The sequence below is a fragment of the Aegilops tauschii genome, chromosome 1 (genome assembly GCF_002575655.3).
Source record: "Aegilops tauschii subsp. strangulata cultivar AL8/78 chromosome 1, Aet v6.0, whole genome shotgun sequence".
In the NCBI taxonomy this organism is placed as follows: Eukaryota; Viridiplantae; Streptophyta; class Magnoliopsida; order Poales; family Poaceae; genus Aegilops; species Aegilops tauschii.
In genome coordinates, this window is record NC_053035.3 from 240,790,642 (window position 1) to 240,862,730 (window position 72,089).

Below are 72,089 nucleotides of genomic sequence, written 5' to 3' on the forward strand. Positions count from 1 at the left end.
GCACGCTTTGTAGCTAGTCCAATAACACCAGATAAACACAAACCAGCAGGAGTAGGGTATTATGCATTGCTTGCGGCCCGAACCTGGATACAATTCCCCAGTGTTGATCTTATAAACCCGCTCTTTACATAGCCCCGCGCCCGCCAACCGTAGAAGGGATCCTCATGATCCCATAGGTGTCGTTTCCCCGACAAATGAACTTGGTGGCGCCGGATAGATCAAATCGGTGGGGCCAAGTTTGACTTTTGGTTTGGGACATATGTGGATATGAGAAAGTGGTTGAGGGCTTTGGAGCATATCACTAAGCACTTTGAGCAAGCAAGCCATTAAGCAACACCTCATCCCCTTTTAATAGTATTGGCTTTCCTATGGACTCAATGTGATCTTGGATCACTAAAATGAAAATGTAGAGTCTTGAGCTTTTGAGCTTTTGCCAATCTCTTGTCCTTAGCATCTTGAAGGGGTTCCACATCCTCTTGTCCACGCCACTCCACTGTTGAACTCATCTGAAATATACTTGATAAAAGTATTAGTCCAACAAGAGATATGTTGACATTAATTACCAAAATCACCCAGGGAGCACTTGTGCTTTCAACCTCCCCCTTTTTGGTAATTGATGACAACATACATCAAAGCCTTAAATAAAGATATAAGAAATAGCAAGTAAAGCTTTGGAATGACATGTAACATGCATAGGCTCCCCCTACATGTATGCACTCATGTCAATATGGAATGTAAGAGCATGTGAATGCATAAACATGATAGAGCAAGCAATGTGTTACATGTATCTTGGCTATATGCATCAGAGCAAAAGATGTGAATATAGGAATTGTACCTTCATGTTCATGAGTCCTTCTTGCAAACAATATGTACATCAGCAAGAGATCATCATGCACATGAGTGTGATGCATATACTTACCTTATGGTCTTGAGCTGGCTTGGGAAGAGATGAACCTGAGTAAACAAGGTTAGATAACACAGAAACATCTACTAGACAGAGTAAGAACTACAAACCACAAGAGTACCAAGATTGGGATGACATGTGGAGAGTGAGTACTAGGTACTCCTATTGGATATAGACATGTCCCCAAAGGTAAAGATATACAATGAATTCAAAGATTTCCTTCCCTAGGATGTCTTTCCCCCCTGAATCTTATATTGGATAATGGGAGAATATAGGGAAATGAAAATCAGAGCAAGTCAAATCAGAGCACAAAAATCATAACACAAACTGACATGTCTTTCCCCTCTTAAAGACATGCGACTTCTCTCCTCTTGAATACCAAGCATCTGGGGGCTCTCTCTCCCTTTGATGTGATTATCTCTCTTCCCCTGTTGATGTGATTAAGCTTTGATGTGAGCTCTCTCTCCCCCTTTGACATAAATTTCCAAGAAGGGATCTTCTGGAGTGCGAGTCAAAATAGGTTTGGTCCTTGAGTCACATAGCAAAGCAGCATGTAGAATGTGATGCAGGTAGAGGACAAGAATCATCGAGTGGAGCTGGAACAAATATGCAGGAACAAATGGCAAATTGTTTTCTCAGCATTGAAATCGGTAACACCGAGTTGTTTTCTTCAGTGGCACCGAAAAGGTTCGGTTGGACCAAAAGTGACAAACCGGTGTGTCCGAGTTCAACACAGAAGAACATTTTGTCATCTCAGCTCACTAGGCAAATAAGATCTCACAAATATTTGCAAGGGATTTACTGAAAGATTTGCAATGAATTGGATGCAGGAAATGCAGAACAAAACAGAGAAAAGAAAAGAAATCTAGATGAAGTTTTTTTGAACAAATATGCAAGAGACAAATGCAAGAACTCAGAGAAACACTAGAGAACTTCATCTAGAATTGGGCGGCGACAAAGTCACCTATGTTAGAGTATATTGACTGAGGACTCAAGTGAGAACACTTGATCATAAGTCATACTCATCGTTTAAGCTCAAAATGGGGTTACCATTTTTTGTTTAAGCATTTTGATGTATTCGCATCTTGTTGAGCTGCTTTGACCCATGTCTTGGGGTAAAGCTTCTCTAAGATGGAATAACATGCCTTAGGTGGTGGTGTTGAACTTGGTCATGTAGTTGAACTTGTGTGGGATGCTCAAGGTTGATGTAGCGCATCATTGGCTTGGAGCACCTCTTGTACTTTGAGTTCATCTACCTACATGGGTTAGTCTTGCAAGGAATAGCACTTATGTATCCAAAATGACAATCATGACATTTGATATCAAATGAGTTTTGATATATAGAATTTGTCAAAGGATATGTTGAAAGGTTTCAAGCTTCCTTGTCTTCAACCACCATGGTGTAGAGACTTGGTGAAGTAGAGATTGCTCAAGATGTGAGTGAGTTGCAATCCCATGGATTTAGATTCATCCAAGTTCCTACAAGGGTTGGATAGCATGTAAGGGTACAAATATATCCAAGTCATATGATCATCATCATAAGAGAAAAGTCAAGGATTAGTCATAGGCTCATGCCTTGCATGTATCGAAATGGAGTTTCTACTCCAAGTTTGAAGCATCAATGATGTTCAATTCACCTCTCAAATGGCAAAATACTTTCTCATCAAGCGGTTTGGTGAATATATCCGCCAATTGCTTATCGGTACGAACATGCTTAAGATCAATGTCCCCTTTAGCAACATGATCTCGAATGAAATGGTGACGAACTTCAATATGCTTAGTTCGAGAGTGTTGCACGGGATTGTGAGCAATCTTAATAGCACTCTCATTGTCACAAAGTAATGGAACACGTTTCACATTGATCCCATAATCCTTAAGAGTTTGGGTCATCCAAAGTAATTGAGCACAACATGAACCGGCGGCAATGTATTCCGCTTCAGCGGTGGATAAGGATACCGAGTTTTGTTTCTTGGAGGACCAAGACACAAGAGATCTACCAAGAAATTGACAAGTACCCGAAGTGGACTTTCTATCAACCTTGTCACTAGCATAGTCCGAATCAGAGTAGCCAACAAGATCAAAAAAAGACCTCTTAGGATACCAAATGCCTAAATTTGGTGTATGTATTAAGTATCTCACTATCCTTTTCACAACCTTAAGATGACATTCTGTGGGGGTCGCTTGATATCGTGCACACATGCACACACTTAGCATAATATCGGGACGGGAGGCACATAGATATAACAATGAACCAATCATAGAGCGATAAACCTTCTGGTCAACCGATTTGCCATCCTTGGTCAAGTCAATATGTCCACTAGTAGGCATGGGTGTTTTCATACCTTTGCTTTCTTGCATGTTGAACTTCTTGAATAAGTCCTTGGTGTACTTTGTTTGAGAAACAAAGGTGCCCTCCTTAGTTTGCTTGATTGCAAACCAAGAAAGAACTTGAGTTCACTCATCATAGACATTTCAAACTTTTTCAACATTAGCTTCCCAAACTTTTCACTAAAATGAGGGTTAGTCGAACCAAATATGATATCATCAACATAAATTTGGCACACAAATAATTCACCATTAACCCTTTTAGTAAAAAGAGTAGAATCTTCTTTCCAATCTCAAAGCCTTTTTCAATAAGAAACTTTGTCAAGCATTTATACCACGCTCTAGGAGCTTGTTTAAGACCATAAAGAGCTTTGTGTAGTTTGTAAACATGGTCGGGTTTCTTAGGATTGACAAAGCCGGGAGGTTGTTTAACATAAACTTCCTCCTCGATTTCACAATTTAGAAAAGCACTTTTAATGTCCATTTGGTACAAGGTAATATCATGGTGATTAGCATAGGCAAGTAAGATGCGGATGGACTCAAGTCTAGCAACGGGGGCATATGTCTCACCATAGTCCATACCCGGGCGACGGGACGTGCTTTGTTGCGAACGACTTGTCCATCTTCGTCTTGCTTGTTGCAAAACACCCATTTGGTACCAATGATGTTGTGGTTGTTATCGGGCTTCTCGACCAATGTCCACACTTAATTTCTCTCAAAGTTGTGTAGCTCTTCATGCATGGCATTTATACAATCCGGATCTTCCAATGCTTCTTCAACCTTCATAGGTTCAATGCTAGAGATGAATGAATAATGTTCACAAAAGTTAGCCAAACGAGTTTTAGAGCGAGTGATTCTCCCGGTTTGAATATCATAGAAGATTTGTTCGACGGGATGGTCTCTTGAGACTCTTGCTCGAACTCGTGAGAGCTTTTGCTTGGGTCGGGGTGGAACATCTTCTTCATCATCTTGTCCTTGTTCTTGGCCTTGTTCATTGTTGGCGTTGTCGTTCTCTTGTCGTGGTGGAGAAGGAGGTTGATGAGGTTCATCTTGGTGTACTTCCTCGTTTTCTTCATCTTGGTGTGTCCCACTCATGGATGCTTCCATGTCAACTCTTGGTTCACCTTGTCGTGAGGTAGAATCTTCCACTTGGACGGACGAGGTACTCTCCTTCACCTCCGTTGGACGAATCTTGCCAATAGGTAGTCTTGGATTGCTTCCGAAGGATCTTTATCTCCTACATCAATTGGCAATTGTTCTACTTGCGAGCCGTTAGATTCATCAAACTTCACATCTACCGTCTCTTCAACCTTTCGGGTGAAATTTTTATAGACACGGTAAGTGTGAGAGTTTGAGCCATAACCAAGTAGGTAACCCTCATGAGGTTTAGGAGCAAATTTAAAACGACGATGCTTATCAAGGATGTAACACTTTGAGCTGAATACTCGAAAGTATCCGACTTGGGGTTTGTTACCGGTGAGGAGCTCGTATGCCGTCTTGCCGAGTAGCTTGTGAAGATACAAGCGATTTGTTGCATGACAAGCCGTCTCAACTGCTTCTACCCAAAAGTGTTTTGGCGTCTTGTACTCATCAAGCATCGTTCTCGCCATCTCAATAAGAGTCCAGTTCTTCCTCTCAACAACTCCATTTTGTTGAGGCATGTACGTAGCCGAGAACTCGTGTGAAATCCCTTCTTCGTCAAGAAAGGTATCCACATTTGCGTTCTTGAACTCCGTTCTGTTGTCGCTGCGAACCTTCTTGATCTTCACTTCAAATTGATTTTGTGCCTTCCTAGCGAAGTTCTTGAAGACCTTTTGGACCTGCGATTTATCATCAAGAAAGAACACCCACGTAAATCTTGAAAAATCATCGACTATGACTAGACCAAATGAGTTTCCACCGAGACTCTTGTAGGCATTGGGACCAAAGAGATCCATATGAAGTAGCTCGACCGGTCTTCTCGTGGTCATGATGTTCTTCATGGGGTGACTTTCTCCAACTTGTTTTCCTGCTTGACAAGCACTACACAATCTATCCTTGTCAAATATAGCATCTTTCACTCCAAGGATATGATTACCTTTAATAAGCTTATCAAGATTTCGCATGCCCACATGACCTAACCTTCTATGCCACAACCAGCCTTTAGAAGATTTAGCAATAAAACAAGTTCTAGGATGAGCCTTTTTAGTGAAATCGACAATGTAAAGATCACCTCTACGTATACTGGTAAAGACCATATTATTATTATCTCTACGAAACACTTGGCAATCTACTTCAGTGAATAGGACATTGAAACCAAAGTCAGCAAGTCTAGATACGGAAAGTAGATTATAGCCAAGAGATTCAATGAGCATAACATTTTGTATGGAGCTATCATGTGAGATGGCCACCTTACCAAGGCCAACCACCTTACCCTTTGAGTTATCACTGAAGGTGACATACTTTCGAGGGTCGTCGTTTTCAGCAATCTCCCGAAACATATCCTTATCTCCGGCATGTGATCGGTACATCCACTATCAAGGACCCATTCCTTTCCTCCAGCCATGTAGCCGCGAAAATTAGCCATAAGACCAAAGTGTCCCATAGACTCATCAAGATCAAAGTCACTATCATCATCCTCATCATAGTATCCATGTTCAACATCGTCTTGTGATGGATCAATTCCTAGAGAGAGTGATTCATTAGATAAATGATCATCACAATAATCATCTTTATGAATTCTAATGGCTTCGGAGATGATATTGCTAATGATTCCAACATCTCCTTTAGCATGCATGAGGTCACAAAGCTCAAATAGGCAATCATCAAACTTAGGATCACAAGTATTCATTTTACTCAAGGCAATAGACTTATGAAGAATTCCATCTAAGTTTTGCAAGGAATATCTTGGAAATCGTTACTCAAGAAATCTCCATATGGTGTAGGCACAATCAAGAGTAGGCAAGCAACCAATCAAGTTTCTAGGTAAACCTCTAGTGATAATATTAACAGTTCTAAGGTTTCAGATCATGTCAATAGACTCATCAATGGTAGGATGCATAGGATCAACATGAGGTGCACAAGGGCTAGTAATATACTTGCTCAAATTATATTCATTGAAAATCACAAGCATCTCATTTTTTCACTCATGAAAGTACTCTCCATCAAGAATAGGCACTCTACGTCTAAGACTCCCCAACGTAGACTCATCCATCTTCCTCCAATGGTGATTAAACCAAAGCAATGGAGACCAATGCTCTGATACCAATTGAAAGGATCGAGAAGAGGTGTCTAGAGGGGGTGAATAGACTCTTAGCAAAGAAAAGTTACAGTTTTTATTTTCTTCAAGTTGAGGTGGAGTTTTAGCATAAGTTTAAACATTCACAATACATTTCAAGCAAGTATGACAAGAGTATATGAGCAGCGTAAAGTAAAGCATGCAATTTGCGAGAATGTAAAGGGATGGGATTGGAGTGTGCAAACGCAATTGGAGACACGGAGATTTTTGGCGTGGTTCCGATAGGTGGTGCTATCGTACATCCACGTTGATGGAGACTTCAACCCACGAAGGGTAACGGCTGCACGAGTCCACGGAGGGCTCAACCCACAAAGGGTCCACGAAGAAGCAAACTTGTCTATCCCACCATGGCCATCGCCCACGAAGGACTTGCCTCACTAGGGTAGATCTTCACGAAGTAGGCGATCTCCTTGCCCGTACAAACTCCTTGGTTCAACTCCACAATCTTGACGGAGACTCCCAAGTGACACCTAACCAATCTAGGAGACAACACTCTCCGAAAGGTAATAGATGGTGTGTTGATGATGAACTCCTTGCTCTTGTGCTTCAAATGATAGTCTCCCCAACACTCAACTCTCTCTCACGGATTTGGATTTGGTGGAAAGATGATTTGAGTGGAAAGCAACTTGGAGAAGGCTAGAGATCAAGATTTATGTGGTTGGAATGGAATATCTTGATCTCAACACATGAGTAGGTGGTTCTCTCTCAGAAAATGTATCCTGGAAGTGTAGGCACGTTCTGATGGCTCTCCTCATGAATGAAGAGTGAGTGGAGGGGTATATATAGCCTCCACACAAAATCTAACCGTTACACACAGTTCACCAAACTCGGTGGGACCGAATCAGAAAACTCGGTCAGACCGATTCAGTTCAAAATGTGAATGTTAAGCTTTTCGGTGGGACCGACATGATCAACTCAGTGGGACCGATGTGCTAGGGTTAGGGTAAAACCTCATCTCGGTTTGACAGATTACACAAACTCGGTGGGACCGATTTTGGTAATGAGCTAACCAGAGAGTTGGTCAAGCAAACTCGGTGAGACCGATTACAAATCTCGGTAGGTCCAAAATTGTTGTAATAGGATCTAGAGAGTTTGCAAGCCATCTCGGTGAGACCAGGATCCCATCGGTGAGACCGAATTGATTAGGGTTTCTGGCAGTGACTATCACAAATGAACTCGGTGGCGCCGGGTAGATCAAATCGGTGGGGCCGAGTTTAACTTTTGGTTTGGGACATATGTGGATATGAGTAAGTGGTTGAGGGCTTTGGAGCATATCACTAAGCACTTTGAGCAAGCAAGCCATTAAGTAACACCTCATCCCCTTTTAATAGTATTGGCTTTCCTATGGACTCAATGTGATCTTGGATCACTAAAATGAAAATGTAGAGTCTTGAGCTTTTGAGCTTTTGCCAATCTCTTGTCCTTAGCATCTCGAAGGGGTTCCATATCCTGTTGTCCACGCCACTCCACTGTTGAACTCATCTGAAATATACTAGATAAAAGTATTAGTCCAACAAGGGATATGTTGACATTAATTACCTAAATCACCCAGGGAGCACTTGTGCTTTCAGATTGGGGTCAATGGAGTTGTCTGGGGTGATTAACTAAGGAAGGACTACAATACTGGAGAGTTTTAGGATAATTGGACCACAAAACAACATGGTTGCTTTGTAACGACAAAATTGGTCCAGAAACTTGATCAGGAAGGTGCACTCACATGGAGTGTCAACTTGATCTGAAATTTGGCAAGGCATAATGATTTGGCAATATAGAGATGATGTTAAAATTTCATACCAATTGGATTCACCAAAATGGCACTTGCTTCACAAGCATCCCCCTGCCCAGGAACTTGCAAAAATTCTAGAGAAATATTGGCTTGATAAATTGATCCCAAAATTGGTGGGGAGAGGTTCTATGGGTAGGATCACAATCTGGTAATTTCTCAGAATTAATCAAGCAATATAAATTATATTTGCTTCACAACCTGAAAATATTAATAGAATCAAAGATTTGATCCTATGCTCACATAGATGATTGGATGGGGCTGAAAATTGGAGGAGTGGGATAATATGAGCAGATGAAGGAGTGTGCACAATTTCAACTCATTTGGATACATCTAGCTAGTACTTCCTGCACAAAGGCTTCTGTTTGACAGAAACTTTGAAAATTCACTGAGGAAGATTCACCGGGCAAATGAAGTTGAATTTTCGCATGAGGCAATCATTTGGAAATAAGAGAATTCCCAAAAAGTTTTAGAGCAAACAAGATAAGATAAATGACACTTCCTTCACAAAGTGCCATTCAGGGCAGAATAGAAGAATGGATATTGGGGAATTATGTTTGAACTGGACAAGGAAGAATTTTGACATATTTGAGCAAGATTTGACCCAAACAATTTATGGGAATTATTTGGGAATTTTTGGATGGACAGAAATATTGGTTGCTTCACAACCTAGGGCACTTGAGGTTATTCCTTTAATAGAAAATGAATTTTCCCCAAGAAAAAGATTTATGGAGTTGGGCTAGAATGGAAATGGAATGATCTTGGGAAAGTTTTGAGAATGATGAGGCACTTGGCTGAAGAATTAAGGATGATCTCCCAGATTGCAAGGCCACAGATCCACTCCAAAAAGAAAAGAAAAATAGAGCAAAAACCAATAAATCAAAAGAAAAAGAAAAGGGCCAAAAACCAGGGTGTTACACAGATGTATCTGCGACTTCTTCCTGAATCACTACATAAATCCCACTGGTGATAATGAAGACTTCAGCATGCGTTCTCCTGAAACATTGAGTAAGAGTTAGCCGCTAAACATATACGCATGGATCCATTATTTTCCATCTGGCGAGGTCTTCGTATTCCGTACACTATGATTAATTATGTAATGCATATATGTGTCAACAAATCATTGGAATTTAGCTACCATATGTTCAGTTGCAATTGTTGCGAAATCTGATGAATGTTCTTCCCGTGGACACTATTTTTTCAATTGAATATTGCGGCAAATTTGTTTTTTGCATGCCGGTTCAAAATGGGATATTATTGTTTTAACCTGGCAATTGCTCCACAAACGGTTCAACTAAATGAGTGTGCGCGATCCACATCGAAAAGCATACGTCAATCATGGTGGAACCGTCGGTGATACACAACAGATCGCAAATGATTTGCAGCACTACTACGTGTGCATAGGGGCTCTGGAACCGTTTGTGATACCACGTTATCGCAAACGAGAGCTCGGAGTAAACCGTGCCCAATGTAAAATACAATCCCAGTCGTAATTTTTTTAGAAAACGTGTGGGATCCCAAACGAGAAGCACACGTCACTCTTGCCGCAATCGTCGGTGATACAAAACAAATCACAAATAGTCTGCAACACTTGTATGTGTGTGAAGGGGATCCTAAACTGTTTGTGATAGGACATTATCGCACACGGTAATTGTTGGGAAACGTGTGCGATGGAGTCTTGCATGGCAGACGGGTTCCGCAGAAAACTCGTGTGCGATGGGGCACATATCGCACACAGTTCATATGTTGGCCCGTGTGCCTTACATACTATTTCCCAAAGAGTTCATTACGACACACCGTTTGGTTTCACTGCATCATTAGAAATGTTTAATCACCGATCCCACACATGCGAAAGAATTTAGTGTGTGCTGCATCGCACACGATTACATTTTGCAAGGCCTCTGGATCCTGGCTCCATATCCTCGACGGTTTCTGGGTCGTGTGGGAAGGACCCCCCTATCGCAGTCACTCACTCGGTGACAGTTCCAAATATCGTTGCGGAAAGGGGTTAAAAACCGTTTGTATAGCACCTCGCTGTACTAGTGCGCGATTGCCGCGAGGACCGGGTCCTTAGCATTCGGCTGGCGAAGATATGCCCGACAGGTTTTTCCTTGACGGTCTCCGGCGCAGCCACCAACCTTGTTGAGCAGGCTCAAAACAAAGGAGGGCGCAACCAAATACAACAAGGTACCATCATATGAAAGGATTTTCATACAAAAATTCTGGTTGTCCAAGGGATAGACGATGCAAACTTTGAAGAAAGGCTAATGAACATGCTAACTTAGCTTTAGTTCATGTTCCCCTTCTTCACCGGGCATGCACTTGATCCAATATAATATCTTCCTCCCCACTCATGACTGTTCTTATCGTTCATGTATCCATCGTTGTTCTGAAAAGACAACAAATGGAGAAGGCGCACAAGGGAAAAATTTGGCGGTTCATTAGTTATGTGCCCGCCCCAGGCAAGAGCCTGTGGGGTTTTAATCGAATGCTTGCAGCTGCCGATGTACGGTAGAAAACAAGGGTCGGCTCCTCTCTCCCTTCCTTTATACTTGTCAACGATATCATGGCGGCGGGCACGAATGTCATGCTGATGCAAAAGGCCTTGCTGGAGCGTGCTTGCCAGGGCATCGACCAACGGATTCGCACCAACGTTCCACTCAGGATTTACCCTTGGCGGGATAAATGCTGGACTGAGTTCCACGCGGGCTCATCAACGTTGATTACGCTTCAACTACATGGCTCGATCATTGATAAGTGAGAAGGGAGGAGGGGCTGACCACGTACCATTTTTCTCATTCGCTCAAATGATATTTTTTGACATCAGGCATTCCTGATGTGAGCTCGCACGGAGGAAGGCGTCGCCACATGCCTCTCTTCTATTTTCGGGCGCGGCCAGCATGGGGGTCACACCACCCAAGTCGCCTCATGGTCGCTGCATCACCATCACCTTCCGTTTCCGCCGCCGTCACGGCTGCGACGGAATCCAGATAGGATAAGGCGGAGGAGCGGCGTTGTCCTTCCTCTTCGGCCCCGCTGACAAAGAAGGGATTTGCGAAGGCGACGATGTAGCATGACGTGTTGCCCATAATGTCGGGTTCGCGCAAGTGCTCCCCCTACCTGGCATGCCAAAGATGTCGCGGTGGAACACGATCACCTATGGGGCCATCAGCCCCTTTGTGGTTCGGCAAGGGGGAAGGTCACGTTGCACAAAGAGCGAAGGCCATGGAACATCATGGCAGAGGTGACACTGGTGGTTTTTACCTAGGTTCGGGCTGCTGGGAAGCGTAAAAGCCTACTCCTGCTTTGGTGGATTGATGGAAGGACCATGAAGAACATGCAGCACTCAAGCCCGACAAGGTTGTCTCAGGAAGAGCAGCTACACGCGTATGAGTACACAAGGGTCTGAATCCTTTTTTTAGGTTGCCATGGCCCTCCTTTTGTAGGCTAAGGGGTAACCACAATGGCAAAACGGTCATTATCTAGTGATTAGATAGCCAATAGTGCTATCATCCCTAACTCTGGCAGTTAGGACAAAGTGCATTAAATGCACTACTAGGTGTCACGCTGAGGATGCAGCCAGGCAAGCCTGCTGCGCCGCTTAGTCATCTTCTACCTGTCTGCTTGACACGCCTCTGTACGGGTGTCATATAGAGGTAATCTTCCTTTCAAATGGCCGCCACGTGCCAAATGACAGCCACTTAGTCACCTGGAGGCTCGACACCGCACTGATAGATGACTTGCATTGCGCTGCGGTGGAGCGGTGGAGTCTTGGCGGGGAGGTTTGCCGTCCGCGGCCCCGGCAAGCCTGCCGGGGAAACGTCGGACTCGCCTTCGGGGCGGCCTCGGCCTGACCAGGCTCGCCTGTCCGGTAAGGGAGGCTTTCCCTTAGTGATATCTTACTGCTTTGGCTTGTGTTGGTCTTCTTGGTCCGCCCATTGATCCCCCGAAGAGCTTTTCATCTAGCTTGGGTGTTGGTGCATCCATCCTCTTACCGAGATTTTGCTGCCGGGGCGGGGGTTCACGGTCCGTGCACAAGTTAGGGGAAACATACAGCCATGTTTGTGTACCGCGACACCGACGAACAGGACCCTGTTTCGACCGTACGTGATCGAAAAGAAGGCCGTTTCCTCCATTCTGCGGTACGCCATACCTCGTTTCGGCGGTTCCGTCCAAGCCGGTTGGCTCCCGATGAACACGACACATTCCAATTCCTCCTGATGAACACGATGTAGTTTCTCTGTTCCGACCCAGCTGGTTGGCTGCTGATGAACAGGACACCGTTGGTACCGTCTGCTGCCTCTCCATGTACACGAGCCATGGCCGTACGTATGCGCGAGTAGGCGTTCGAGACCCCGCTCGTATGTTCGTACGTGGTCGTATTTTTTGGCATGTGATTGTACGTACATGTACATGATTTAGACTGGACTGCCTGAAGTGCTGCGTCGGGGGCTCTACTACTACACATGTCGCTGTTTGCTCGGCCACGGTTCATCGTTGCAGAGAGACCGATCGACTAGTATATATGTACACGTTTGCGACCAGACAGACAATGCTACGTACGCTTTGATCGGGTGGGTCCTAGTTGTCAGGGAGGATAAGGACGCACTTCCTTGCGTGCGAAGATATAGCTGCTGGGTCCCAGCTATCAGGGGATGAATCATTTGTATTTTGCGAGTAATAAGGAGGCACTTCCTTGTGTTCGAAGATGTAGCTGTTGGGTCTAGCTGTCAGCCTCACCGACTAAAGTCCTCTTCCGATGACTGTCGTTCGTTGACCTCGTTGACCACGCTGCACCGAGAGCATCAAGGCGGTGGACAACGGCGAGGCCTAGGAAGGGAACGACGCGAAGCCAGGGAAGACGAGGCAGGTGGATGCCCACGTGGAGGGGAGTACAAGGGTTCACTAGTTCGACTGCGGTGTAAGGTTGCCGTCACCGGAGAATAACAAGGGGTGTGGGTGAGTAGAGGGAACGCCTGGCCAGCGGTGGGAGTAGGGTGAGGCGGTGAGGCTTGCGCGGTAGCATAGCCGGCCACCAGATGTAGGAGCAGGCGGTACGGCTGGCGCTGGTTTAAGCGGCTGGAGCAAGAAGATCAGAGGTTGAAGAAGCAACATGGCCGTTGGATTAACATCCAACGGTCATTACTGCTAGAATCATTTGTTGACTAAGTTGACAAAGCCATGCGTACGAGTCACCTTAGTAGGCCCACAAGCCATCCACCTTACCTGGTGGGACCCAGCTAGCAGCGGGAGGAATAATTTTTCTTCCGCGTAATAAAGAGGCACTTCCTCGCGTGTGTGTCAGGAGGAGCAATCATTTTAGTCTATGTAATAAGGCACTTGCTTGCCTACGGCCATGGACCATGCGGGTCCCTCCTCTCAGGCTCTCCACTTACATCCCTCTTCCGATGGCTGTTGTTTGTTGACCACATTGACCACGCCGCGCCGAGAGCATCAACTCGGTGAACGACGGTGAGGCCCAGGAAGGGAACGACTCAAAGCCGGCGAAGCCACAGTAGTGGATGCGCACGCTGAGGGGAGTAAGAGGGTTGTGACTAGTTCGACTGCGGGGTGAGGCTGGCATCACTGGAAAATAACAGGAGGTAAGTGTGGGTAGAGGGATGGCCTGGCCAGAGGTGGGAGTAGGGTGGGCGGGTGAGGCCTGCGCGGCAGCACAACCGGCCACGAGAGGAAGGAGAAGGCTGTCCCGCTGGCACTGGTTTGGGTGGCTGGAGCAGTAAGATCAGACATTGCAGAAGCATGACGGCCGTTAGATGGACATCCAACAGCCACTGCTCTCGTGTGTTGACTAAGTTGACACAACCTTGCGTACACGTGAACCTTTTTTTAGGAAAGCGTACACGTCAACCTAGTAGGCCCACAAGCCAACCTCAAATCTGTGGAAAACAACATACAACCCATCTGCCATTAGTTCTAATAATTTACAGCCCATTTGCTAATTCTTCAGGATTTTTTTGGAGCCCATATTTTTTTGTTAGCATTACAGCCCATATTGTGACCACTGTTAGAAAAACTCAATAAAATTTGCATATTTTGGTGCGATCCAAACTGTTTTTAATCCTAAAATTTCAAGTCACATTCAAACTAATTTGAAAAATAAATTTATATCAATTTAAAATCAAAATAATTTTCCTCGCATAAAAATCATTGAAATTTAAAATGTCAAAATGAAAAATTTTGAAACTAATTGCCGGTTTGCTGTGTCTTAAAAATGTACAGCCCATTTCTCATTACTAATAGCCCATTTTCTGGGCAAGCCGAATGCATCCCTTGCAGCCCAGCAGGGCTGACAAAAGCAAGTAGGCCTCGGTTGGGTATTCTGCAAAAAAAACAAAAAAACTGGGCTAGCCATTTTCAGAAAGAAAAAAACAACTGGCTAGTCTTGTGGTAAACATAAAACAAAAGGCTGGCTAGACTGGCAAGAGTGCCCCGCACAACGCAGTTGATACCCTGCTCCGTCTAAAAAACAAAAAGAACTGGGCGAGCTGCTGGGTCCCTGGTGTCAGCCGCTCGTTGTGCAATTCTCTCGTTTATTGACTACGTTGGCAATGCCATGGGACCCAGATGTTAGGAATCCATTAGGAGGAACCAATTTTTTTGGCTTAAAATAAGGAGGCACTTGCTTGCGTACTGCCATGACCCTGGTGGGTCCCTGCTGTCATCCTCTCCATGTACAATCATGTCCTGATTGTATACGCGTCAACATAGTAGGCCCAAAAGTGAACCTCTAAATCCGTGGCGGACAAATACAACCCATTCCACATGTTCACACGGAACGTTCAACATCTAGAGCAAAGTAACAGGTCTGATCCAGAGATAGAGTAGTGAACTTCCACGTTAACAACCATCATAGCCAACTTAACTATCTACTCCAACTAATACTCTAGTCTACAAGTACTAACTTACTCTTAGCTAACTAGACGATGCCAGCCGCCATCTACAGTACACGCTAAACGTCGGCACCGACATCCTCCTCCTTGCCTCGGACTTGCTAGAGGTGCGATAGGGCGTGTTGCTCATGCATGTTAGCCATTTCCATGCCGGCATGGTCCAGCGAAGCTTCAGCTTCTAAGCGGGAAACCCACTTGACGAGCTGGTAGTAAAATTCGGCGTCGCGAACTCGTGCCTGCCCGACAGCCTCTAGGGATATTTGCCGGGCGCCGGCCTCCATGTAGTCGGCCCAGTTGTGGGTGCTATGCTCACGACTCAGAGCGTCGGTGCGTTGCTGCTCCATGCCCCGCTAGCGGCGCAAATCAGCGATATGTGCTACTTCTTGAGCTTGCGTTGGTTTTTCCCTTGAAGAGGAAAGGGTGATGCAACAAAGTAGAGATAAGTATTTCCCTTAGTTAGAGAACCAAGGTATCAATCCAGTAGGAGGTACAAGCAAGTCTCCAATCTATGCACCTACACAAACAATCAAACACTTGCACCCAACACGATAAAGGGGTTGTCAATCCCTTTACGGTCAATTGCAATGGTGAGATCTTATAGAGATAGATATAAAAGGTTACTAAAACGTAAAATAAAATAAACTAAATAAATTGCAGCAAGGTATTTTTGGGGTTTTGGTTTATAGATATGAAAATATATGATGGAAAATAGACCCCGGCGCCATAGGTTTCACTAGAGGCTTCTCTCTTGAAGGAAAATAACACGGTGGGTGGACAAATTACTGTCGAGCAATTGATAGAAAAGCGCAATGTTATGATGATATCCAAGGCAATGATTATGAATATAGGCATCACGTCCATGTCAAGTAGACCGAAATGATTCTGCATCTACTACTATTACTCCACACATCGACCGACTCTTGCCTGCATCTAGAGTATTAAGTTCAAGAGAATAGAGTAACGCATTAAGTAAGATGACATGATGTAGAGGGATAAACTCAAGCAATATGATGAAAACCCCATCTTTTTATCCTCAATGGCAACAATGCAATACGTGCCTCGCTACCCCTACTATGTCACTGGGTGAGGACACCGCAAGATTAAACCCAAACTAAGCACGTCTTCCATTGCAAGAAGAACCAATCTAGTTCGCCAAACCAAACCGATAATTCGAAGAGAAATACAAACATATCAAATCATGGATATAAGATTCAGAGAAGATTCAAATAATATTGATAGATAAGCTGATCATAAATCCACAATTCATCGGGTCTTGACAAACAAACCGCAAAAGAAGATTACATCGGATAGATCTCCAAGAACATCGAGGAGAACATTGTATTGAAGATAAAAGAGTGGGAAGAAGCCATCTAGCTACTAGCTATGGACCCGTAGGTCTGTGGTAAACTACTCACGCTTCATTGGAAGGGCAATAGGGTTGATGTAGATGTCCTCCGTGATCGAATCCCCCTCCGGCAGGGTGCCAGAAAAGGCCCCAAGATGGGATCTCACGGGTAGAGAGGCTTGCGGGAGTGGAAAAGTATTTTCGTGGATGCCTCCGATGGTTTGGGAATATATAGGCCCAAGATTAGGGTTAGGAGACCTCCGAGTGGGCCACAAGCTAGGGGGGCGCGCCCCCTCCCTAGGGCGCGCCCCTACGGCTTGTCGTCGCCTCGTGGGTCTTCTGACTTCATCTGCAAGTCTCGTAGGTGTCTTCTGGTCCAAGAAAAATCATCGTAAAGTTTCTTTCCGTTTGGACCCCGTTTGATATTCCTTTTCTGTAGATCTCAAAAACAAGGAAAAAAAGAAACTGGCACTGGGCTCTAGGTTAATAGGCCAGTCCCAAAAATAATATAAAATAGCATATTAATGCATATAAAACATCCAAAACTGATAATATAATAGCATGGAACAATAAAAATTATAGATACGTTGGAAACGTATCAAGCACCCCCAAGCTTAATTCTTGCTCGTCCTCGAGTAATGATAAAACAATTTTTTTATGTGGAATGCTACCTAACATATTTATCCGTAATTTTCTTTACTGTGGCATGAATATTCAGATCCATAAGATTCAAGACAAAAGTTTAATATTGACATAAAAAAATAATACTTCGAGCATACTAGCAAAGCAATCATGTCTTCTCAAAATAACATGGCCAAAGAAAGTTGTCCCTACAAAATCTTATAGTTTGGCTATGCTCCATCTGAGGGAGTCCTGGATTAGGGGGTCCTCGGACAGCCGAACTATATACTTTAGCCGGACTGTTGGACTATGAAGATACAAGATTGAAGACTTCGTCCCATGTCCGGATGGGACTCTCCTTAGCGTGGAAGGCAAGCTTGGCAATACGGATATGTAGATCTCCTCCCTTGTAACTGACTCTATGTAACCCTAGCCCCCTCCGGTGTCTATATAAACCGGAGGGTTTAGTCCGTAGGACAACAACAATCATACCATAGGCTAGCTTCTAGGGTTTAGCCTCTTTGATCTCGTGGTAGATCAACTCTTGTAATACTCATATCATCAAGATCAATCAAGCAGGAAGTAGGGTATTACCTCCATCGAGAGGGCCCGAACCTGGGTAAACATCGTGTCCCCCACCTCCTGTTAGCATCCGCCTTAGACGCACAGTTCGGGACCCCCTACTCGAGATCCGCCGGTTTCGACACCGACATTGGTGCTTTCATTGAGAGTTCCACTATGCCGTCATCATAAGGAGGGATGGCTCTTCTCGTTGTCAAGGACAACATCACCTCTGGGGGAGCCCTGGCTGTAGGCCAAACTCTCCGACTAGGCGGCTTCGTCATGACCGCCGGTTCGGCCGCTGGGCCGACGATGACTTCTCGGGTCATCAAAAACAGTCTCCACGTCGGCTCGGAATTCGCCGAGCAGATGGATCCAATGGAGCTCTCTTCTTTGAATGAGCTCTTGGATCGCATCGCCGCCTTGGGAGTCGCTACGGACTATGATCGGATCGGGCTTACACCCGACCAAAGGGAGATTAACTCTCCGCCGATCACCCATCAGATAGCGGTGGTGGAGGAGCAACGCAGCGATTCTTCCTCTATCTTGAGGACAAGCTATGTACGGATTCCCGAGATCTCTAAGCCGGATACCCGTCTACGGGAGGACATGGCCCAATCTCTGAACCTAGAATCAGACAGCGGGCCAGACCTATAGGGCAACAAACCGGAGCCCAAACTTTCAAAATCGGAAACTCCGCCGCTCCCGGGTCTCAAATCGGGTCAAGGTTCGGACCTAAATCAACCCACCCACCCAGATATAAGTGATCTTTCCCACATTAGACAAGAGCCCCAAGAAACAGTACATCACTATTGGGCCAGATTCCTCCTTGTAATGAGCAAGGTCAGGGACTGTCGCGAGGAAGACGCAATTTCATTCTTTTTTAAAATCAGGGACTGTCGCGTCGATTTCAAGGACCTTAATAAGGCTTGCCCAAAGGATCCCTTCCCCCTCCCTCGCATCGATCAAATTATCGATGCTACCGCAGGACACAACTCATTGTGTTTCCTCGACGCATACTCCGGATACCACCAAATTAAGATGGCGGAGTCCGATCAAGCTGCAACGGCATTTATCACTCCATACGGCCCCTTCTGTTTTAACACCATGCCCTTCGGGCTCAAAAAAACCGGTGCAACCTATCAACGCATGATTCAGACATGCTTGGAGACACAGATTGGCAAAACAGTGGAGGCATACGTAGACGATGTGGTCATTAAAACCAGACACGTCGAATCCTTAATAGACGACTTGAGGCTCACGTTCAATAATCTCCGAACATACGACATCAAGCTCAATCCGGAAAAATGCGTCTTCGGTGTGCCCGCCGGAAAACTCTTAGGCTTGATCGTCTCTAATAGAGGAATCGAAGCAAACCCGGCTAAAAACCGAGCTCTGTCACAGTTGGCTATCCTACCAGACCTCAAGCAAATCCAGAAACTAACTGGATGCGTGGCTGCCTTAAGCCGCTTTGTCTCCCGATTAGGAGAAAAGGCACTGCCCCTTTATCGTCTTCTGCGACGCACCGAACACTTCGAGTGGACGGATGCGGCCGCGGCCGGATTAGAAGAAATAAAAGCCATTTTGGCCACGAACCCAATCTTGGCCGCACCTAACGTCGGCGAACCAATGCTGCTATATATAGCGGCAACACACCAAGTTGTAAGCGCAGTGCTCGTCGTCGAACGAGAGATGGACGGACATAAGTTCCCGATTCAAAAGCCGGTATACCATGTATCCACTGTCCTCACTCCATGCAAATCACGGTACCCACATTATCAAAAGATAGCATATGCGGTCTTCATGGCATCCCGGAAACTACGACACTACTTTCAAGAGTGTTCAATTACGGTGGCCTCAGAAGTGCCACTCAACGACATAATAAACAAGCGCGAGGCCACGGGCCGGATTGCTAAATGGGCTATTGAGCTCCTCCCGTTTGACATAATATACAAACCATGGCGAGCCATTAAGTCACAAGTACTGTCCGATTTTGTCGCCGAATGGACAGAAGCCGAACTCCCTAAACAGTACGGCGCGTACTCCAACTGGATTATGCACTTTGACGGCTCTAAAATGCTGGCTGGTCTGGGGGCTGGCGTCGTCCTGACATCCCCCACCGGAGATACAGTCCAATACGTACTCCAAATACTACACACAGACTCCAAACAATGCGGCAGAATATGAGGCCCTGTTGCATGGTCTCCGGATGGCATTCTCCATGGGCATTCAATGCCTGGAGGTGCGTGGGGACTCGAACCTCGCAATATCTCAAATAAATGGAGACTTCGACGCCAAGGATCCAAAAATGGCGGCTTATCGCAACGCCGTCCTCAAAATGTCAGCTCGATTCGAGGGGCTTGAATTCCACCATGTGGCCTGGGAAAACAATCAGGCAGCGGATGTGCTCGCCCGCATCGGCGCTAAGCGCGGCCCCGTCCCACCTAATATCTTCTTGGAAAGGCTGTTTAAGCCATCCGTGGTATGGGAAGGGGAGACCGGTAATAATAGTCCGGACCCGGCCACAACAACAGATACCGAACACCCTGACATAATTGGAGACTCTGCCACCGAAATAACACCTTCCGCCCACGTAATAATGGTTGTCATCGCCCCGTGGACAGAACCATTCCTGGCCTACCTAACTAGGCAGGAACTATCCGAAGACCTAAACGAGGCGCGCTGCATTGTGCGGCGGTCTAAAGCCTATAAGGTCCACGAGGGAGAGCTTTATAAGAAAAGCGCTACCGGAGTCCTTCAAAGGTGCATCTCCGAAGAAGAAGGGCGGCAACTTTTGGCAAAAATTCATGCTGGACTTGGCGGCCACCACGCCGCAGCTCGGGCCCTAGTAAGCAAGGCCTTCCATACAGGTTTCTACTGGCCGACGGCCCGAGCAGACGGACAGGACCTCGTTCAACGTTGCGTCGGTTGCCAGCTTTTTGCAAACCAAAGCCATATGCCGCCTACCGCTCTCCAAACAATCCCCATTACTTGGCCCTTTGCGGTCTGAGGGCTTGATATGGTCGGACCCCTCAAAGGGGGAAGCCATAAGAAAAAAATACTTATTGGTCATGGTGGATAAATTGACCAAATGGATAGAAGCCAAACCAGTTAAAACGGCCGAATCCGGACCAGTGATAGACTTCATATCCGGGGTCGTACACCGTTATTGCGTCCTCCACAGCATCATCACCGATAACGGCTCAACTTTACAGCTGACGAGGTAAAACTTTGGTGCAGCAACATGGGCATCAAGCTCGATTATGCTTCTGTCTATCACCTGCAAACTAACGGTCAAGTCGAACGAGCAAACGGTCTTATCATGAGCGGCATTAAACCCGGATTAGTGCAATCCTTGAAGGAATCCAATACGCACTGGGTAGAGGAGCTCGACTCCGTACTATGGGGGCTGCGGACCACGCCGAATCGCACTACCGGATACACACCGTTTTTTATGGTGTACGGCGCAGAGGCGGTACTGCCCTGCGACATAATTCATGACTCACCTCGAGTGCGCATGTATGAAGAGAAAGAAGCCGAGCTTGATCGGTAGGACAGTTTGGACGCCCTGGAGGAGGTGCATGACATGGCAAAAGCCCGTTCCGCATTCTATCAGCAACAAGCTCGAAGATATCAAAGCAGAGAAGTACGGGCCAAAACTTATAATGTTGGCGAACTCGTTCTACGCCTACCGGAGAAGAAAAAGAACAAGCTCAAGCCCAAATGGGAAGGTCCCTTCGTTATTGACCAAGTTCTGACCGGTGGAGCGTACCGTCTGCGGGATGCATCGGACAATCGACTCGAGCCAAACCCATGGAACGCAACCAGGCTCCGAAGGTTCTACGCCTAACGCCGGACTCGGTGTTCGTCTCCTTACCTCTGTCAATTTTTTGTATATGCGTTATCTGTCTTTTCTTTCTTTCTTCCCCTTTTTTTCTTCAAGGCCTTAAAAGGCTAAAATGTGTCTTGACTACACAATCTTGACGCGCTAGCTGCGCTCATGATACCTGGTGGCTTCTTATACAGAAGCTTAATATAACTATCTTCCGGGCTCTATGCCCCACACATGTGTTATTCTTCCACATGGACCTTTTTTCGCCATTATATGCATCAATATGACTTAAGTTTTGGCCAAGCTGGGTTGCCTGGCTCTTGTGTTTATGCCCTACGTTCCCGTTAATTCGGCTAGGGCATAAGGGGAGCACCTCTGCGATTGTTACTGCCGGGTCAGCCGGATGTGTACCTTAGACTGGGTGAAGCCGAAAGCTAGCGTTCTTAAGGGAATACTCGGTCGGTGAACAAAAGATGACCTTTACTTATTGTAAATACATGCCCCCAGATGTTTATATCCCGCGTTCGCAGCTCGGACATGCACATTAGGGCATGCGTACCCAGGGAAAGGAACCCTTAACGGAACTATTCTCCCTAGAAGATGTTTCTTACTATCCATGTAATATAACATAGCTAGTTGGGTACTTGTCTGTTCAAGCACTTATGACCCCTACGCCTGGTTTCCACGCATACCCCAGTTTCTACATAACTGAGCGGGTATTCGGATACACTCCGGACTGTCGGGTCCAGAGGTCGAAGCGAAAAGGTCCGCCATGACAAATGATTTTCAATCCGGCTAGGGACAATACATGTCACAGTCACTTAGACTGACTAAATTCTTCTTCTATACCATCCAACAGACTGTCTAGCCTACAATCCTGTTGGGAATACTTTGCAGCTAATTCTACTTGGTCATACACCAAACTGACGGGGATCTCTTTCCCATCGGGCCCCACAGGTCCGACCTCGGCCATGTGGTTCGGGTCAGCCTTGGTATATCGCGTCTTCACCATGGCCCAGGCTTCCCTCGCACCTTGTCGGCAGGCAGATATCTTCCATAATCGGAAGCGCCGCCGCGCTCCCTTGAGCTTCTCTATAAGCTCCCCCATGCCTCCTGGCGGGGAGGCGGATGGCCACAAGGCTTGGGCAATACCCTGCATCACCTGCCGAACTTGTTCGTGCAGTTGGGAGAGCTCTGGCAGAAGATCACCCGCAGACCCGGGCATCTCCTCCGCGGGATGACCCGTCAGCATACCTGCAGACATAACTCTCTAAAAGTTCGTTCAAGCACTTACTAAAAATGCCGCGTCGAAGCCGCTTATTCTCCTTTACGGAGTCAGCAAGCTGGGCTCGAACATCTTTCAGTTCCACGCCCAGCTGGATATTGGCATCTTGGAGATCGTTTTTCTCCCGCCTAACTTACGTAAGCACGCGCTCGCCAGCCTTTAGCTGTCGTAGAGCATGTTGCTCATCCGGATTCACTCCGGGACCATCTGCACAATCTATTGTTAGATTTGCACGCATGCCGCATACTACCTGGTACATGACATTCTTTGCAATGAAAACAAGTGTTACCAGATGGGTCCTTCTCGGACTCCTTCACTGCGGCAACTGCGGCCTGAAGCTGGGCTTTGCACTCCTCCAGCTCTAGAGACAACTGGGTATTCTTCTCCATAAGAACCTATGCAAACAATGATCCTTAAATCAGTTGTGCCAACTGCTTCAAATCTCAGGGGCTACTGATATACATAATTATTAGATTTCCTTTCCCGTATATCTTTCACATACTGGTCCGTGGCTCTAGCAAGACCATTTTGAGCAGCTCGGATGTACGCGTCTCCTGAGTTGAAAGCATCGAACGCCTCTTGGGAGAAACAAGCGTCACGGAGTACGGCCTGGCGACGCCTGTGATTCATGGCGCTCTCCACTTCGGAATTTGTAGCGGATAGCCTATCTGAATCCTCTGGAGGAGGAACTGAAGGAAATATGCCCTAGAGGCAATAATAAAGTATTATATATTTCCTTGTATCATGATAAATGTTTATTATTCATGCTAGAATTGTATTAACCGGAAACATAATACATGTGTGAATACATAGACAAACAAAGTGTCACTAGTATGCCTCTACTTGACTAGCTCGTTAATCAAAGATGGTTATGTTTCCTAGCCATAGACATGAGTTGTTATTTGATTAACGGGATCACCTCATTAGGAGAATGACGTGATTGACATGACCCATTACGTTAGCTTAGCACCCGATCGTTTAGTATGTTGCTATTGCTTTCTTCATGACTTATACATGTTCCCATGACTATGAGATTATGCAACTCCCGTTTACCGGAGGAACACTTTGTGTGCTACCAAACGTCACAACGTAACTGGGTGATTATAAAGGTGCTCTACAGGTGTCTCCAAAGGTACTTGTTGGGTTGGCGTATTTCGAGAATAGGATTTGTCACTCCGATTGTCGGAGAGGTATCTCAGGGCCCACTCGGTAATGCACATCACTATAAGCCTTGCAAGCATTGTGACTAATGAGTTAGTTGCGGGATGATGTATTACGGAACGAGTAAAGAGACTTGCCGGTAACGAGATTGAACTAGGTATCGAGATACCGACGATCGAATCTCGGGCAAGTAACATACCGATGACAAAGGGAACAACGTATGTTGTTATGCGGTCTGACCGATAAAGATCTTCGTAGAATATGTGGGAGCCAATATGGGCATCCAGGTCCCGCTATTGGTTATTGACCGGAGAGGTGTCTCGGTCATGTCTACATAGTTCTCGAACCCAAAGGGTCCGCACGCTTAAAGTTACGATGACAGTTATATTATGAGTTTATGTGATTTGATGTACCGAAGGTTGTTCGGAGTCCCGGATGTGATCACGGACATGACGAGGAGTCTCGAAATGGTCGAGACGTAAAGATTGATATATTGGACGACTATATTCGGACACCGGAAGTGTTCCGGAGAAGTTTCGGATTAAACCGGAGTGCCGGAGGGTTACCGGAACCCCCCGGGGAAGTATTGGGCCTTAGTGGGCCTTGAGGGGAGAGAGAGGGCAGCAGCCAGGAGGTGGTGCGCCCCCTCCCAGAGGAGTCCTAGTTGGACTAGGAGAGGGGGGCGCAGCCCCCTTTCCCTCTCCCTCCCCCTCTCTTTCCTTCCCCCCTTCTTTTCCTAGTAGGACTAGGAAAGGGGAGTCCTACTCCTACTAGGAGGAGGACTCCCCCCCTCTCCTTGGCGCGCCCCATAGGCAGCCGGCCTCCCCCTTGCTCCTTTATATACGGGGGCAGGGGGGCACCTAAGAACACACTTGATATACGATATTTTAGCCGTGTGCGGTGCCCCCCTCCACCAGATTACACCTCGATAATACCGTCGCGAAGCTTAGGCGAAGCCCTGCGTCGGTGGAACATCATCATCGTCACCACGCCGTCGTGCTGACAAAACTCTCCCTCAACACTCGGCTGGATCGGAGTTCGAGGGACGTCATCGAGCTGAACGTGTGTAGAACTTCGGAGGTGCCGTACGTTCGGTACTTGATCGGTCGGATCGTGAAGACGTTCGGCTACATCAACCGCGTTGTTATAACGCTTCCGCTGTCGGTCTACGAGGGTACGTGGACAACACTCTCCCCTCTCGTTGCTATGCATCACCATGATCTTGCATGTGCGTAGGAAATTTTTGAAATTACTGCGTTCCCCAACAGTGGCATCCGAGCCAGGTTTTATGCGTTGATGCTTTGCACGAGTAGAACACAAGTGAGTTGTGGGCGATATAAGTCATACTGCTTACCAGCATGTCATACTTTGGTTCAGCGGTATTGTGAGATGAAGCGGCCCGGACCGACATTACGCGTACGCTTACGCGAGACTGGTTTCACCGTTCGGAGCACTCGTTGCTTAAAGGTGACTGGCGGGTGTCTGTCTCTCTCACTTTAGTTGAACCGAGTGTGGCTACGCCCGGTCCTTGCGAAGGTTAAAACAGCACCAACTTGACAAACTATCGTTGTGGTTTTGATGCGTAGGTAAGAACGGTTCTTGCTAAGCCCGTAGCAGCCACGTAAAACTTGCAACAACAAAGTAGACGACGTCTAACTTGTTTTTGCAGGGCATGTTGTGATGTGATATGGTCAAGACATGATGTGATATAATGTGTTGTATGAGATGATCATGTTTTGTAACCGAGTTATCGGCAACTGGCAGGAGCCATATGGTTGTCGCTTTATTGTATGAGATGCAATCGCCATGTAATAGTTTTACTTTATCACTAAGCGGTAGCGATAGTCGTAAAAGTAATAAGTTGGCGAGACGACAATGATACTACGATGGAGATCAAGGTGTCGAGCCGGTGACGATGGTGATCATGATGGTGCTTCGGAGATGGTGATCACAAGCACGGTGCTTCGGAGATGGAGATCACAAGCACAAGATGATGATGGCCATATCATATCACTTATATTGATTGCATGTGATGTTAATCCTTTATGCATCTTATCTTGCTTTGATTGACGGTAGCATTATAAGATGATCTCTCACTAAAATTTCAAGATAAAAGTGTTCTCCCTGAGTATGCACCGTTGCAAAAGTTCTTCGTGCTGAGACACCACGTGTTAATCGGGTGTGATAGGCTCTACGTTCAAATACAACGGGTGCAAAACAGTTGCACACGCGGAATACTCGGGTTAAACTTGACGAGCCTAGCATATACAGATATGGCCTCGGAACACAGAGACCGAAAGGTCGAGCGTGAATCATATAGTAGATATGATCAACATAGTGATGTTCACCATTGAAACTACTCCATCTCACGTGTTAATCGGTCATGGTTTAGTTGCTTTGGATCACGTAATCACTTAGATGATTAGAGAGATGTCTATCTAAGTGGGAGTTCTTAAGTAATATGATTAATTGAACTTAAATTTATCATGAACTTAGTACCTGATAGTATCTTGCTTGTCTATGTTAATTGTAGATATATGGCCCGTGCTGTTGTTCCGTTGAATTTTAATGCGTTCCTTGAGAAAGCTAAGTTGAAAGATGATGGTAGCAATTACACGGACTGGGTCCATAACTTGAGGATTATCCTCATTGCTGCACAGAAGAATTACGTCCTGGAAGCACCGCTAGGTGCCAGGCCTCCTGCAAGAGCTACACCAGAAGTTATGAACGTCTGGCAAAGCAAAGCTGATGACTACTCAATAGTTCAGTGTGCCATGCTTTACGGCTTAGAACCGGGACTTCAACGACGTTTTGAACGTCATGGAGCATATGAGATGTTCCAGGAGTTGAAGTTAATATTTCAAGCAAATGCCCGGATTGAGAGATATGAAGTCTCCAATAAGTTCTATAGCTGCAAGATGGAAGAGAATAGTTCTGTCAGTGAGCATATACTCAGAATGTCTGGGTATAATAATCACTTGATTCAACTGGGAGTTCAACTTCCGGATGATTGCGTCATTGACAGAATTCTTCAATCACTGCCACCAAGCTACAAGAGCTTCGTGATGAACTATAACATGCAAGGGATGGATAAGACGATTCCCGAGCTCTTCGCAATGCTAAAGGCAGCGGAGGTAGAAATCAAAAAGGAGCATCAAGTGTTGATGGTCAGTAAAACCACTAGTTTCAAGAAAAAGGGCAAAGGGAAGAAGAAAGGGAACTTCAAGAAGAATAGCAAGCAAGTTGCTGTTCAGGAGAAGAAATCCAAGTCTGGACCTAAGCCTGAAACTGAGTGCTTCTACTGTAAGCAGACTGGCCACTGGAAGCGGAACTGCCCCAAGTATTTGGCGGATAAGAAGGATGGCAAGGTTAACAAAGGTATATGTGATATACATGTTATTGATGTGTACCTTACTAATACTCGCAGTAGCACCTGGGTATTTGATACTGGTTCTGTTGCTAATATTTGCAACTCAAAACAGGGGCTACGGATTAAGCGAAGTTTAGCTAAAGGACGAGGTGATGATGCGCGTGGGAAATGGTTCCAAAGTCGATGTGATCGCCGTCGGCACGCTACCTCTACATCTACCTTCGGGATTAGTTTTAGACCTAAATAATTGTTATTTGGTGCCAGCGTTGAGCATGAACATTATATCTGGATCTTGTTTAATGCGAGACGGTTATTCATTTAAATCAGAGAATAATGGTTGTTCTATTTATATGAATAATATCTTTTATGGTCATGCACCCTTGAAGAGTGGTCTATTTTTAATGAATCTCGATAGTAGTGATACACATATTCATAATGTTGAAACCAAAAGATGCAGAGTTAATAATGACAGTGCAACTTATTTGTGGCACTGCCGTTTGGGCCATATCGGTGTAAAGCGCATGAAGAAACTCCATACTGATGGAATTTTGGAAACACTTGATTTTGAATCACTTGGTACTTGCGAACCGTGCCTTATGGGCAAGATGACAAAAACACCGTTCTCCGGAACTATGGAGAGAGCAAAAGATTTGTTGGAAATCATACATACAGATGTATGTGGTCCGATGAATATTGAAGCTCGTGGCGGATATCGTTATTTTCTCACCTTCACAGATGATTTGAGCAGATATGGGTATATCTACTTAATGAAACATAAGTCTGAAACATTTGAAAAGTTCAAAGAATTTCAGAGTGAAGTTGAAAATCATCGTAACAAGAAAATAAAATTCCTACGATCTGATCGTGGAGGAGAATATTTGAGTTACGAGTTTGGTCTACATTTGAAACAATGCGGAATAGTTTCGCAACTCACGCCACCCGGAACACCACAGCGTAATGGTGTGTCTGAACGTCGTAATCGCACTTTACTAGATATGGTGCGATCTATGATGTCTCTTACTGATTTACCGCTATCGTTTTGGGGTTATGCTTTAGAGACGGCTGCATTCACTCTAAATAGGACACCATCGAAATCCGTTGAGACGACGCCTTATGAACTATGGTTTGGCAAGAAACCAAAGTTGTCGTATCTTAAAGTTTGAGGTTGCGATGCTTATGTGAAGAAACTTCAACCTGATAAGCTCGAACCTAAATCGGAGAAATGTGTCTTCATCGGATACCCAAAGGAGACCGTTGGGTACACCTTCTATCACAGATCCGAAGGCAAGATATTTGTTGCTAGAAATGGATCCTTTCTGGAGAAGGAGTTTCTCTCGAAAGATGTGAGTGGGAGGAAAGTAGAACTTGATGAGGTAACCGTACCTGCTCCCTTATTGGAAAGTAGATCATCGCAGAAATCAGTTTCTGCGACACCTACACCAAGTAGTGAGGAAGTTAATGATAATGATCATGAAACTTCAGATCAAGTTATTACTGAACTTCGTAGGTCAACTAGATCAAGATCCGCACCAGAGTGGTACGGTAATCCTGTTCTGGAGGTCATGTTACTAGACCATGGCGAACCTACGAACTATGAAGAAGCAATGGTGAGCCCAGATTCCGCAAAATGGCTTGAAGCCATGAAATCCGAGATAGGATCCATGTATGAGAACAAAGTATGGACTTTGGTTGACTTGCCCGATGGTCGGCAAGCCATTGAAAATAAATGGATCTTCAATGTGCAAGCTCCAGCGATCCATTTATGGACTGGTGCAAGCCTCTCGGAGTTGGAATAAACGCTTTGATAGTGTGATCAAAGCATTTGGTTTTATACAGACTTTTGGAGAAGCCTGTATTTACAAGAAAGTGAGTGGGAGCTCGATAGCATTTCTGATATTATATGTGGATGACATATTACTGATTGGAAATGATATTGAATTTCTGGATAGCATAAAGGGATACTTGAATAAAAGTTTTTCAATGAAAGACCTCGGTGAAGCTGCATATATATTAGGCATTAAGATCTATAGAGATAGATCAAGGCGCTTAATTGGACTTTCACAAAGCACATACCTTGACAAAATTTTGAAGAAGTTCAAAATGGATCAAGCAAAGAAAGGGTTCTTGCCTGTACTACAAGGTGTGAGATTGAGTAAGACTCAATGCCCGACCACTGCAGAAGATAGAGAGAAGATGAAAGATGTTCCCTATGCTTCAGCCATAGGCTCTATCATGTATGCAATGCTGTGTACCAGACCTGATGTGTCCCTGGCTATAAGTTTAGCAGGGAGGTACCAAAGTAATCCAGGAGTGGATCACTGGACAGCGGTCAAGAATATCCTGAAATACCTGAAAAGGACTAAGGATATGTTTCTCGTATATGGAGGTGACAAAGAGCTCATCGTAAATGGTTACGTTGATGCAAGCTTTGACACTGATCCGGACGATTCGAAATCGCAAACCGGATACGTATTTACATTGAACGGTGGAGCTGTCAGTTGGTGCAGTTCCAAGCAAAGTGTCGTGGCGGGATCTACGTGTGAAGCGGAATACATAGCTGCTTCGGAAGCAGCGAATGAAGGAGTCTGGATGAAGGAGTTCATAACCGATCTAGGTGTCATACCTAGTACATCGGGACCAATGAAAATCTTTTGTGATAATACTGGTGCAATTGCCTTAGCAAAGGAATCCAGATTTCACAAGAGAACCAAGCACATCAGAAGACGCTTCAATTCCATCCGGGATTTAGTCCAGGTGGGAGACATAGAAATTTGCAAGATACATATGGATCTGAATGTAGCAGATCCGTTGACTAAGCCTCTTCCACGAGCAAAACATGATCAGCACCAAGACTCCATGGGTGTAAGAATCATTACTATGTAATCTAGATTATTGACTCTAGTGCAAGTGGGAGACTGAAGGAAATATGCCCTAGAGGCAATAATAAAGTATTATATATTTCCTTGTATCAGGATAAATGTTTATTATTCATGCTAGAATTGTATTAACCGGAAACATAATACATGTGTGAATACATAGACAAACAAAGTGTCACTAGTATGCCTCTACTTGACTAGCTCGTTAATCAAAGATGGTTATGTTTCCTAGCCATAGACATGAGTTGTTATTTGATTAACGGGATCACCTCATTAGGAGAATGACGTGATTGACATGACCCATTACGTTAGCTTAGCACCCGATCGTTTAGTATGTTGCTATTGCTTTCTTCATGACTTATACATGTTCCCATGACTATGAGATTATGCAACTCCCGTTTACCGGAGGAACACTTTGTGTGCTACCAAACGTCACAACGTAACTGGGTGATTATAAAGGTGCTCTACAGGTGTCTCCAAAGGTACTTGTTGGGTTGGCGTATTTCGAGAATAGGATTTGTCACTCCGATTGTCGGAGAGGTATCTCAGGGCCCACTCGGTAATGCACATCACTATAAGCCTTGCAAGCATTGTGACTAATGAGTTAGTTGCGGGATGATGTATTACGGAACGAGTAAAGAGACTTGCCGGTAACGAGATTGAACTAGGTATCGAGATACCGACGATCGAATCTCGGGCAAGTAACATACCGATGACAAAGGGAACAACGTATGTTGTTATGCGGTCTGACCGATAAAGATCTTCGTAGAATATGTGGGAGCCAATATGGGCATCCAGGTCCCGCTATTGGTTATTGACCGGAGAGGTGTCTCGGTCATGTCTACATAGTTCTCGAACCCAAAGGGTCCGCACGCTTAAAGTTACGATGACAGTTATATTATGAGTTTATGTGATTTGATGTACCGAAGGTTGTTCGGAGTCCCGGATGTGATCACGGACATGACGAGGAGTCTCGAAATGGTCGAGACGTAAAGATTGATATATTGGACGACTATATTCGGACACCGGAAGTGTTCCGGAGAAGTTTCGGATTAAACCGGAGTGCCGGAGGGTTACCGGAACCCCCCGGGGAAGTATTGGGCCTTAGTGGGCCTTGAGGGGAGAGAGAGGGCAGCAGCCAGGAGGTGGTGCGCCCCCTCCCAGAGGAGTCCTAGTTGGACTAGGAGAGGGGGGCGCAGCCCCCTTTCCCTCTCCCTCCCCCTCTCTTTCCTTCCCCCCTTCTTTTCCTAGTAGGACTAGGAAAGGGGAGTCCTACTCCTACTAGGAGGAGGACTCCCCCCTCTCCTTGGCGCGCCCCATAGGCAGCCGGCCTCCCCCTTGCTCCTTTATATACGGGGGCAGGGGGGCACCTAAGAACACACTTGATATACGATATTTTAGCCGTGTGCGGTGCCCCCCTCCACCAGATTACACCTCGATAATACCGTCGCGAAGCTTAGGCGAAGCCCTGCGTCGGTGGAACATCATCATCGTCACCACGCCGTCGTGCTGACAAAACTCTCCCTCAACACTCGGCTGGATCGGAGTTCGAGGGACGTCATCGAGCTGAACGTGTGTAGAACTTCGGAGGTGCCGTACGTTCGGTACTTGATCGGTCGGATCGTGAAGACGTTCGGCTACATCAACCGCGTTGTTATAACGCTTCCGCTGTCGGTCTACGAGGGTACGTGGACAACACTCTCCCCTCTCGTTGCTATGCATCACCATGATCTTGCATGTGCGTAGGAAATTTTTGAAATTACTGCGTTCCCCAACAGTGGCATCCGAGCCAGGTTTTATGCGTTGATGCTTTGCACGAGTAGAACACAAGTGAGTTGTGGGCGATATAAGTCATACTGCTTACCAGCATGTCATACTTTGGTTCAGCGGTATTGTGAGATGAAGCGGCCCGGACCGACATTACGCGTACGCTTACGCGAGACTGGTTTCACCGTTCGGAGCACTCGTTGCTTAAAGGTGACTGGCGGGTGTCTGTCTCTCTCACTTTAGTTGAACCGAGTGTGGCTACGCCCGGTCCTTGCGAAGGTTAAAACAGCACCAACTTGACAAACTATCGTTGTGGTTTTGATGCGTAGGTAAGAACGGTTCTTGCTAAGCCCGTAGCAGCCACGTAAAACTTGCAACAACAAAGTAGACGACGTCTAACTTGTTTTTGCAGGGCATGTTGTGATGTGATATGGTCAAGACATGATGTGATATAATGTGTTGTATGAGATGATCATGTTTTGTAACCGAGTTATCGGCAACTGGCAGGAGCCATATGGTTGTCGCTTTATTGTATGAGATGCAATCGCCATGTAATAGTTTTACTTTATCACTAAGCGGTAGCGATAGTCGTAAAAGTAATAAGTTGGCGAGACGACAATGATACTACGATGGAGATCAAGGTGTCGAGCCGGTGACGATGGTGATCATGATGGTGCTTCGGAGATGGTGATCACAAGCACGGTGCTTCGGAGATGGAGATCACAAGCACAAGATGATGATGGCCATATCATATCACTTATATTGATTGCATGTGATGTTAATCCTTTATGCATCTTATCTTGCTTTGATTGACGGTAGCATTATAAGATGATCTCTCACTAAAATTTCAAGATAAAAGTGTTCTCCCTGAGTATGCACCGTTGCAAAAGTTCTTCGTGCTGAGACACCACGTGTTAATCGGGTGTGATAGGCTCTACGTTCAAATACAACGGGTGCAAAACAGTTGCACACGCGGAATACTCGGGTTAAACTTGACGAGCCTAGCATATACAGATATGGCCTCGGAACACAGAGACCGAAAGGTCGAGCGTGAATCATATAGTAGATATGATCAACATAGTGATGTTCACCATTGAAACTACTCCATCTCACGTGTTAATCGGTCATGGTTTAGTTGCTTTGGATCACGTAATCACTTAGATGATTAGAGAGATGTCTATCTAAGTGGGAGTTCTTAAGTAATATGATTAATTGAACTTAAATTTATCATGAACTTAGTACCTGATAGTATCTTGCTTGTCTATGTTAATTGTAGATATATGGCCCGTGCTGTTGTTCCGTTGAATTTTAATGCGTTCCTTGAGAAAGCTAAGTTGAAAGATGATGGTAGCAATTACACGGACTGGGTCCATAACTTGAGGATTATCCTCATTGCTGCACAGAAGAATTACGTCCTGGAAGCACCGCTAGGTGCCAGGCCTCCTGCAAGAGCTACACCAGAAGTTATGAACGTCTGGCAAAGCAAAGCTGATGACTACTCAATAGTTCAGTGTGCCATGCTTTACGGCTTAGAACCGGGACTTCAACGACGTTTTGAACGTCATGGAGCATATGAGATGTTCCAGGAGTTGAAGTTAATATTTCAAGCAAATGCCCGGATTGAGAGATATGAAGTCTCCAATAAGTTCTATAGCTGCAAGATGGAAGAGAATAGTTCTGTCAGTGAGCATATACTCAGAATGTCTGGGTATAATAATCACTTGATTCAACTGGGAGTTCAACTTCCGGATGATTGCGTCATTGACAGAATTCTTCAATCACTGCCACCAAGCTACAAGAGCTTCGTGATGAACTATAACATGCAAGGGATGGATAAGACGATTCCCGAGCTCTTCGCAATGCTAAAGGCAGCGGAGGTAGAAATCAAAAAGGAGCATCAAGTGTTGATGGTCAGTAAAACCACTAGTTTCAAGAAAAAGGGCAAAGGGAAGAAGAAAGGGAACTTCAAGAAGAATAGCAAGCAAGTTGCTGTTCAGGAGAAGAAATCCAAGTCTGGACCTAAGCCTGAAACTGAGTGCTTCTACTGTAAGCAGACTGGCCACTGGAAGCGGAACTGCCCCAAGTATTTGGCGGATAAGAAGGATGGCAAGGTTAACAAAGGTATATGTGATATACATGTTATTGATGTGTACCTTACTAATACTCGCAGTAGCACCTGGGTATTTGATACTGGTTCTGTTGCTAATATTTGCAACTCAAAACAGGGGCTACGGATTAAGCGAAGTTTAGCTAAAGGACGAGGTGATGATGCGCGTGGGAAATGGTTCCAAAGTCGATGTGATCGCCGTCGGCACGCTACCTCTACATCTACCTTCGGGATTAGTTTTAGACCTAAATAATTGTTATTTGGTGCCAGCGTTGAGCATGAACATTATATCTGGATCTTGTTTAATGCGAGACGGTTATTCATTTAAATCAGAGAATAATGGTTGTTCTATTTATATGAATAATATCTTTTATGGTCATGCACCCTTGAAGAGTGGTCTATTTTTAATGAATCTCGATAGTAGTGATACACATATTCATAATGTTGAAACCAAAAGATGCAGAGTTAATAATGACAGTGCAACTTATTTGTGGCACTGCCGTTTGGGCCATATCGGTGTAAAGCGCATGAAGAAACTCCATACTGATGGAATTTTGGAAACACTTGATTTTGAATCACTTGGTACTTGCGAACCGTGCCTTATGGGCAAGATGACAAAAACACCGTTCTCCGGAACTATGGAGAGAGCAAAAGATTTGTTGGAAATCATACATACAGATGTATGTGGTCCGATGAATATTGAAGCTCGTGGCGGATATCGTTATTTTCTCACCTTCACAGATGATTTGAGCAGATATGGGTATATCTACTTAATGAAACATAAGTCTGAAACATTTGAAAAGTTCAAAGAATTTCAGAGTGAAGTTGAAAATCATCGTAACAAGAAAATAAAATTCCTACGATCTGATCGTGGAGGAGAATATTTGAGTTACGAGTTTGGTCTACATTTGAAACAATGCGGAATAGTTTCGCAACTCACGCCACCCGGAACACCACAGCGTAATGGTGTGTCTGAACGTCGTAATCGCACTTTACTAGATATGGTGCGATCTATGATGTCTCTTACTGATTTACCGCTATCGTTTTGGGGTTATGCTTTAGAGACGGCTGCATTCACTCTAAATAGGACACCATCGAAATCCGTTGAGACGACGCCTTATGAACTATGGTTTGGCAAGAAACCAAAGTTGTCGTATCTTAAAGTTTGAGGTTGCGATGCTTATGTGAAGAAACTTCAACCTGATAAGCTCGAACCTAAATCGGAGAAATGTGTCTTCATCGGATACCCAAAGGAGACCGTTGGGTACACCTTCTATCACAGATCCGAAGGCAAGATATTTGTTGCTAGAAATGGATCCTTTCTGGAGAAGGAGTTTCTCTCGAAAGATGTGAGTGGGAGGAAAGTAGAACTTGATGAGGTAACCGTACCTGCTCCCTTATTGGAAAGTAGATCATCGCAGAAATCAGTTTCTGCGACACCTACACCAAGTAGTGAGGAAGTTAATGATAATGATCATGAAACTTCAGATCAAGTTATTACTGAACTTCGTAGGTCAACTAGATCAAGATCCGCACCAGAGTGGTACGGTAATCCTGTTCTGGAGGTCATGTTACTAGACCATGGCGAACCTACGAACTATGAAGAAGCAATGGTGAGCCCAGATTCCGCAAAATGGCTTGAAGCCATGAAATCCGAGATAGGATCCATGTATGAGAACAAAGTATGGACTTTGGTTGACTTGCCCGATGGTCGGCAAGCCATTGAAAATAAATGGATCTTCAATGTGCAAGCTCCAGCGATCCATTTATGGACTGGTGCAAGCCTCTCGGAGTTGGAATAAACACTTTGATAGTGTGATCAAAGCATTTGGTTTTATACAGACTTTTGGAGAAGCCTGTATTTACAAGAAAGTGAGTGGGAGCTCGATAGCATTTCTGATATTATATGTGGATGACATATTACTGATTGGAAATGATATTGAATTTCTGGATAGCATAAAGGGATACTTGAATAAAAGTTTTTCAATGAAAGACCTCGGTGAAGCTGCATATATATTAGGCATTAAGATCTATAGAGATAGATCAAGGCGCTTAATTGGACTTTCACAAAGCACATACCTTGACAAAATTTTGAAGAAGTTCAAAATGGATCAAGCAAAGAAAGGGTTCTTGCCTGTACTACAAGGTGTGAGATTGAGTAAGACTCAATGCCCGACCACTGCAGAAGATAGAGAGAAGATGAAAGATGTTCCCTATGCTTCAGCCATAGGCTCTATCATGTATGCAATGCTGTGTACCAGACCTGATGTGTCCCTGGCTATAAGTTTAGCAGGGAGGTACCAAAGTAATCCAGGAGTGGATCACTGGACAGCGGTCAAGAATATCCTGAAATACCTGAAAAGGACTAAGGATATGTTTCTCGTATATGGAGGTGACAAAGAGCTCATCGTAAATGGTTACGTTGATGCAAGCTTTGACACTGATCCGGACGATTCGAAATCGCAAACCGGATACGTATTTACATTGAACGGTGGAGCTGTCAGTTGGTGCAGTTCCAAGCAAAGTGTCGTGGCGGGATCTACGTGTGAAGCGGAATACATAGCTGCTTCGGAAGCAGCGAATGAAGGAGTCTGGATGAAGGAGTTCATAACCGATCTAGGTGTCATACCTAGTACATCGGGACCAATGAAAATCTTTTGTGATAATACTGGTGCAATTGCCTTAGCAAAGGAATCCAGATTTCACAAGAGAACCAAGCACATCAGAAGACGCTTCAATTCCATCCGGGATTTAGTCCAGGTGGGAGACATAGAAATTTGCAAGATACATATGGATCTGAATGTAGCAGATCCGTTGACTAAGCCTCTTCCACGAGCAAAACATGATCAGCACCAAGACTCCATGGGTGTAAGAATCATTACTATGTAATCTAGATTATTGACTCTAGTGCAAGTGGGAGACTGAAGGAAATATGCCCTAGAGGCAATAATAAAGTATTATATATTTCCTTGTATCAGGATAAATGTTTATTATTCATGCTAGAATTGTATTAACCGGAAACATAATACATGTGTGAATACATAGACAAACAAAGTGTCACTAGTATGCCTCTACTTGACTAGCTCGTTAATCAAAGATGGTTATGTTTCCTAGCCATAGACATGAGTTGTTATTTGATTAACGGGATCACCTCATTAGGAGAATGACGTGATTGACATGACCCATTACGTTAGCTTAGCACCCGATCGTTTAGTATGTTGCTATTGCTTTCTTCATGACTTATACATGTTCCCATGACTATGAGATTATGCAACTCCCGTTTACCGGAGGAACACTTTGTGTGCTACCAAACGTCACAACGTAACTGGGTGATTATAAAGGTGCTCTACAGGTGTCTCCAAAGGTACTTGTTGGGTTGGCGTATTTCGAGAATAGGATTTGTCACTCCGATTGTCGGAGAGGTATCTCAGGGCCCACTCGGTAATGCACATCACTATAAGCCTTGCAAGCATTGTGACTAATGAGTTAGTTGCGGGATGATGTATTACGGAACGAGTAAAGAGACTTGCCGGTAACGAGATTGAACTAGGTATCGAGATACCGACGATCGAATCTCGGGCAAGTAACATACCGATGACAAAGGGAACAACGTATGTTGTTATGCGGTCTGACCGATAAAGATCTTCGTAGAATATGTGGGAGCCAATATGGGCATCCAGGTCCCGATATTGGTTATTGACCGGAGAGGTGTCTCGGTCATGTCTACATAGTTCTCGAACCCAAAGGGTCCGCACGCTTAAAGTTACGATGACAGTTATATTATGAGTTTATGTGATTTGATGTACCGAAGGTTGTTCGGAGTCCCGGATGTGATCACGGACATGACGAGGAGTCTCGAAATGGTCGAGACGTAAAGATTGATATATTGGACGACTATATTCGGACACCGGAAGTGTTCCGGAGAAGTTTCGGATTAAACCGGAGTGCCGGAGGGTTACCGGAACCCCCCGGGGAAGTATTGGGCCTTAGTGGGCCTTGAGGGGAGAGAGAGGGCAGCAGCCAGGAGGTGGTGCGCCCCCTCCCAGAGGAGTCCTAGTTGGACTAGGAGAGGGGGGCGCAGCCCCCTTTCCCTCTCCCTCCCCCTCTCTTTCCTTCCCCCCTTCTTTTCCTAGTAGGACTAGGAAAGGGGAGTCCTACTCCTACTAGGAGGAGGACTCCCCCCCTCTCCTTGGCGCGCCCCATAGGCAGCCGGCCTCCCCCTTGCTCCTTTATATACGGGGGCAGGGGGGCACCTAAGAACACACTTGATATACGATATTTTAGCTGTGTGCGGTGCCCCCCTCCACCAGATTACACCTCGATAATACCGTCGCGAAGCTTAGGCGAAGCCCTGCGTCGGTGGAACATCATCATCGTCACCACGCCGTCGTGCTGACGAAACACTCCCTCAACACTCGGCTGGATCGGAGTTCGAGGGACGTCATCGAGCTGAACGTGTGTAGAACTTCGGAGGTGCCGTACGTTCGGTACTTGATCGGTCGGATCGTGAAGACGTTCGGCTACATCAACCGCGTTGTTATAACGCTTCCGCTGTCGGTCTACGAGGGTACGTGGACAACACTCTCCCCTCTCGTTGCTATGCATCACCATGATCTTGCATGTGCGTAGGAAATTTTTGAAATTACTGCATTCCCCAACAAGAACATCCGGCGTTGGCCCCATGTTAGCGTCCGGCTCTGGAGCCCGACTGGTGGAGGCGTGACCGGCAACCTCTCCGGATATAGTCCGGCGAGCATTTTTCCTACCAGGAAACATGGGCGTTATTATATTTTAAAAGACGACCACCACGGAGCGGGGTTCTCTTTCGTACCTCTGCGACGGCGTCTCAGTCCTGACCGCCTTCCTTTTAAGCCTACCCGGCTTCGGTGCCCCTTGTTGGCGAGTCACTGCGGGTTTGGCATGGCATCCCGAGGGCCTTCCCTGTAAAACACCATATGTGTGCGGTAGGTGAAGTGTAGAAAAAGGGATCCTTCTTGGAAGTTAGGGCTCCGGTTTTACTTACATGCGATGCGGGGAGCAGTCCAGGATAATCGGCTATGATAGCCACCAAGGTACCATCACAGCTCAACTGATAGAACGTTATGTCGATGAGCTCCACAAATGTGTCCGGATCTTCTTCGAGTCCGGGGTCGAGGGCCCGGTCAGGGTCCTCTGGTGGTGGAGACGGGCTGTGGACCTCCCTCACGGCTTTTTGCAGTTCCTGTTATGAAATAACAAGGTAAATACTTATGACAAAGAATGCGGAAATGACTGGAGTAGAAAGTAGCAGCTCACCCAGCTTGGGGGGTTGTACATGGAGAATCCATCCCGTGGCTTGATACGGGCGAACTCCTCTTCTTCTCCTTTATACAAATCGGACAGTATCTTCACTAGGGCAGAGACAGAGTCCGGACCTTTACGATCGCAGCGGGTGGCGTCGTCTTCCCCATTGAAGTGCCACATGGGTTGTCCCCGATATTGAAGTGGCTGCACCCCCCGCATTATACATATGGACATAACCTCGGTTATTGTCAATCTTGATTTGGCCAACATATCTATCCGACCCATCAGGTAAAGGACTTCCCCGTTATCTTCCTCCTGGGGGCTCCGAGGGCGCCAGCTGCGGCGTCTCTTCAAAGGGGCGTTGTCGAACTCAGGAAGGCCCATCCGAATAGGATTTGGAAGGGGGACGTCCTCCATATAAAATCACTCCAAAGGCCAGTCTTCGGACATCTTCTTCGGTGTACCGGACAGGTATCCGGTACCGGCGATGCGCCATATTTCGGCTCCGCCCACTTGATATAGTGACCCCTTGTGTGTACGGGGCACGAGGCCGAATAGCCTCCGCCATAGCTCAAAATGAGCTTCGCAGCCCAGAAACAGCTCGCAAAGGGTGACGTAGCCAGCGATGTGTAGGATGGAAGCGGGGGTAAAGTTATGCAACTGGAGGCCGTAGAACTCCAGGAGCCCGCGGAGGAACGGATGGATTGGGAATCCAAGTCCCCTTAGTAAATAAGGGACAAGGCATACCCGCTCCCCCTTGGATGGGTTGGGGGAGCTCTCCGCTTGCTCCCCGCCATTATAGGTGGCGAGCCCGGCTCGAACGGGAACCATATATGCTGGAGGGAGAAATCCCTGGGTCTGTAACTCTACTAATTGGCTGTGAGGGACGGAACACCTCTTCCAATCGCCAGGCTTAGGGCTACGGGAGCGAGAGGAGGAGCTGCGATGGCCGGCCATGTTGGAATGGATTTTGCCAGGCGCGCTCCGATGGATACTCACTGTGGGAGGATGGTGTGATCTGGATCTAAGAATCCCCGTCTCTTTAATAGACGGTTTACTCACATGGCTAGGGTGGCAAATGTAAAAATGCCCTGGCTTCTCGCATTCGCTCGACACGTGGAAGATAGCCATTATTAGGCGTGGAAGCCCAGGAGTGCAACATTTATGGGAAGCCGGACACTACTCAACAGGTACTCAGAATTCGGAGAAGAACCCGCCTTGCAATGCCGAAGACAATCTGCGCGCCGGACTCATCGTCATTGAAGCCTAGTTCAGGGGCTACTGAGGGAGTCCTGGATTAGGGGGTCCTCGGACAACCGGACTATATACTTTAGCCGGACTGTTGGACTATGAATATACAAGATTGAAGACTTCGTCCCATGTCCGGATGGGACTCTCCTTGGCGTGGAAGGCAAGCTTGGCAATACGGATATGTAGATCTCCTCCCTTGTAACCGACTCTGTGTAACCCTAGCCCCCTCCGGTGTCTATATTAACCAGAGGGTTTAGTCCGTAGGACAACAACAATCATACCATAGGCTAGCTTCTAGGGTTTAGCCTCTTTGATCTCGTGGTAGATCAACTCTTGTAATACTCATATCATCAAGATCAATCAAGCAGGAAGTAGGGTATTACCTCCATCGAGAGGGGCCGAACCTGGGTAAACATCGTGTCCCCCGCCTCCTGTTACCATCCGCCTTAGACGCACAGTTCGGGACCCCCTACCCGAGATCCGCCGGTTTTGACACCGACACCATCTTCATCACGTAAAGTATTAAATCATGCACAACCTCGTTGACAAGCCAAGCAATTGTTTCATACTTTTGATGTTCTCAAAACTTTTTCAACTTTCATGCAATACATGAGCATGAGCCATGGATATAACACTATAGGTGGAATAGAATATGGTGGTTCACGAGAAGACACAAAGAAGGAGAGAGTCTCACATCAACTAGGCATATCAACGGGCTATGGAGATGCCCATCAATAGATATCAATGTGAATGAGTTGGGATTTTGATGCAACGGATGCACGAGAGCTATAAGTGTACGAAAGCTCAAAAGAAACTAAGTGGGTGTGCATCCAACTCGCTTGCTCACGAAGACCTAGGGCAATTTGAGAAGCCCATCATTGGAATATACAAGCCAAGTTCTATAATGAAAAATTCCCAATAGTATATGAAAGTGACAAAATAGGAGACTCTCTATCATGAAGATCATGGTGCTACTTTGAACCACAAGTGTGGAAAAAGGATAGTAGCATTGTCCCTTCTCTCTTTTCTCTCATTTTTTTATTTTGGGCACTTTGGCCTATTTTTTTCTTTTTTCCTTTGATCCTTTTTTTATTTTTTTATATGGGCTTCTTTGGCCTCTTTTTTTTGTAAAGTCCGGAGACTCATCCCAACTTGTGAGGGAATCATAGCTCCCATCATCCTTTCCTCACATGGGACAATGCCCTAATAATGATGATCATCACACTTTTATTTACTTACAACTCAAGAATTACAACTCGAAACTTAGAACAAAATGGAATGGTGGAAGTTGCATGGCAATATATCTCGGAATGGCTATGGAAATTCCATAATAGGTAGGTATGGCGGCTGTTTTGAGGAAGGGTATATGGTGGGTGTAATGCGGCGGTGAGAATTGCTCGGTACTAGAGAGGCTAGCAATGGTGGAAAGGTGAGACTACGTATAATCCATGGACTCAACATTTGTCATAAAGAACTCACATACTTATTGCAAAAGTCAATTAGCCATAAAAAAAAGTACTACGTGCATGCTCCTAGGGGATAGATTGGTAGGAAAATACCATCGCTCGTCTCCGACCGCCACTCATAAGGAAGACAATCAACAAATAAATCATGCTCCGATTTCATCACATAACGGCTCACCAGACGTGCATGCTACGGGAATCACAAACTTTAACACAAGTATTTCTACCAATCCACAATTACTCACTAGCATGGCTCTAATATCACCATCTTTATATCTCAAAACAATCATAAGGAATCAAACTTCTCGTAGTATTCAACGCTCTTTATAAGGAAGTTTTTATTATATCCCTCTTGGATGCCCATCATATTAGGACTAAATTCATAACCTATGCAAATTACCATGTTCTGTAGAGACTCTCAAAATAATATAAGTGAACCATGAGAGTTCAATAATTTCAATAAAATAAATCCACCCTCGTGCTCTAAAAAGATATAAGTGAAGCACTAGAGCGAAATTGCCTAGCTCAAAAGATATAAGTGAAGCAAATAGAGTATTCTAATAAATCACGATTCATGCATGTCCCTCTCAAAAGGTGTGTACAACAGGATGATTTTGGCAAACTAAAAAGAAAATACTCATATCATACAAGACACTCCAATGAAAACACATATCACGTGGCGAATAAAAATATAGCCTCAAGTAAATTTACTGATGGATTGAAGATGAAAGAGAGGATGCCTTCTGGGGCATCCCCAAGCTTAGGCTCTTGGTTGTCCTTGAATATTACCTTGGGGTGCCTTGGGCATCCCCAAGCTTAGGCTCTTGCCACTCCTTATTCTATAGTCCATCAAATCTTTACCCAAAACTTGAAAACTTCACAACACAAAACTCAACAGAAAACTCATGAGATCCGTTAGTATAAGAAAATAAAATCACCACTTTTGGCACTGTTCTGAACTCATTCTTTATTTATATTGGTGTAATATCTACTGTATTCCAACTTCTCCATGGTTCATACCCCCCGATACTACCCATAGATTCATCAAAATAAGCAAACAACACATAGAAAACAGAATCTGACAAAAATAGAACATTCTGTAGCAATCTGGAAACTTCGAATACTTCTGTAACTCTGAAATTCTGAAAAATTAGGACGACCTAGGAAATTTGTATATCAATCATGTGTAAGACATTCAGATCAGAAGCATACTTCTGTGATTTGGGAAAATTATTTTACTGGGTGCAAAAGTTTCTGTTTTTCAGCAAGATCAAATCAACTATCACCGTAAGCCATCCCAAAGGTCTTACATGGGTCAAACACTAATGAAAACACCAAAACACAATTACCACAAAAGTAATAATGTGTAAAACTCATAAAAACAGAAAATAAAAATATTGGGTTGTCTCCCAACAAGCGCTTTTCTTTAAAGCCTTTTAGCTAGGCATTGATAACTTTAATGATGCTCACATGCAAGACCAGAATTGAAGCACAAAAAGAGCATCATATAGCATGTGAAAATCACATCTAAGTTTAACATACTTACTATGCATAGGCATTTTATAGGAAAACAAATTAGCAAGACAAGCAAGATCTAGCATACGAAAGGAAGAAGAAAGAAACAACAACAATCTCAACATAACAGGAAGTAATTTAGTAACATGAAAATTTCTACAACCATATTTTCCTCTCTCATAATAATTACATGTAGGATCATAATTAAATTCAACAATATAACTATCACATACACGATCCGCATGCATGCAAAGTTGACACTCTTCCAAGATAGTGGGATTAACATTAACTAAAGTCATGACCTCTCCAAACCCACTTTTGTTAAAAATTTCATAAGATTGATCATTCTCCAAAGTAGTGGGATCATTATTACCTAGAGTTGACACTCTTCCAAACCCACTTTCAATATTATTGCAAACACTACTATTAATATCATATTCATCATGAGGCTTAAATAAATTTTCAAGATCGTCGGAAGAATCACCCCAATCATGATCATTACAATAAGTAGTGGACATAGCAAAATTAGAATCCCCAAGCTTAGGGTTTTGCATATTATTAGCACAATTGTCATTAATAAAATTTATAATAACATCATTGCAATCATGCTTTTCATCCAAGGAACTTTCTATGGTTGTGAAGAAGTTCTAGAAATTCACCAAGAAGAAAGGCTTCAGAAAGTCTTCAAGATCCAGCTCGAGAAATGATGAAGCTTCTACTCATTACCACAAGAAGAGAACATGCCACAAGTGCAAGAAACCTGGTCACTACATCTCTGAGTGGCCTCAGTGGGACAATGAGAACAAGAAGAAGAAGAAGAAGAAGAAGAGCAAGGAATATGATTCTGATGATAAGAAGAAGAAGAAGTCCTCAAAGTCTTCTTCCAAGTCTTCGCCCAAGTCTTCATCACACAAGAAGAGCTCATCTGGCAAGGCTCGCGCTTTTGTTGGCAAGGAAATGGATTCAGAGGAGGAGTCTGCTTCTGAGGAGGCAGAGGTGGAGTCTCAGGAGGAGTCCGACTCTGGTGTTGCAAGTCTGGCTCTAGCTACAGCCTATGTTGCCAAGTCCATCTTCAACACCGAAGACAATGGATCCGTCACCAACGTTGATGCTAATGACAAGGATGACTCTGCCCCCACCTACTGCTTCATGGCACGTGGTGCCAAGGTAAACTCACGTGATGCTTACTTTCAAACATCAAGTGAAGATGACTTTGACTGTGAATCTAAACCCAGCTACAAAACACTTGCTAAAATTGCAACTGAACAACAGAAAGCTATGGAACATATTCAAAAATTGTTAGGCAAAAGCGATGACCTGTTTGACGCGGAAATGACCCGATCTCAGTCCTTAATTGAAGACATAAAAAATCTTCATGTTAAGTACGAGGAACTTGAAAGTCGTCATGAAACGCTCTCAACAACTCATGAAAAGCTTTCCTACGATTATCTTCAAAGGAAGCAAGAACTTGAGAAATTGAGAGCGGCTCATGAAGATCTTCAAAAAGAGAACGAGTCACTTCGCGCTCAGCAGATTAGTCTCGCTCAGGAAGGATTTGAACCACCATGTCTAAAATGCCTTGAGCGTGATAACGCTACTTCTGTTGCTGAATGTTCCACTACTGCTACTGTTGCAATATCTTCAACTGCTGATGTGGTAACTAACCCCTCTGCTGAGGATGCCACTACTATTGCTGATGAAAATGCCAGGCTAAATACATTGCTTGAGACTGGGATGTACAAAAGTCTCAAAGGGCATCAGACACTATGTGATGTCCTCAAAAAGCAGATTCTGAACCGAAACCCTAGGAAAGAGGGTGTTGGGTTCGAGAGGAAAATGAATGTTGATGGTTCTTACTGGAAGCCTGAGCAGTACCCCAAAACCACATGGGTTGCTGCAAAGGGACCTTCAGTGGACCCATCCACCTTATCTGGCTTCACTTGTGCTAACCCGATTATCATTGATGAATCCTTTGATGCAAACTATAAACTGTTTAAGAATCAGAATGGTGAAGTGTTTGCCAGGTATATTGGTACTAACTGTAGGAATGGACCACCCATGAAGAAGATATGGGTGCCCAAAAGGTGTCTTCAGAATCTTCCTGTGAATGTCATCATGACACCACCAGGGAAGAACACAAACCCCAGACCAAAGGCTTCATATGGTCCAAAGGCTTCATACAGATAGAGGACTCACGAGAGTCACCCTAACGCCAATGTTTTGCAGGGAAATCATACTCAGACTCATGAATATAGGTGTGTATCATCAAACCGCTATGTTCATAAGACCAAGAACTATTCTGCTTATTCATATGAGTATTATTCACCCCCTGCAAGGCTATTTTCTAGGGCTCCAAAGCCGAAGTTCTCAGGTGTTGCACTTAGACTCATTGCTTCTAAGCCACCCCTAAAGATGTGGGTGGTTAAGAAAAATTAACTTTCTTTTGCAGGGAAAGGTCTCCAGCCAGAAATCAAAGGCGTCTGATGCTTATGCTGGGGACCTAAAACATCTTGTAGGGCGCAAGATAAATGCCCAAATTGTCTTACTATGTATTTTGTTCCTGAATCACTTGCCAATCATCCTATCAGCCCTAACATGGATCTGAGCTTTGATAATTTGCTTGTTCGTCAAATGTTTATGCTTCACAATACCCGTCGGTGTCAAAACCGGCAGATCTCGGGTAGGGGGTCCCGAACTGTGCGTCTAAGGTCGATGGTTAACAGGAGACAAGGGACACGATGTTTACCTAGGTTCGGGCCCTCTCTATGGAGGTAATACCCTACTTCTGCTTGATTGATCTTGATGGATATGAGTATTACAAGAGTTGATCTACCACGAGATCATAATGGCTAAACCCTGGAAGTCTAGCCTGTATGACTACGATAATGAGTCTCCCCCTTTCCAGACTAAGTCCTCCGGTTTATATAGACACCGGGAGGACCTAGGGTTACACAAGGTCGGTTACAAAGAAAGGAATCTACATATTCGGCCGCCAAGCTTGCCTTCCACGCCAAGGAGAGTCCCATCCGGACACGGGTGCAGTCTTCGGTCTTCGTATCTTCACAGCCCATCAGTCCGGCCCATGGCTAACAGGCCGGATGCCCGAGGACCCCTTAGTCCAGGACTCCCTCAGTAGCCCCCGAACCAGGCTTCAATGACAAGATGTTCGGCGCGCAGATTGTCTTCGGCATTGCAAGGCGGGTTCCTCCTCCGACGACTTCCAAGTAATGTATTTGGCTTATAATTCAATGTCGCACCCCTCGGCTTCTATGCATCCATGACTTCAGCTTCCACGTGTCGGGCGAATGCGGACGATCAGGGTATTTCTTTGCAAATAACACCCTAGCCATGCAAGAGAGAGCGTCTATTTAAAGAGATTGGATCTCAGATCCATCCGGCACCACGCGGAGAAAATCCTCAGAGATTGCCAGGAAGGACCATTCCAACATGGCTAACATTCCCAGCTCCTCTTCCCGTTCCAACCTAGAGAGAGGCGGCTGGGAGAGGTGCTCCATATCCCACAGCCAATTGGAGAAGTTGCAAACGCAGGGATTTCTCCCTCCTGTAGATCTGGTCCCTGTTCAAGCAGGATTGGCCTCCTTCAACGGCAAAACCCAGGCGGAGGATTTCCCCAATCTGTCTGCGGGAGAACGAGTGTGCTTCGTCCCCTATCTGCTGAGGGGCGTGGGGTTTCCAATTCACCCATTCCTCCGAGGGCTTCTGGAGTATTATGGCCTCCAGCTACACAATTTTACCCCAGCCTCCATCCTGCACATTGCGGGTTGTGTCGCTTTATGCAAACTATTCCTGGGTTGTGAGGCCCATTTCAATCTGTGGAGAAAGTTGTTTTGCCTTGTCCCGCGCAACCACGAGGGATAGATATTTGAAGTGGGCGGGGCCGAAATATGGCATACTGCTGAGACCGGATACCTATCCGGCACACCGAAGAAAGCTTCCGAAGAGTGGACCTCTGAGTGGTTCTACGTTGATGACATCGTACTTCCAGATCCAGTCCGGAGAGGTCTCCCCGAGTTTGCGAGTGTTCCTCTGAAGAAACGCCAAAGCTGGCGCCCTCGGAGCCTCGAGGAGGAAGATAGTGCGGAAGTTCGCCAACTCCTAAGCAAGATCAGGACGCTTGCCCAGTCCGGGTACACGATAGTCGAAGTGATGGCGACCTCCATAGTGCGGGGAGTTCAGCCACTCCTATACAGAGGACTTCCCATGTGGAATTACAACGGGGAAGATGACGCCTCCCGCTGTGGCAGGAAAGGTCCGGACACCCCTGCCGCCTTAGCCAAAATATTCGCCGAACTGTTCAAGGGTGAGGAAGAGGAGTTCCTACGCATCACGCACAGAGAAAGATATTCCATGTACAATCCTCCTAGCTGGGTAAGCTCCCAACTTTTTTTTGCTCCATTCATTCCATTCCCTGAGCTTCGTTTACTGAAATATTAAGCCGTTCATTTATAACAGCACTGGCGAAAGACTTCCGAGGGGCTTTACAGCCCCGCCCCGCAGCCCGAGGGCCACAATCGGGACCTTGACCCCGGATTCGAAGAGGATCCGGATATATCCGTGGTGCTCGAGAATGGCGTGTTTTATCAAGTGAGCTACGACGGCACCGAAGTGCCCATCATCGCCGATTATCCTGGTCTTCTCCCCGCTTCGCACGTAAGTAGTCAGGAGACATCTCCCCCGAAAGGGTTCCCTCGTTTCGCCTCACCCACCGCACTGTCTCGTGCTTCGAAGGGGAGGCGTTGTACATACCGTGCTACTCCAGGAGCGACTCCGAAGAGAGCGGCTCCCGCACCGAGTAAGCCTCCGAAGAGGAAGGCAAACGAAGACACGGTCGGGCCCTCGTTAAAGAGGTATGGGTTTGCAAATACGTTTTAATAGTCACGTCCAACCGTGACTTTCATGTTCGTCCTGTATCAGGAAAAGAGTCCGCTGGACTGTGTCCGTGGGTCCGGTCAGCAATACTCCCAACAGCCAGAATCCAGTCTCAGCCGAGGGGACGGGGGCCAATATGGGAGTGACACCGGACTGTCCTTTAACCGAGGGCTCGGAAAATATGTCTGTTACCAACTCGGAAGTGGAGATCGCCATGAATCGTCGGCGCCGGAGGGCTATTTTACGAGACCCCCGCTTTTCAGAAGAGGCGTTTAATGCCTTCAGCTCGGCTGATGTATACATCTGAGCTGCTCGAGATGGGCTTAGCAGAGCCACAAAGCGGCATTTAAAAGATGTGCAGGTAAGTTTACTGTGTCTTAGTATGATAACCGTATGCCAGTAGCCCCCGAGACTTAAAGTAGTTGGGACAACTGATTTGAGGATCGCTGCATGACCAGGCTCTGTCGGAAAAAACGACGTGCTAGCCCAAGAGCTAGAAAAGTGCCGGACGCAGTTAAACGCAGTGACCGCCGAACTGGAGAAGTCCAAGAAGGTGTCCTCTGGTAATATTTCCCTCCATCGAGAAACAAAAAATGATACGCCAGCTATATTAAAACTGTTGCTTGTCTCCTAACAGGGTCATCGGACCAACTGGAAGAGGAACTGAAGGCCGCGCAGACGAGCGAAAGAGAGGCGAAGAGACAACATGCTGCAGGTGAGCGCGTCCTGACCAAAGTCAGGGAGGAGAAAAACAAACTCCAAGATTCAAACACCAAACTGGGCAAAGAACTGAAAGATGTACGGGCCCCGCTAGCCGACTCTGTGAAGGAGAACAAAAGGCTGCGAGGCGGCATATTCAGTACGTGGCCGAATTGACCTTATAACAGTTTGGAGGTAATGGTAGCTAATATAGCTATGATTGCAGGTATGCTGACGGGCAGTCCCGAAGAGGAGGTGTTCGGATCATCAAGTGATCTTCTGCAATGGTTGTCGCAGTTGCACGAGCAGGCTCGACAAGCAATGCGGAGTGTAGCCAAGGCCTTATGGCCATCCGACTCCCCTCCAGGGAGTATGGAGAAGCTTGTAGAGCTGTTCAAGGGAGCGCGGCGGCGTATCCGACTATGGAAGATATCGGCCTGCCGAGAGGGTGCGCGAGAGGCCTGGGCCATGGTAAAAACATGATATACCAAGCTGGATCCGAATCACATGGCCCGGGTCGGACCGCTAGGGTCAAATGGGGAGGAAATTCCCGTTAGTTTAGTATATGGCCAAGTAGAAGTGGCCGCCAAGTATTCCCAGCAGGATTGTAAGTTAGACAGCCTGCTGGACGGCATAGAGGAGGAAGTTTTTGAGTCCAAGTGACTATGTACTTTCCTTTGCATATGTAACTCTAGCTGAATTGTAAAACGCTTGTCATGGCGGACCTTTTCGCTTCAACCTATCGACTCGAAGGTGCGGAGTGTTTCTGAATACCAGAACGGCCGAGTAGACCGGGTATGCATGGAAACCAGGCGTAGGGGTCATAGTTGCTTGAACAGACAAGTATCCGGCTAGTTATGTTATATTACATTTAAGATTGTAAGAAACATCTTCCAGAGAGAATAGTTCCGTTAAGGGTTCCTTTCCCTGGGTGTGCATGCATCTACGTGCATGTCTGGACTGTGATGGAAAAACTCATAGTACGTATAACTTCTGGGGGTTCATAATGGAGCGAGTGCAAAAACATCTTTAGTTCACCGACCGAATATTCCCTTAAGAACGATAGCTTTCGGCTTCACCCAGTCTGAGGTACACATCTGGATGACCCGGCAGTAACAATCGCAGAGGTGCTCCCTTTATGCCCTAGCCGAACTAACGGGAACATAGGGCATAAGCACAGGAGCCAGGTAACCCAGCTTGGCCAAAACTTAAGTCATATCGATGCATATAATGGCAAAGAAAAGGTACATATGGGAGAAAACGCATATGTGATGAGCTTTATGCTCGTAAAATAGAAATAGCAAGCTTCTGTCCAAGAAGCCCCCAGGTATGATAGACGTACATACTTGAAGATGTATGCATCGGGGGTGCATGGTCTAACCGTACGAAAGCCTTTAAGGCTAAAGAGAAAAAACGAAAAGAGAAAATAAAATAATGAAGACAATAAGAGGAAGGAGACGAACAAAGAGTTCAGCGCTAGGCATAGAATCTTCGGAGTCTGGCCGCGTTCCAGGGATTCGGCTCTAGTCGATTGTCTGACGCATCGCGCAAGCGGTACGCTTCTCCGGTGAGAACTTCGTCGATGATGAAGGGACCCTCCCACTTGGGCTTGAGTTTGTCCTTTTTCTTCTCCAGCAGGCGTAGAACAAGTTCGCCGACGTTGTAAGTTTTTGCCCGCACTTCTCTGCTTTGATACCTGCGAGCCTGCTGTTGATATAATGCGGAACAGGCTTTTGCGACGTCGCGCACCTCCTCTAGGGCATCTAGGCTGTCCTGCCGATCCAGCTCGGCCTCTCTCTCTTCGTACATGCGCACTCGAGGTGAGTCATGAATAATGTCGCAGGGTAATACTGCCTCTGCTCCGTACACCATGAAAAAAGGTGTGTATCTGATAGTGTGATTGGGCGTGGTCCACAGCCCCCAGAGTACGGAGTCGAGCTCCTCAACCCAGTGCTTGTCTGATTCCTTCAAAGAACGCACTAGTCTGGGTTTAATGCCGCTCATAATAAGACCATTTGGCTCATTTGACTTGGCCGTTTTTCTGTGGATGATAGATAGAGGCGTAATCGATCTTGATGCCCAGATTAGCGCACTAGGTTTTCACTTCGTCGGCTCTGAAATTGGAGCCATTATCAGTGATGATGCTGTGCGGAACACCATAACGGTGTACGACGCCGGATATAAAGTCTATTACTGGCCCGGACTCGGCCGTTTTAACTGGTTTGGCCTCTATCCATTTGGTGAATTCATCCACCATGACCAGCAGATATTTTTTCTTATGGCTTCCTCCTTTAAGGGGTCCAACCATATCCAATCCCCAGACCGCAAAAGGCCAAGTGATGGGTGTCGGTGTCAAAACCCGCGGATCTCGGGTAGGGGGTACCGAACTGTGCGTCTAAGGCAGATGGTAACAGGAGGCGGGGGACACAATGTTTACCCAGGTTCGGGCCCTCTCGATGGAGGTAATACCCTACTTCCTGCTTGATTGATCTTGATGATATGAGTATTACAAGAGTTGATCTACCACGAGATCGTAGAGGCTAAACCCTAGAAGCTAGCCGATGGTATGATTGTTGTTGTCCTACGGACTAAACCCTCCGGTTTATATAGACACCGGAGGGGGCTAGGGTTACACTGAGTCGGTTACAAGGGAGGAGATCTACATCTCCGTATTGCCAAGCTTGCCTTCCACGCCAAGGAGAGTCCCATCCGGACACGGGTCGAAGTCTTGAGTCTTGTATCTTCATAGTCCAACAGTCCGGCCAAAGGATATAGTCCGGCTGTCCGAGGACCCCCTAATCCAGGACTCCCTCAGTAGCCCCCGAACCAGGCTTCAATGGCGATGAGTCCGACGCGCAGATTGTCTTCGGCATTGCAAGGCGGGTTCTTCTCCAAATTCTGAATACCTGTTGAGTAGTGTCCGGCTTCCCCTAAATGTTGCACTCCCTGGCTTCCGCGCCTAATAATGGCTATCTTCCACGTGTCGAGCGAATGCGAGAAGCCGGGGCATTTTTACATTTGCCACCCTAGCCATGCGAGTAAATTGTCTATTAAAGAGACAGGGATTCTCAGATCCAGATCACACCATCCTCCCGTAGCGAGTATCCATCGGAGCGCGCCCGGAAAAAATCCATTCCAACATGGTCGGTCGTCGCAGCTCCTCCTCTCGCTCCTGTAGCCCTAAGCCCGGCAATTGGAAGAAGTGTTCCGTCCCCCACAGCCAATTAGTAGAGTTACAGACCCAGGTATTTCTCCCTCCAGCGTATATGGTCCCCGTTCGAGCCAGGCTCGCCACCTATAATGGCGGGGAGCAAGCGGAGAGCTTTCCCAACCCATCCATGGGGGAGCGGGTATGCCTTGTCCCTTACTTATTAAGAGGGCTTGGATTTCCAATTCATCCATTCCTCCGCGGGCTCCTGGAGTTCTATGGCCTCCACCTGCGTAATTTCACTCCCGCCTCCATATTACACATTGCTGGCTATGTCGCCCTTTGCGAGCTGTTTCTGGGCTGTGAAGCTCATTTCGAGCTATTGAAGAGGCTATTCTGCCTCGTACCCCGTACACAGGAGGGGTCAATATACCAAGTGGGCGGAGCCGAAATATGGCGCATCGCCAGGACCGGATACCTGTCCGGTACTCCGAAGAAGACATCCGAGGACTGGCCTTCGAAGTGGTTTTATATGGAGGATGTCCCCCTTCTGGACCCTATTCGGATGGGCCTTCTTGAGTTCGACAACGCTCCCCTGAGGAAACGCCACAGCTGGCGCCCTCGAAGCCCCCAGGAGGAAGATAACGGAGAAGTCCTTTACTTGATGGGCCGGATAAAAATGCTGGCTCAATTAGGACTGACAATAATCGAGGTTATGTCAATATGTATAATGCAGGGGGTGCAGCCACTTCAATACCGGGGACATCCCATGTGGCACTTCAATGGAGAAGACGATGCTACCCGCTGCGGTCGTAAGGGGCCGGACTCCGTCGCTGCTCTAGCGAAGATACTATCCGATTTATATAAGGGGGAGGAAGAGGAGTTCATCCGCATTAAGCCACGAGATGGATTCTCCATGTACAACCCTCCAAGCTGGGTGAGCTGTCACTTCTTACTCCAGACCTTCCCGCATTCTTTGTCAAGAATATTTACCTTGCCCTTTCATAGCAGGAGCTGCGAAAAGCTGTGAGGAGGTCCACAGCCCGCCTCCACAACCAGAGCACCCTGACCGGGCCCTCAACCCCGGACTCGAAGAGGATCCGGACATATTTGTGGAGCTCATTGACAGGACGTTCTATCAATTGAGCTGCGATGATGCCATGGTGGCCATCACAGCCGATTATCCTGGACTACTCCCTGCATCGCACGTAAGTAAAACCGGAGTCCAACTTCCGAGAAGGATCCCTTTTTCTGCACTTCACCTACCGCACACATATGGCATTTTACAAGGAAGGCCCTCGGGACGCCATGCCGAACTCGCAGTGACTCACCAACGAGGGGCACCGAAGCCGGGTAGGCTTAAAATGAAGGCGGTCAGGACTGAGACGCCGTCGCAGAGGTATGATACAGAACCCCACTCCGTGGTTGTCGTCTTATAAAATAGAATAACGTCCATGTTTCCTAGTAGAAAAAATGCTCGCCGGACTATATTCGGAGAGGTTGCCGATCACGCCTCCACCAGTCGGGCTCCAGGGCCGGACATAGAGGCGGACGCTGTCGGTGTCAAAACCGGTGGATCTCGGGTAGGGGGTCCCGAACTATGCGTCTAAGGCGGATGGTAACAGGAGGCAGGGGACACAATGTTTACCCAGGTTCGGGCCCTCTCGATGGAGTTAATACCCTACTTCCTGCTTGATTGATCTTGATGATATGAGTATTACAAGAGTTGATCTACCACGAGATCGTAGAGGCTAAACCCTAGAAGCTAGCCTATGGTATGATTGTTCTTGTCCTACGGACTAAACCCTCCGGTTTATATAGACACCGGAGGGGGCTAGGGTTACACAGAGTCGGTTACAAGGGAGGAGATCTACATATCCGTATTGCCAAGCTTGCCTTCCACGCCAAGGAGAGTCCCATCCGGACACGGGACGAAGTCTTCAATCTTGTATCTTCATAGTCCAACAGTCCGGCCAAAGGATATAGTTCGGCTGTCCGAGGACCCCCTAATCCAGGACTCCCTCAGTAGCCCCTGAACCAGGCTTCAATGACGATGAGTCCGGCGCGCAGATTGTCTTCGGCATTGCAAGGCGGGTTCCTCCTCCGAATACTCCATAGAAGATTTTGAACACAAGGATAGTGTCCGGCTCTGCAAAACAAATTCCACAAACCATCGTAGAGAGAATAGCATTTCCACAAATCTAATCTGCTGACGCATTTTGCAGCATGTCATCACACCATGGCCCGGTCATTATTCGAACCATTTTTCACAACCAGCCACGGCACGTATTGCGAGGCGGTTTCCTTGGCACGTCTTGTCGAAGCAGAGATCGTGTCCCCTCATCATGGGATTCTCATCAATACGGGTGTGGGTAACCCAACTGCGCCATCAATTACGGCGCTTGGGGAATAAGAGGTTTTACCAGGCAAGTGGGAAGGCGCAGAATCCCTGCTGCCTTTATAAGGGGATAAGGACTCCCTTTCGCACCCATGCTTTCTACTTCCCGATTCATTCCCTTCCGCTCAAGCTCCAGTGCCCAAGCATTCGTCTTCTCTGCCCACAAAAGGTCTTCCGAAGATGTCCAGATCTGGAGCAGGAGGCAAATGGATGGCCTCTACCGTCCGAGAGAAGGATATCAAAAAGCTTCGGGAGGCCGGGTACCTGGCCAAGAAAATTAGCCACCGTCTCCCGACGGCGGGACAGATCATCCCTACTCCAGAACCCCACGAGAGGGTTGTATTCCTCCCTCACTTTGTCCGCGGGCTAGGGTTTCCCCTCCACCCGTTCGTTCGCGGCATCATGTATTATTATGGGATCGATCTTCATGATCTGTCCCCTAATTCCTTCCTCAACATCTCGACATTCATTGTCGTGTGCGAGGCATTTCTCCGCATTTCGCCGCACTTCGGCTTATGGCTGAAGATTTTTAATGTGAAGCCCAAGGTGGTGGGCGGTGAGCACGCCGAGTGCGGGGGCACCATGGTGAGCAAGATGCCCAACGTCATATGGCCAGCGGGAGCCTTCAATGATTCTGTCAAGGAGTGGCAACAGCAGTGGTTTTATATCACTGAGCCGCGCGGCACAGAGTGGGCCGCCTCTCCCGAGTTCCGATCCGGCGCCCCGCTGCGGCTTACATCCTGGGTCAAGAAAGGCCTGGAGTGGTCCTCGTCCGACGAACTGTCGGTGCTCCAGACGCGCGTTGAAGATATGGGAGACAAGAACATTGAACTTGTCAATGTGGTCGAGGTGATGCTATTTCGTCGGACCCTGCCTTGTCAGCACCGGACTTGCAATCTATGGGAATTCGATCCGGCCAGGCACCAAACCCTGCGAGAGCTCTTCGGCTCTTCGCACAAGGACATCTGGAAGGTGCTTTTCAAGTCCAGCAAATCGTGGCCGGACTCCGCCGAGGACCGCGGGTACCAACTATCCCGCCCTGCAAGTTCGGTGAGTTATTAAACTTTTCTATCCGCGTAACCCAAAGGAAGCGCTTAACGTGTTTTATACAACTCTACCAGGGCTGGACGAAGAAGGCGGAGCGAATCCATTATCCGGCCCCACTGCCCGAAGAACCGGCCATCCCACTTCTGACGAAGATGCTGGTCCCGGCGCCTTACAAGGTGCCGAAGAAGACGGACAAGAAAGAGGCCAAAAAGACACGGGGCGACCTTCGTCGCCATGGCACTTCGGACACAATATCCGAAGGCTCCGATGCCCATTCCGCCTCCGAAGAGGACGAGGACGAGGAGGAAGATGAATCCCCTGCGGGGGGAAGAAAGAAGAGGACGGCCTCCGTACACTTGGAGGCCGAGCTGCCCAAAAGGGGAAAGGCTCCTCTTCCGGAGGAGTCCACTGCCGCCGCCGACAGCGGCCCGGCATGGGATCCCAGGGCCCAGCCCCTGGTGAACTCGTAAGTATATAAAATCCGAGTATATTTTAGGCGTCCGGACTTATCATGGCATAGTATTTCAACCTAAGCCATATTTTTTGTAGTCCAGCGAGGTCCCGTACCAAACAATCCTCATCAGAGGATTTGCTGAGCTCAAATGCTATGGAGAGCGGGACGCCCCCAAAGGCCCCTTCCTCTAAACAGGTGCATAACACCGAGGCTTCGTCCCAAAAGGACCCCGGCCAAGGAGGAAAGGGAAAAACCGTGAAGGCGGTGCCTGGAGGTCAAACCTCAGGGGCCGGACACGTGGGGGAAAAGATTCCCATGGGAGCTGACGGCGGGGTCCATCCTGAGTTCGGCTCCCAGCCAGATGTGATTCCGGAGATCTATACGGCTCCAGAATTAAGCAGGCAGCCTCCCTCGGCTGGAGGGGGTGTGCTTGTTCCATCGGCAACCTCTGTCCAACCAGAGGTGTCGGATGCTTTGTTGGTGGCGTTGAAAAATGCCTCCATCGTTTTGAGAAGATTCAGTCAACTGAGAATGGACTGAACGAAGCCTGTATCAGCCTTATAAGAGGCTTTGAGGTATATTTTATGAGTTTTCGAAGAGTGTCATAGTATAGATAGTAGCCCCTGATACACTGTTCGGTGAAAGAAAGAACCGGACAGGAGATCGAATTATGATCGCAGGAAGACTCATTGAATGATATTGGTTTCTCTTCTGTTATGAGCAGGCGTCTGTAGCGGCTGCTGCATCTCGTACTGCGGAGATCTCCGGACTGAATCAATGTCTGGAGCGGGCCATAGAAGAACTTGGCCAATTGAGAATGCAGTTGCGAGATAAACAAGGTATACACAAGCTTTACTCGCGTTTATTGCGAATGAATTTTTAGTATGAAATAAGCTGCATAATTTGTGCTAGGGATTGTGACCGAAGTCGAGGCCCTTAAAAAGGCCATGGCCGAGGCCGAGAAAAAGGCAGCCACAGAGCGGACTCTTTGTGAGAAGCACGAGGCCAGGGTTATTAAAGCTGAGCAGGAGCTGCAAGAGGCCGTAAGGAAATGCGAGACCTTGGAGAAGAGTTTAATGGAGGAAGAATCCAAACTCACCAAGGCGCATTAGGCCACGAGCGATGCCCGGGGGGATACCCAAAGCGCCCTGCAAGGGATCCAAGAGGCGAGAAAGATCGCGGCGGGTAAGGCTTTTTCCATGTAAAGTAAGTATTTGAGGGGAAACTATGTTTCTAATTGTGAATCCGAATTTCTCAGGGGTATTTGCCAAGCTACCTCGCAGCATATCAGATGCCGCCCAATTCTACCGAGCCGAAGAAAGGAACACCGCAGATAAGCTCTTCTGGTCGCAGTATTTGGCGCCGAATTATCCGGTGCCTTTTGCCGATCAACTGAAACAGCTGATCGAACTACATAAGGCGGCAGAACTAGCCATGAAAGATTTGGTTATCCGGCTATGGCCTGCCGAGCCGATTCCAAGCAGCTACTTCGGGCTCGTGAAGCGGTTTGTAAGCGCTTGCCCTCGACTTGACGTCATCAACCGGTCGGTCTGTATAGAAGGTGCACAAATGGCCTTCGCTCGCGCAAAGGTGCACTGGAGGAAGATGGATGCTGAAAAGCTGATGACCGAAGGACCGCCAGAGGGGAAGGAGCACCGCAAGCCTGAATTGTATTATGAGAGTGTCCGAAAAGGATCCTACCTTGCAGCGGAGCTATGTACCAAGGACATTATATTCCCATGAATGCAAATCATGTTTTCCTTTGTAATGTTTGAACAAGGTCATTGATTTATTGTCTGTTATATAAAAGTTTACCCTTCTGTGCGGCCGTTTTATATGTTAAATCTGAGAGTTGGCCAGTCGTCGGCTTCTGCCCCCACGTAAGAAGTACGGGGGTGTTCGGGATAAACCTGAGCACTCTTTATCCCAGTTCTGGGTCCTTCAAAGGAGGTGCTCAGCACAACGCACCAGGCAATCGTACTATAGGGCTTTATCACTCTCACTTAGCCATAGGAGCTTTAGTAAGGTAGGCGCAGCCCCTGGTGTTCGGAAGACCGTACTAGGGGCTCTGTAAGCACCTGATCGGAGAAAAGACCGATCCATCGCACGCTGCATTGGTTGTGGCATTATGCGGGAGAAATCCTTAAAGATTTTACGACCTCTCAAACAGCTGATCAGCTCTCGCCGTATCATGACAGTCAGTTTTCGGCTTTCTCTACTGAGGTGCTCGTCCGGAAGAGCCGGGACACAATCGCAGTAGTTCTCCTAGTGCTACCTTAGCCGATATAGCGGAACGTAAGGTACCAAAACATGGGAGCCGGGGAAACCCAACTATTGACCCAAGACATGATTCGGAGCTGATGCATATAATGCTATAGGTTCGGGGTGCCGAACTTCCATGAAGGTGTTCGGACTTTATTGCCATGTTATGGATAAAACGAAGCCCCTGGCATATTTTAAGGCACATCGCTGTGTACGGATGCCACTTGATAAAAGAATTTCGATAAGAAATAACAGTAGGTAAACGTCATATAAATCCACATGTTGTATTTGAATAGTACGTCTATGCGTATGAGTACAAGTAATGTGATAGAAAGGGAATATGATTGCGAAACCTGCTGAGACCGGGGGGAAGAAGCTGAGTGCGGATCCGTGATATAGCCGGATGGTCATTGCGGGGATTGTCTAAGGATTCCCTTGCGCGTTCAAGCTGCCTCCGTATGGCCCGTCCTGGTCGGCGCAAAGGTGAACTTGCGAAGGAAATGCAAGAAATATTTGCGTGCCGGAGAGCGGTTGAGCCGTTGAGCTCGGCCTGTCCTGGCCTTTGTCGGAGTGTTTAATTGAGCTCTGGACGAGCCGGGCTATCCTTCCGCGAAGCAGTTTGGAGTCCCTTGACGGTGTCCGGGAGCCTGGACGTTGGCTCGAGGTTCTGCTGCAAGGTGCTGCTCGTTGCTTCTGCTGCTAAAGCAGTGGTGTATTTGTTTGTGCCGGGGGAAGGTTCGGCCTTGCCATTGACCGTGATGACGCCGCGTGGACCGGGCATCTTGAGCTTATGGTAGGCATAATGTGGCACTGCGTTGAATCGAGCGAACGCGGTTCGTCCGAGCAGTGCCTGATAATCATTGCGGAAAGGGATGATTTCGAAGATTAACTCTTCGGTACGGTAATTTTCTGGTGGCCCGAAGACTACCTCAAGGGCAATGGAGCCTGTACAGCTGGCTTCCACACCTGGTATAATGCCTCTGAAAGTGGCTTTAGTGGGTTTGATCGCCGAATGATCGATGCCCATCTTGCGCACTGTGTCCTGGTAAAGCAGATTTAGGCTGCTGCCTCCATCCATAAGGACTCGAGTGAGGTGGAACCCATCTATTATTGGGTCAAGGACTAGTGCGGTTGGATTGCCATGATTGGTGCTAACCGGACGATCCGTGCGGTTGAAGGTGACCGGCCCTAGTTTATATTGTGGGACGGCTAGTTCTGTTAAGTCGGCATCCCTAAGGGTGCGTATTATCCGGTCCGAGTTGGTAATTTGGGTGGTATTTACCACATTCACCGATTGAATATGCGGGGGAAACTTCTTTTGCCTTCCCGTGTTCGGTGATCTGGGCTCTTCGTCGCCATCATCGCTTTGGGACCCCCCTTCTCAGTTTTTGGCGCTTGCCCTGCCGTGTTGTTTGAAGACCCAGCATTCTCTGTTGGTATGGGTGGCTGGCGTTCCAGGGGTGCCATGAATTTGGCATTGGCGATCGAGTATGCGGTCCAAACTGGATGGACCCGAATTATTATTTTTGAGTGGCCCCTTCTGCTGACCGGACTTTGAGCCCCTGAATCCGGCACTGACTGCCGTATCTTTGGCGTTTTCACCATATTTGCGGCGCTTGTGTTTGTTGCGTCGTGGTTCGCCGTTGCTATCCCTGGCCTTTGATGTGCCAGGTTTGCTTGCTGTATTGTTACTACGAGCCAACCAGCTATCTTCGCCCGCGCAAAAGCGGGTCATAAGTGTCGTGAGGGCTGCCATGGATTTTGGCTTCTCTTGACCGAGGTGTCGGGCGAGCCATTCGTCATGGATGTTATGTTTAAATGCCGCTAAGGCCTCTGCATCCAGACAATCGACAATTTGGTTTTTCTTAGTTAGGAACCGGGTCCAGAATTTCCTGGCCGATTCCCCTGGCTGCTGAGTTATATGATTTAAATCGTCAGCATCCGGCGGTCGCACATAAGTGCCCTGGAAATTGTCCAAGAATGTGTCTGCCAGTCTCTCCCAATTTCCGATGGAGTTTGCCGGCAAGCTATTAAGCCAATGCCGAGCCGGCCCCTTTGAGTTTTAGCGGGAGATACTTGATGGCATGTAGGTCATCCCCGCGGGCCATGTGAATGTGGAGGAAGAAGTCTTCTATCCATACCACGAGGTCTGTAGTACCATCATATGATTCAATGTTTACGGGTTTAAACCCTTCTGGGAATTCGTGATCCATTACTTCATCAGTGAAGCATAGGGGGTGTGCGGCGCCTCTGTGCCGGGCTATATCACGACGCAGTTCATACGAGTCTTGTCTGCTGTGTTCGGCCCAGCCAGATTTGCTTTTAGTGTATCCGGCGTGACGATCATCGTCACGTGTTGGGGCGCGACCCCGTGATCCGTAGATCGACCTTGCGTGTTTTGTTTTGTTTTCCAATAAGTCTCACAGGTCCCGCGTATTGTCCCGGGCCTTGGTATTTTTGTTTGAATGGCGGCGGGGTGCAGGCTGGACTTCGGGCTGATGTGCCTCTCTGTCTCGGCCACGAGGCGGCCGATCAGCCGCATCATACGCTGGTGATGTAGGTTTCAATGCTTCCTCCTCGAGTTGAGGTAGCAACCTGCGCTTTGGATAACTCTTGGTTGGGTGCTCGAGTTCGTATTCCTCGGCTGCCAGGACTTCGGTCCATCTATCCGCTAGCAGATCTTGATCAGCTCGAAGGTATTTTTGCTTTTTCTTCAGGCTGTTTGTTGTGGCTATAAGCCGGCGCTTGAAGCGCTCCTGCTCGACGGGATCCTCAGGCACGACAAATTCTTCGTCGCCGAGGCTCACTTCGTCTTCGGAGAGAGGCATGTAATTGTCATCCTCTGATTCTCCGTTTGCTGCCTGTTCCGGAGTGCTAGCTTGTTCATCCTCCCGCTCGAGGTCTGGCTGGAGGGGATTATCGTCGTCTTCGGCACTATCCGGAGTGTTATTGTCTCTTGTGCCGGTATCGCTGCTTTTGCTATGGCGAGACTTAGAGCGGCGCTGCTGACGTCGGTGCTTGAGTTGCTTCTTGGAGGGATTATCCTCCGTTGTCTTATCGCCATCCCCTTCTTTGGGGGTGTCCACCATGTATATGTCATACGATGAGGTGGCAGTCCAACGCCCTGTGGGCGGTGGTTCTTGTTCATATCTTGCATCGTCGTCCATACCGTCGATGTCTTCGGAGCCGAAGTCGAGCATGTCGGTTAAATTGTCGACAGTGGCTACTAAGTGGGTGGTGGGTGGGGCGCGAATTTCTTCGTCGTCCGCATCCCATTCTAGCCGGACATAGTTCGGCCAAGGTTCTCCCGACAGGGAGACAGACTTCAACGAGTTTAGTACGTCGCCAAAAGGCGAGTGCTAAAAGATATCCACGGAGGTAAACTCCATGATCGGTGCCCAATCGGATTTGATGGGCACGGACACAAGCTGCTCGGAGTCCGTGGCCGGGGACGAATCCAACGGTTCGGCAACACGGGTCTCGTAGGAGGTGAAGTCAGTATTCGGCACTATCGCCGCTGAGTGTGCGGCCTCCGTGGCGGGGTCCATCCACCCGTCCACAGATGGCGCAATTTGGTCCGGATTGAGGGCTGGAGTAGTTGCAGGTGTGATCTCCCGAACACAGTCCGACGGCAGAGCTAAATCATGCTCGTCGTGATCGTGCGGCGCACCTGACATGGGCTCGAATCCGTCGAAGATCAAGTCTCCGCGGATGTCGGCAGTATAGTTCAAGTTTCCAAACCTGACCTCATGGCCAGGGGCGTAGCTATCGATCTGCTCCAGATGGCCAAGCGATTTAGCCCGCAGTACGAAGCCGCCGAATACGAAGATCTGTCCGGGGAGGAAAACCTCACCGTGGATCGCATCGTTGCCGATGATCGAAGGAGCCATCAAGCCTGTGACGGCACAGTGGAACTCTCAATGAAAGCACCAATGTCGGTGTCAAAACCGGCGGATCTCGGGTAGGGGGTCCCGAACTGTGCGTCTAAGGCGGATGGTAACAGGAGGCAGGGGACACAATGTTTACCCAGGTTCGGGCCCTGTCGATGGAGGTAATACCCTACTTCCTGCTTGATTGATCTTGATGATATGAGTATTACAAGAGTTGATCTACCACGAGATCGTAGAGGCTAAACCCTAGAAGCTAGCCTATGGTATGATTGTTCTTGTCCTACGGACTAAACCCTCCGGTTTATATAGACACTGGAGGGGGCTAGGGTTACACAGAGTCGGTTACAAGGGAGGAGATCTACATATCCGTATTGCCAAGCTTGCCTTCCACGCCAAGGAGAGTCCCATCCGGACACGGGACGAAGTCTTCAATCTTGTATCTTCATAGTCCAACAGTCCGGCCAAAGGATATAGTCCGGCTGTCTTAGGACCCCCTAATCCAGGACTCCCTCAGACGCTAACATGGGGCGAACGCCGGATGTTCCTCCTACAGAGGATGGGGATAGGCTATCCGCTACAAATTCCGAAGTGGAGAGCGCCATGAATCACAGGCGTCGCCGGGCCGTACTTCGTGATGCTTGTTTCTCCCAAGAGGCGTTCGATGCCTTCAATTCAGGAGACGCGTACATTCGAGCTGCTCAAATGGTCTTGCCAGAGCCACGGACCAGTATGTAAAGGATATACGGGTGAGGAAATCTAATAATTATGTATATCAGTAGCCCCTGAGACTTGAAACAGTTGACACAACTGATTTAAGGATCACTATTTGTGCAGGTTCTTACGGAGAAGAATACCCAATTGTCTCAAGAGCTGGAAGAGTGCAAAGCCCAGCTACGGGCCGCAGTTGCCGCAATCAAGGAGTCCGAGAAGGCCCCCTCTGGTAACAATTGTCTCTATTAAAAAGAATGACATGTACCGGTTAGTGTGCGGCATGCATGCAAATCTAACAGTAGATTCTTCAGATGATCCCGGCGTTAATCCAGATGTAGTGCAAGGGGATGAGCAACATGCTCAGCGACAGTTAAAGTCTGGCGAGCGCGTGCTTAAGCAGGTTAGGCAGGAGAAAAACGATCTCCATGATGCCAATATCCGGCTGAATGTTGAACTGAAAGATGTTCGGGCCCAACTTGCTGACTCCGTAAAGGAGAATAAGAGGCTTCGACGCGGCATTTTTAGTAAGTGCTTGAACGAACTTTTTTATAGAGTTCGGCGAAGAAACCAGCTAACAGAGTTATATCTGTAGGTATGCTGACGGGTCGTCCCATAGAGGAAATGCCCGGGTCTGCAGGTGATCTTCTGCTGGAGCTCTCACAACTGCACGAACAAGTTCGACAGGTGATGCAGGGCATTGCCCAAGCCTTGTGGCCATCCACCTCCCTTCCAGGAGGCATGGGGGAGCTCGCAGAGAAGCTCAAGGGAGCGCGGTGGCGCTTCCGATTATGGAAGATATCAGCCTGCCAACAAGGTGCAAGGGAAGCCTGGGCCATGGTGAAGACGCGATATACCAAGGCTGACCCAAACCACATGGCGGAGGTCGGACCTGTGGGGCCTGATGGGAAAGAGATCCCCGTCAGTTTGGTGTATGACCAAGTAGAATTAGCCGCAAAGTATTCCCAACAGGATTGTAGGCTAGACAGCATGTTGGATGGTATAGAAGAAGAATTTAGTCAGTCTAAGTGACTGTGTACTTCAAGTGACATGTATTGTCCCTAGCCGGATTGTAAATCATTTGTCATGGCGGACCTTTTCGCTTCAATCTCTGGACCCGACGGTCCGGAGTGTATCCGAATACCCGCTCAGTTATGTAAAAACCGGGGTATGCGTGGAAACCAGGCGTAGGGGTCATAAGTGCTTGAACAGACAAGTACCCAACTAGCTATGTTATATTACATGGATAGTAAGAAACATCTTCCAGGGAGAATAATTCTGTTAAGGGTTCCTTTCCCTGGGTACGCAAGCCCTAATGTGCATGTCCGAACTGCGAAAAGAGACGCAGGCTATAAACATCTGGGGGCATGTATTAAAATAAATAAAAGTCATCTTTTGTTCACCGATCAAGTATTCCCTTAAGAACGATAGCTTTCGGCTTCACCCAGTCTGAGGTACACATCCGGCTGACCCGGCAGTAACAATCGCAGAGGTGCTCCCCTTATGCCCTAGCCGAATTAACGGGAACATAGGGCATAAACACAAGAGCCAGGCAACCCAGCTTGGCCAAAACTTAAGTCATATTGATGCATATAATGGCGAAAAAAGGTACATGTGGAAGAATAACACATGTGTGGGGCATAGAGCCCGGAAAATAGTTATATTAAGCTTCTGTATAAGAAGCCCCCAGGTATAATGAGCGCGGTTAGCGCGTCAAGATTGTGTAGTCAAGACACAATTTAGCCTTTTAAGGCCTTGAAGAAAAGGGAAAAAAGAAAGAGATAAAAGACAGATAACGGATATGTAAAAAATTGACAGAGGTAAGGAGACGAACATAGAGTCCGGCACTAGGCATAGAACCTTCGGAGTCTGGCTGCGTTCCATGGGTTTGGCTCGAGTCGATTGTCCGATGCATCCCGCAGACGGTACGCTCCATCGGTCAGAACTTGGTCAATAATGAAGGGACCTTCCCATTTGGGCTTGAGCTTGTTCTTTTTCTTCTCCGGTAGGCGTAGAACGAGTTCGCCAACGTTATAAGTTTTGGCCCATACTTCTCTGCCTTGATACCTTCGAGCCTGTTGCTGATAGAATGCGGAACGGGCTTTTGCCACGTCACGCTCCTCCTCCAGGGCGTCCAAACTGTCCTGCCGATCAAGCTCGGCTTCTTTCTCTTCATACATGCGCACTCGAGGTGAGTCATGAATTATGTCGCAGGGAAGTACCGCCTCTGTGCCGTACACCATAAAAAAACGGTGTGTATCCGGTAGTGCGATTCAGCGTGGTCCGCAACCCCCATAGTACGGAGTCAAGCTCCTCTACCCAGTGCGTGTTTGATTCCTTTAAGGACCGCACTAATCTGGGTTTAATGCCGCTCATGATAAGACCATTTGCTCGCTCGACTTGACCGTTAGTTTGCGGGTGATAGACAGAAGCATAATCGAGCTTGATGCCCATGTTGCTGCACCAAAGTTTTACCTCGTCGGCTGTAAAGTTCGAGCCGTTATCAGTGATGATGCTGTGGGGGACGCCATAACGGTGTACAACCCCAGATATGAAGTCTATCACTGGTCCGGATTCGGCCGTTTTGACTGGTTTGGCTTCTATCCATTTGGTGAATTTATCCACCATGACCAATAAGTATTTTTTCTTATGGCTTCCCCCTTTGAGGGGTCCGACCATATCAAGCCCCCAGACCGCAAAGGGCCAAGTAATGGGGATTGTTTGGAGAGCGGTAGGCGGCATATGGCTTTGGTTTACAAAAAGCTGGCAACCAACGCAACGTTGGACGAGGTCCTGTGCGTCTGCTCGGGCCGTCGGCCAGTAAAAACCTGTACGAAAGGCCTTGCTTACAAGGGCCCGAGCTGCGGCGTGGTGACCGCCAAGTCCAGCATGAATTTCTGCCAAAAGTTGCCGTCCTTCCTCTTCGGAGATGCACCTTTGAAGGACTCCGGTAGCGCTTTTCTTATAAAGCTCTCCCTCGTGTACCTTGTAGGCTTTAGACCGCCGCACAATGCAATGTGCCTCGTTTCGGTCCTCAGGTAGTTCCTGCCTAGTTAGGTAGGCCAGGAAAGGTTCTGTCCACGGGGCGATGACAGCCATAATCACGTGGGCGGAAGGTGTTATTTCGGTGGCGGAGCCTCCGATTACGTTAGAGTGTTCGGTATCTGGTGTTGTGGCCAAGTCCGGACTGTTGTTGCCGGTCTCTCCTTCCCATACCACGGATGGCTTAAACAGCCTTTCCAAGAAGATATTGGGTGGGACAGGGTCGCGCTTAGCGCCGATGCGGGCGAGGATGTCTGCCGCTTGATTGTTTTCTCGGACCACATGGTGGAATTCGAGCCCCTCGAACCGAGCTGACATTTTGAGGACGGCGTTGCGATAAGCCGCCATTTTTGGGTCCTTGGCATCAAAGTCTCCATTTATTTGAGATATTGCGAGATTCGAATCCCCACGCACCTCTAGGCATTGAATGCCCATGGAGACTGCTATCCGGAGGCCATGCAACAGGGCCTCATATTCTGCTGCATTGTTGGAGTCTGTGTATAATATTTGGAGTACGTACTGGACTGTATCTCTGGTGGGGGATGTCAGGACGACGCCTGCCCCCAGACCCGCCAGCATCTTTGAACCGTCAAAGGGCATGATCCAATTGGAGTACGCACCGTACTCTTTAGGGAGTTCGGCTTCCGTCCATTCGGCGACGAAATCGGCCAGGCCCAGGGGTGGAGCGCGGCTGGCCGGCGAAACTGTAGGCAACGGAGGGGAGGCGTCCGAGGCGTAGCCGGCGGCGGCGGCACTGCAGCGCGAAGTAGGGGCGCGTACGCGTACACTGAGCTTCGATCATGGTGGCCGCCGACTCGTAGAGGCGACTACGGCGACGGATCGAGACCGCCGTGAGGGGGATTCGGAGGAGGAGCTCACCGTGGAGGCACAAGTAGGCCTGGTGGGAGCTTAGGTGCGCAGGATCAGACGAATTTGAAGAAGAACGTCGGCGGCGACCGAGGAAGATGAAGCTCGATCCGTACGATGTAGAGGCGTCGAGCTCGAACGGGTGGCCGTAGAGGACGTAGGCGAACTTGTCGGAGCTCCTGGACGCGACCTCAAGGCGCGGGGATGATGGTGGGCACGTCGACGAGGTCGGCCATGGCGACCACGAGCTCGAGCGCGTCCAAAACGATGATGGTGAGGGAGGGAGCGAGGGGAATTAAGCTAGGGTTTCGATCTAGGGTTCTAGGGGGTGCTCTTTAACCAAGAGGGGTGGGGTCGGGGATGGCCGCACGTGGCTGGGGGATGGCCACGACCGCGGGATGGCCTCCACGCCCTCTTCGTTTTCCTGTAGCGAGAGGAGGGAGATGAGGAGAGGTGGGCTGGGCCACTGTAGGTTGGGTGGGCTGGGCCATTGTAGCACTAGGTTAGCCTTTTAACACACTCCTTTTCTGTTCCTTATTTTCTTTACTGTTTTTTATTTAATTGTAAAACTAAATGAGTTTTGCTAGAGATTAGACTTGTCACATAAATCAAGCACCTTATTTCTAGGAGACACAAAAAAGTTTGAGGCCAAAAGGAGTTGCCTAACCATTTTTATAAATTGAAAAGACTAAGTTTAAATGTTGCCGGACCACTAAATAATTTCCAGGAGCACTTTCGGAATCCAAAAGAGGTTGGTTCCAACATGACAATTACCTAGGGATTATTTGCCACACCTTGAACATTTTAGTTTTCAGGTTTGGCAAATATGAATTTTTGACTTTTAGATTGGATTTGAATTTGAATTGTGATTTGGATCAAGTGAAGATTAGCAACAGTAACATGATGACATGGCACCATTAACAGGGGATTACCGTAGCATGACACTGGGGGTGTTACAACTAGTCTCTGTTTATTTTGCAACTCCCGTTTCGAGTTACTACTCTTAGCAATTGAACTAGTATCAAATACCGAGGGGTTGCTATAAACACTAGTAAAGTACACATCAATAACATGTATATCAAATATACCTTTGTTCATTTTGCCATCCTTCTTATCCGCCAAGTATCTAGGGGCAGTTCCACTTCCAGTGACCATTTCCTTTGCAGTAGAAGCACTCAGTTTCAGGCTTGAGTCTAGCTTTGGGTTTCTTCACGGGAGTGACAACTTGTTTGTCATTCTTATTGAAGTTCCCTTTCTATTCTTTTGGTATTTTTCTTGAAACTAGTGGTCTTGTAAACCATCATCACTTGATGCTCTTTCTTGATTTCTACCTTCGCCAATTTCAACATCGCGAAGAGCTCGGGAATTACTTTCGTCATCCCTTGCATATTATAGTTCATCACGAAGTTCTAGTAACTTGATGATAGTGACTAGAGAACTTTGTCAATTACTATCTTATCTGGAAGATTAACTCCCACTTGATTCAAGCAATTGTAGTACCCAGACAATCTGAGCACATGCTCACTGGTTGAGCCATTCTCCTCCATTTTGTAGGCAAAGTACTGTCAGAGGTCTCATACCTCTCGACACGGGCATGAGTATGAAATACCAATTTCAACTCTTGGAACATCTTATATGCTCCATGGCGTTCAAAACATTTTTGAAGTCCCGGTTCTAAGCCGTAAAGCATGGTGCACTAAACTATCAAGTAGTCATCATACCGAGCTTTGTCAAACGTTCATAACGTCTGTATCTGCTCCTGCAATAGGTCTGTCATCTAGCGGTGCATCAATGACATAATTCTTTATGCGGAAATGAGGATAATCCTCAGATCACGGACCAAGTCCGCATCATTGCTACTATCATCTTTCAACTTAGTTTTCTCTAGGAACATATCATAAATAAAACGGGGAAGCTATTTGCGAGCTATTGATCTACAACATAGATATGCAAATACTATCAGGACTAAGTTCATGATAAATTTAAGTTTATTAATCATATTACTTAAGAACTCCCACTTAGATAGACATCCCTCGAGTCATCTAAATGATCACGTGATCCATATCAACTAAACCATGTCCGATCATCACGTGAGATGGAGTAGTTTACAATGGTGAATATCACTATGTTGATCATATCTACTATATGATTCACGGTCGACCTTTCGGTCTCCAGTGTTCTGAGGCCATATCTGCATATGCTAGGCTCGTCAAGTTTAACCCGAGTATTCTGCATGTGCAAAATTGGCTTGCACCCATTGTATGTGAACGTAGAGCTTATCACACCCGATCATCACGTGGTGTCTCAGCAGGAAGAACTGTCGCAATGGTGCATACTCAGGGAGAACACTTATACCTTGAAATTTTAGTAAGGGATCATCTTATAAAGCTACCGCCGAACCAAGCAAAATAAGATGTATAAAAGATAAACATCACATGCAATCAAAATATGTGACATGATATGGCCAACATCATCTTGTGCCTTTGATCTCCATCTCCAAAGTACCGTCACGATTTCTATCGTCACCGCCATGACACCATGATCTCTATCATCTCGATCTCTATCAACGTGTCGTCATATGGTCGTCTCGCCAACTATTGCTATCGCATAGCGATAAAGTAAAGCAATTACATGGCACTTGCATCTTATGCAATAAAGAGACAACCATAAGGCTCCTGCCAGTTGCCGATAATTTCAAAAACATGATCATCTCATACAACAATTTATATCTCATCACGTCTTACCATATCATATCACAACATGCCCTGCAAAAACAAGTTAGACATCCTCTACTTTGTTGTTGCAAGTTTTACTTGGCTGCTACGGGCTTAGCAATAACCGATCTTACCTACACATCAAAACCACAACGATTTTTCGTCAAGTATGTGTTGTTTTAACCTTCAACAAGGACCGGGCGTAGCCACACTCGATTCAACTAAAGTTGGAGAAACTGACACCCGCCAGCCACCTATGTGCGAAGCACATCAGTAGAACCAGTCTCGCGTAAGCATATGCGTAATGTCGGTCCGGGCTGCTTCATCCAACAATACCGCCGAATCAAAGTATGACATGTTGGTAAGCAGTATGACTATTATCGCCCACAACTCACTTGTGTTCTACTCGTGCATATAACATCTATGCATAAACCTGGCTCTGATACCACTGTTGGGGAACGTAGTAATTTCAAAAAAATTCCTACGCACACGCAAGATCATGGTGATGCATAGCAACAAGAGGGGAGAGTGTTGTCCACGTACCCTCGTAGACCGAAAGCGGAAGCGTTATGGCAACGCGGTTGATGTAGTCGTATGTCTTCACGATCGACCGATCCTAGTACCGAAAGTACGGCACCTCCGCGATCTACACACGTTCGGCTCAGTGACGTCCCACGAACTCACGATCCAGCAGAGTGTCGAGGGAGAGCTTAGCACGACGGCGTGATGACGGTGATGATGAAGCTACCGGCGCAGGGCTTCGCCTAAGCACTACGACGATATAACCGAGGTGGATTATGGTGGAGGGGGGCACCGCACACGGCTAAGAGATCAATGATCAACTTGTGTGTTCTAGGGTGCCCCTGCCCCATATATAAAGGAGCAAGGGGGGAGGCCGGCCGTCCCTTGGGGCGCGCCATGAGAGGAGGAGTCCTCCTCCTAGTAGGAGTAGGACTCCCCTTTCCTAGTCCTACTAGGAGGGGGAAAGGAAGGAGGAGAGGGAGAAGGAAAGGGGGGTGCCGCCCCCCCTTCCCTAGTACAATTCGGACCAGAGGGAGAGGGGGCGTGCGGCCTGCCCTGGCCGGACCTCTCTCTCTCCACTAAGGCCCATGTGGCCCATTAGTTCCCCAGGGGGTTCTGGTAACCCTCCGACACTCCGGTTTTCTCCGAAATCACCCGGAACACTTCCGGTGTCCGAATATAGCCGTCCAATATATCAATCTTTATGTCTCAACCATTTCGGGACTCCTCGTCATGTCCGTGATGACATCCGGGACTCTGAACTACCTTCGATACATCAAAACACATAAACTCATAATACCGATCGTCACCAAACTTTAATCATGCGGACCCTACGGGTTCGAGAACTATGTAGACATGACCGAGACACATCTCCGGTCAATAACCAATAGCGGAACCTGGATGTTCATATTGGCCCCCACATATTCTACGAAGATCTTTATCGGTCAAACCGCATAACAACATACGTTGTTCGCTTTGTCATCGGTATGTTACTTGCCCGAGATTCGATCGTCGGTATCCTCATACCTAGTTCAATCTCGTTACCGGCAAGTCTCTTTACTCGTTCCGTAATGCATCATCTTGCAACTAACTCATTAGTCACAATGCTTGCAAGGCTTATAGTGATGTGCATTACCGAGAGGGCCCAGAGATACCTCTCCGATACACGGAGTGACAAATCCTAATCTCGATCTATGCCAACTCAACAAATACCATCGGGGACACCTGTAGAGCATCTTTATAATCACCCAGTTACGTTGTGACGTTTGATAGCACACGAGGTGTTCCTCCGGTATTCGGGAGTTACATAATCTCATAGTCGGAGGAACATGTATAAGTCATGAAGAAAGCAGTAGCAATTAAACTGTAACGATCATAATGCTAAGCTAACGAATGGGTCTTGCCCATCACATCATTTTCCTAATGATGTGATCCCGTTCATCAAATGACAACACATCTCTATGGTTAGGAAACATAACCATCTTTGATAAACGAGCTAGTCAAGTAGAGGCATACGAAGGACATTTTGTTTTGTCTATGTATTCACACATGTACTAAGTTTCCGGTTATTACAATTCTAGCATGAATAATAAACATTTATCATGAAATAAGGAAATAAATAATAACTTTATTATTGCCTCTAGGGCATATTTCCTTCATTTTTATCTTTTATCTTTTCTCCTTAACCCTAATTTTTCTTCTTCCTCGTTCTTCGTTCGTTCTTCTTGATGCAGGGCGGTGAACCTTGAGACTCTAGGGGCGGTCAGGCCGACCTAGGGCAGCTTATAGCCGCCGCGCGCACTAACGGGGTC